The sequence below is a fragment of the Helianthus annuus genome, chromosome 7 (assembly GCF_002127325.2).
Source record: "Helianthus annuus cultivar XRQ/B chromosome 7, HanXRQr2.0-SUNRISE, whole genome shotgun sequence".
Taxonomy (NCBI): domain Eukaryota; kingdom Viridiplantae; phylum Streptophyta; class Magnoliopsida; order Asterales; family Asteraceae; genus Helianthus; species Helianthus annuus.
Window position 1 is genome coordinate 16235207 of NC_035439.2, and position 72089 is coordinate 16307295.

General features: G+C 37.5%; 3 protein-coding genes and 1 long non-coding RNA gene across 6 annotated transcripts; all 4 read right to left on the minus strand.

Annotated features, from left to right (window-relative positions):
- Positions 1 to 17667: 17667 nt before the first annotated feature.
- Positions 17668 to 18522, minus strand: LOC110868002 (probable WRKY transcription factor 41). Its single transcript, XM_022117081.2, has 2 exons — positions 18138 to 18522; positions 17668 to 18046 (listed from the first exon to the last, which is right to left on the minus strand). The coding sequence occupies exons 1-2, from the start codon at positions 18455 to 18457 to the stop codon at positions 17752 to 17754; spliced, it is 615 nt and encodes a 204-aa protein (XP_021972773.1). The 5' UTR covers positions 18458 to 18522; the 3' UTR covers positions 17668 to 17751.
- Positions 18523 to 37921: 19399 nt separating this feature from the next.
- Positions 37922 to 38696, minus strand: LOC110868003. Of its 2 annotated transcripts, XM_035975127.1 has the most exons (3): positions 38412 to 38696; positions 38310 to 38375; positions 37922 to 38217 (listed from the first exon to the last, which is right to left on the minus strand). In XM_035975127.1, the coding sequence occupies exons 1-3, from the start codon at positions 38627 to 38629 to the stop codon at positions 37929 to 37931; spliced, it is 573 nt and encodes a 190-aa protein (XP_035831020.1). In that variant the 5' UTR covers positions 38630 to 38696; the 3' UTR covers positions 37922 to 37928. The 2 variants fall into 2 exon arrangements, with proteins under 2 accessions (XP_035831020.1, XP_021972775.1); XM_022117083.2 differs by having other exon boundaries at positions 38310 to 38696.
- A 4062-nt stretch (positions 38697 to 42758) lies between these two features.
- Positions 42759 to 44364, minus strand: LOC110866620 (probable WRKY transcription factor 53). The gene is made up of 3 exons (XM_022115762.2): positions 44006 to 44364; positions 43812 to 43913; positions 42759 to 43695 (listed from the first exon to the last, which is right to left on the minus strand). Exons 1-3 carry the CDS (start codon positions 44326 to 44328, stop codon positions 43191 to 43193), a joined length of 930 nt encoding a protein of 309 aa, XP_021971454.1. The 5' UTR covers positions 44329 to 44364; the 3' UTR covers positions 42759 to 43190.
- A 3633-nt stretch (positions 44365 to 47997) lies between these two features.
- Positions 47998 to 50852, minus strand: LOC110868004. 2 transcript variants are annotated; one of them, XR_002552104.2, is made up of 5 exons: positions 50617 to 50852; positions 49135 to 49206; positions 48945 to 49049; positions 48795 to 48862; positions 47998 to 48639 (listed from the first exon to the last, which is right to left on the minus strand). It is a non-coding gene; the product is annotated as an uncharacterized LOC110868004 (long non-coding RNA). The 2 variants fall into 2 exon arrangements; XR_002552103.2 differs by having other exon boundaries at positions 47998 to 48862; positions 50617 to 50851.
- Between the last annotated feature and the right edge of the window lie 21237 nt (positions 50853 to 72089).

Consider the following 72089-nt stretch of genomic DNA (forward strand, 5'->3'; position numbering starts at 1 on the left):
GTTGTCGTGACCTGATGATGTGGGCGGAAGCTTCGTTATGAAATCCATAGCTATACTCTCCCACTTCTATATAGGAATTGGCGGTTGTTCGAGTAAGCCGGAGGGCCTTTGATGTTCAGCCTTGACCCTTGCACAAGTTAGGCATCTTCCGACATAGAGAGTGATATCCCTTTTCATTCCCGGCCACCAATACTTGTAGCGAAGATCCTGGTACATTTTATCGGCACCGGGATGAATAGAATACCGAGATTTGTGGGCTTCATCCATTAAAATCTTTCGTAATTCAGTCCGCTTAGGGATCCAAATTTGGTCCAGAAAATAGAAGATCCCATTTGATTTGCTTACAAGCTGAGCTCCATCGTGATAGATTATCTCTTTCTTCAAGGTGCGTTCATTAAAGCAAGCATGTTGGGCTTCGCGGATGAGGGTTTCGAGATCGTGTTGGGCTTGGGTATTACGAATACTGAGCAAATAACTCCGTCTGCTGAGCGTGTAGGCAACGACATTTGCTTTGCCTAGGTGATAACGAATCTCACAGTCATAATCGTTGAGGAGTTCTACCCATCGGCGTTGACGCATATTGAGTTCTCTCTGATTAAAGATGTGTTGTAAACTCCTGTGATCGGTGAAGATCGTACACTTGGTACCATACAGGTAGTGTCGCCAAATCTTCAATGCAAAAATAACCGCGCCTAGCTCGAGATCATGGGTTGTGTAGTTCTTCTCGTGGATTTTGAACTGTCGAGAAGCGTAGGCTATAACCTTGTCTCGTTGCATGAGGACACAACCAAGGCCAAGGTTGGAAGCATCACAGTAGACAATGAAATCGTCGTTCCCATCGGGCAATGAGAGAACAGGAGCATTGCAAAGCTTATGCTTGAGGGTTTGGAAAGCAGACTCTTGTTCGGTTCCCCAAACAAAAGACCTGTCTTTATGCGAAGAGCGGTAAGCGGCACAGCGATCTTAGAGAATCCTTCGATAAATCGTCGATAATAGCCTGCTAATCCGAGAAAAGAACGGACTTCAGACGGGTTCTTTGGTGTAATCCAACTCTTAACTGCCTTAATCTTCGCAAGGTCGACATGGATACCTTGACTATTCACGATGTGCTGAACCTCCTCCAGCCAGAATTCGCACTTGGAGAACTTGGCATAGAGTCGATTCCCTTGGAGTAACTTAAGAACCAAACGTAGATGTTGCGCGTGTTCGGCTTTCGATTTGGAATAAATCAAGACGTCGTCGATAAACACGATGACAAAACTGTCAAGATACGGCTTACACACACGATTCATCAGATCCATGAAAACCGCGGGTGCGTTGGTTAAACCAAAAGGCATAACAACGAACTCATAGTGGCCGTAACGAGTGCGAAAAGCGGTTTTGGGTATATCTTCTTCCTAAATACGTAACTGATGATAGCCTGAGCGTAGATCGATCTTCGAGAAACATGTAGCACCTTATAGCTGATCAAACAAATCGTCGATGCGAGGTAGGGGGTAACGGTTCTTGATGGTTAACTTATTCAATTCCAGGTAGTCGATACACATCCTGAACGACCCATCCTTCTTTTTGACGAAAAGGACTGGTGCGCCCCAAGGAGAGGTGCTCGGGCGAATAAAACCTTTTTCAAGTAATTCCTGGAGTTGGTTCGAGAGTTCCCGCATTTCGGATGGAGCGAGTCGATAAGGGGCTTTAGCTACGGGGTTAGCTCCAGGAATGTGGTCGATGCGGAAGTCGATATCACGACTTGGCGGTTATCCGGGAAGATCATCAGGGAACACCTGAGGAAATTCACGGACTACAGGGACGTCTCTGATTTCTGTCTTTTCTTTTCGTTCTCCGCTACTACGATGTTGGCGAAGAAAGCTCTGTATTCCTTGCGGAGATACATGCTAGCTTGGACACATGACATGAGCTTGAGACCTTTCGAAGCAGTTTCGCCGTACACACATAATAAATCACCATTCGCGAGCGAGAATCGAATCATCTTGTCGAAGCACACAACTTCAGCATGGTTTTCGCGTAGAAAGTCCATGCCTACTATGATGTCAAAACTTCCGAGCTGCATTGGAATAAGGTCGATTGGAAAGATGTGATTGTTGAGCTCGAGAGTACAATCACAAAGAACGGAATTAACGGCGACAGTTCTTCCAGTAGCGACATCAACTTCGAATGACGAGGGAAGATAAGAATGCTTACGACTAAGGAGCTTCTCGAATTCAAACGACACAAAGCAGTTATCGGCTCCAGTATCAAACAAACACGATGCCTAAATACCATTCACAAGGGACGTACCATTAACACGTTGTTGTCAGCCTGGGCTTGCGACATTGATGTTGAAGGTTCTAGCGCGTGCTGCTTGTTGCTGCTGCTGGGGCTCTTGCTTCACAACCCTGTTTGGGCACATGTTTGCAAAGTGGTTAGGGTCACCACATGCAAAGCAGACTCGAGCATTGATCACGGGTGCCTGAGCTGCGTGTTGGCCTTGCGGAGCTGGGAGTAGAGCTTGATGAGCAGTGGCTTGAATTGGGGCTTGACGAGGACCATAGCGACAATTGGTAGTAAAATGGCCGTACAAATTGCAATGAGCGCAGAAGCGACAGGCAAGACCCACCGGGTGATGATATGAGCATGTCGGGCAGAGCGGGTGGGGACCTGTGTAAGAACGCTTTGCTGGCGACGCTTGAGTAATTGGTGCTGGTCGATGATGTGACTGCTGCTGAGCCGGTACGGCTTGCAGAGGAGCAGCAGTGGTAGTGACAGCACAGTTCTTGTTGCTGGAGCTGTTGTTGTTGTGCTTCTTCTTGCGGCGTGATGACTTGGATGGTTGAGCAGTGGCGGTTTTGGCGGTCGGTGCAGTGGTAGCTTGATGCAGAGACTTGGAGGGCTTATCCCAGAACCCAGCTTTTACCCGCTTGTCGTTGATCTCGGCGGCAAGCAAGTAAGTCTCTTCAATTGATGAGGTCTTCGCGGCGTGAAAAAAATCGGCAACACAATCGGGTAGAGCTCGAATGTACTTCTTGATGGCCATGTCTGACGTCTTGACTTGATCGGGACAGATGATGCTGAGCTGTTTAAAGCGAGCAGTCAAGGCAGCGTTATCTCCATCCTTCTGCTTAATGTTCCAAAACTCGTCCTCTAGCTTTTGGCATTCATGGGGAGGGCAGAATTCATCCATCATGATGGCTTTCAGCTCTTTCCATGTCAGCTCATAAGCTGCATCATTCCCGCGTTTGTTTCGTTCGGCCGTCCACCAGTCTAGAGCTCGGGACTGGAAGACGCCGGTTGCGTTTAGGGTACGGAGATTTTCTGGACAGCCGCTTTGGCGTAGAGTGACTTCGATGGAATCAAACCATTGAAACATAGCTGTTGGGCCATCTTCGCCGGTGAATTCCTTTGGTCCGCACGCCTTGAACTGTTTAAAGCTGAAAAAAGTCTTGGTAGCGTCTTTGGGAGCTTCAGTTCTCGACTCCTCGGAAGATTTGCTGACGTTTTCATAGACATCGCTCACGGCTTTTGCTACTTGCTTGGCGATGATAGCAGCAAGACGTCTGTCTCTCTTTTCTTGGCGGGTTAGTGGGGTTTGGTGTCCGGATGATGACATGATCTGCAACAGACATCGTCGTAGGTCTCAGACACATCAAAATCGAATCTTACCTCACACGTCTACTACTTACTAAAGCTCAGGAACACGTCGAAACACGTATCACATACACATATAGGCACATAATCACAGATTCACATAGTCACAGAAGCACATATGCACGTAGGCATGTAGAGCACAGAGACACATAAACACAGAAGCACATTCCTATTTAATCACAGAGGCAGTCAGAATACAGAAACCTATCATTCAAAGCTCGCGTGTCGTTCGTATATATCGGTCGTGTATAGCATATTGGGTAGTATCGCATATTCGTATGCATGCCGAGTATAGTATAAGCGTATATCGTAGCATAATCTCGTCTAGATTGTGGCGACCTGTTACCGTTTTGAGGTAGAAGAGCAATGCGAGTCGTGTGTGTCGATCGACTCTCGGGATCGTGTTTCCGCCTCGATTCTTGGGCATTCAGCACGTATTCCCTAGGTCATATTCGTGAGTTCAGGTCGTTGGAGTCCGTCGAGGCTTTGGTGAGGTAAATAAAAGTCGGAACAAGTTGTCAAGGTTAGGGTTTCACCCCTAGCTTAGCAACTTCTTCCTTGTTCTAGTAAAGTTGGGGAGATTATTCATCAAAATATGGATTTCACTCCTGATTTGGTATAATTCTCCTTGTCAAACAAGCGTTCGTAATTGAAAGATAATGAAGAAATCATTGATAGGTTGATAAAACAGCTTTTGATCCAGCAATTTAGTCGAGAGTTTGCGGTTTTCACACCTAATCTTGATTAAATCGCCTTCTCATTATTGAAAATTTGAGTGCGGTAATAGTGTAGTGTAGGCGAGTTCTTCTCTTTCTCGCTTGGTATGTTGGTTCCTAACTATAGTCTAGGTCTCTAAGACTTCGACCCGGACTAGGTCGAGTCTAGCCTAATTCCCTATAGTTATGGCTCTGATACCAATCTGTCACACCCCAACCGATGGCGGAATCATCGGGGCATGGCACTGAGCGAAACAGATTGTCCAGAAGCTTCCATAACAACTATCATTACTATTCAATTTATATAATACGTCCCATACCGTACCTTGATGTGTGTAAAATGCAACATATAAATCACATCAATTAAGGCATAAAACTAACCCTTTTTAAGTACTAATGTTGGAAAAAGAGTGTTTTTGTCTTCCTTTTGTATTTTCAGGATGAAATGAGCTCAAAATCACAAAAGAAGCAAAAAGACAACTAATTCTACCATAAAATACAAGAAAAGGAACAAAAGTGGACTGCCCAGACCCTCAACGGCACCTCCCAAGGCAAAGGAGAAGAAACAGAGTCTGAACACGCCCCGTGTCCAGCGAACACGGGGGCGTGCCCAGGAAGCAGCAGAAAAGACAAACCAGTAGAAGCTTCCATTGCCCACCACGGGGCCGTGTCCAGCGAGCACGGGGGCGTGGTGAAAGTACAGCAGGCGCATTAATTGTAATTCGCAATTACAATTAATGAAGTGAGAGAATGTCAGACGGGCACGGGGCCGTGTCCAGCGGACACGGGGCCGTGTCCAGCCTTCTGTTCAGCCTATAAATAGAGGAGCTTGGCTTCATTCTCTCTCATCCCTTGGCACACCACCTCTCTCACACCTCATCCACCACCCACCACCACCATAACACCATCATCCACCACCATCATCCATTGTCCATCGTAGAGTGTGTGTGAGTCGTCTCGGGATCCAAGATTGATCGTAAGAGTTCTTGACAATCAAGGCCATGTTTGCCTAAGTCTCTTACATCACTTGGTGAAGACAAGTGTTTAGTATAATACTTTTTATTTTTAATCTTTTGCACTTTTTATTTGGTTTTGTATTAATGACTTTAATAACTAGTTACTTATGTTGAAGGTGATCTTTCCTTATCGTTTGTCCGTGGTGTCTTGGCATTATTTTACTGTCTATATAAAATAAAAGATTTTCACCATTCATATCTCCACGGTCTATATGGAGGTATGTTGGCTACCTGGTCGGGGGTTAAGGGAACGGTTTGGTAAGGGTCTTGCCCTTGTTCAGCGTTTAGAGGTCCTGCTTGGGACCTGGGTCAAATTTAGTAGGATCTCCTTCAATGCCCATAGGTATTGGATGGCGGGGATCCAAACTCTTTGACCCCCTCATAAGTTAACTACTATTAATACTATAACCCGGCTATTTAGGACTGTATCCCTGCTGACTCAGACTACTTAGCCGAGGGTAACGTCACCGCCAAAAGCGGGGCCTACCACAATTTGCATTAATAACTTAATTCATTATCTTTCAATAATCCGACCCTTTAGGATTGTATCCTTGCTAACTCAAACTACTGGGTTGAGGGTAACGTCGCCTTCAAAAGAGGGGCCTACTACAATAACTAAGATAATCTCTTAAACAAGTGCAAAAGTGCGAAAATAATCAAAGGTTATACTAATACACGTGTCGGATCCAAGTGATTCATCTTGTCTATCTGTTTTTATTTTATTTTTATTTTCAGCATTTAGTTAGTTTTTATTTTCTTAGTTTAAAACATTTTTCTAACCTTTTTGATTTGATTAGACGTTGAGGATAAACCGGTATTAAAAGCTCTTGTGTCCTTGGACGACCTCGGTATCTTACCAACACTATACTACGTCCACGATGGGTGCACTTGCCCATATGTGTGTTTAGTGTTCGTGAATATCGTGTTTTATAAATTTAAAACTTGGCTAAAAGTGTAAAAAGGGGCTTAAATACTCATAAAAATTATATACACACCGACACACATCATACCTTAAATACCAAACAAATTATTATAGATAACATCAAGTCAAATATTCTGTTCCGACAACTCAGATTTAAATATAAAATTTGTTCAAATGCTTCTAGAGGCTCGATCTGCAAGACCTACAGACAACTATGCTCTAGACGCTTATTCTAAGCTCGCCTTCCTAGCAGATAAGCATCCTAATTGCCTGTCACATACATTAAAATAAAGTCAATACATATAATGTAAAGGTGAGCATACAAGTTTGATAATAGCATAATAGAATTCGAAATAGTTTACGCATAACCAGCACGTACACAGAAGAAAATGAAGCATGTTAATTATCGACATGGATCTATCGATACCAATGACTGCGGGTTGACTGCCCGAGGCAGTTCGCAATACATGATTACCACCGTAATCCATGCAAGTAATTGTCCTTAACAAACCCCGTGTGACCGGGTGCTGAGTCCAAACTATAGTACTATCATCGTTAAGGCAGGTAGACAGCATTCCACGTGTAAACATAACAACACGCATTCATTTAGTCACGTAATACATGCGGTGACGGTTAGCGTTTAAAGTAATTGAGTAGTGTGTTCGATTGTGATTTAGAATAAGTAACGTATGTAACACCCAAAAGTGCTAAAGTAAAAAGGGTTCGAGTATACTCACAGTGAGTGATGGATTGAAGGGAGCACTTGAGAGTAGGGTTAGCCTGAATAGTTCGATAGCATAACGATAAGCAACGAGTAAAACGGAAAACAGGTGTTGGAGGGTCAGACAGCTGGTCGATCGGACGGTTGTCCGATCGAATGGCTTAACTGTTCGGATTGGCATTCCGTTCGGACAGCCTGTCCGGTTGGTCAGTAGGCCGATCAGGTGGCTGTTCGAGTGGATTGTTTCTTCCTTTGAGAAGGATGTGTTTGTGTATGATGGTTTGACTTTTGAAGTTTTCGTTGTAGCATTTTGAAAACACTGAAGTATCTTTACCTTTCAGGTCGATCGATCGAACGGTCCGTTCGATCGGCCGGCTAACCGGTCGGTTAGGTACTTCAGCAAATAAGTTCTTATCAGGGTGTCACCTGATCGGATGGCTGTTCGATCGGGTGGCACTCCAACGCGTTGAACATGTTGAAAATCGATTAAGTGTTGAAGCATAGTATCTCCTGATCCGAAGAGTAATTCAGATCAGACGATAGTCAGATCGAACAGTAGTTCGTTCAATACTAGACTTCATGGAATTGTACAAGTGTGGGGCCAGGTGCTAGCCGATCGGCTGGCCTGGTCGATCAGCTGATTGTCTGATCGGCTGGGCTGTCCGTTTGGACAGTCAGTCCGATCGGTCAGCATCCTGACCTGATCAGCCTGTTCGTCTAACCCTTGGCTGTTCTGATTGTTTGACGTTATATCGAGGTGTTTTGACAACAAGTTGAACCATAGAACCATCGTTCTTACTTGTTCCTCCTGATCGGACAGGAATCACCCAAATTCGGCCGGTGAACTGTTGGGAACGGAGTTTAACGTTTAACCCGAAGTCGGTGAACCTCGTGGATAGAATCCGGATCTTGAGTCGTGCCACCACCGAAATGATTAGCAAGTCGGCACAAGCTCTGTTCCTATCGGTTTGAAGGCATTGAGTGTAAAAGAGTTGAAAGAAAGTTGGAAAGCCATCTTTCAATCCTTCTTTCAATCCATTTCACCGAGAAATGTTCAGATCTATGAAAGATCTTTGCTTGTTTATGTGGAAATCGGCTAGATCCAAGTGATTCTTGGTGGATTGAAGCCAAAACATGAAGTTCTTCAGGAACACCATGATGACATCATCCTAGAACACTTGAATCTTGATGATTTCATGGTTAGAAATCAAGATTTGAAAGATAGAAAGGTGTAGGAGTGTGTATAGATCAAGAAAGTACAATATTTAGGATGAAATCTTACCGGAATCGAAAGGAATCTGAGAAAAGAAGGGGAGCACGAGCTGGTCGGTCAGAGCTCTCCAAAAGTGGTAAGTATGACAATGACATGGGTATTTATAGGATGCCAAAAGTAGAAAGGGCTGGCCAATCGGCCAGGCATCCCGATCGGACAGTCTGTCCGATCGGACAACTGTCCGATCGGCTGCGCTGTTCGATCGGCTGAGAGCCTGATCGTTCAGCTACCTGATTCCAGTGTTCGGTGCGATGATTCTTGATATTTCGGTTTCGATTGCGATTGACGAGAATACGATAGAGTGTCCTATTCAAATTACTTTTAATCCCAACCACTATATCTAACATACAATCATCTATATCTCGCGTTGTCTCTTCTCCACCAATTGTCAGGATTCGATTTCGATTGAATTCGATTGAGTCTCGAGTTCGATGATGATTAGATTAGCTCGATTATTGATTAATTGACTTTATCGCATTGTTACTTCCTATTATTCACAGTCGTAAAGCGGTTCGCGTCGATAAATAAACTTCGATTAATTCGATTTTAGCATATACTCCACATAATACAACTAACGTAATCGCAAACATAAAATAGACTAACTATGGTCAAAGGAGTCAATCTTGACTTTGACTTTGACTTTGACATTCGGTAACACGGGGTGTTACATAGCTCTATTTGGGTTTGACACCCCCTTCCATGGTTAGTCGCACTAATCTCACTTGCGATCAAAACGATTGTATATTATCCACACATTCAACTGATGGAGCATTGGAGGGGCAGGACAATCATTTAGGTTTGGTTATGTTGCTCATGGTTATAATGCTCATGGTAATTTATAACACACATGTCATGAGTTATAGATGAAACAAAACATAAAATAAAACTAGTGAACTGACACTTTTAAGCATGTTTTTCAAGTGACACAAACAATTAAGCATAATTGGTATTTAAAACCTTTTGGATGCATGCACGATATGAGTAGTTTTGGAAGATTTTGTAGTATAGCCTTTGTTGTTAGGCCATATTCATGAATCTCAGTTTTATACTTCAAACAATTATCATGTGCTTACATTTTAAATCAATTCGGATGTTTTACTTTTAAGTGTTCATGTAAACAATTGGTATGAAAATCTTGACCGTTACACTCTGCGTTTCCGCTTTGACGAGGTGTGACATTAGAGGTGTTCAAAAATTTCACGACACGCTCGAAAAAAGCTTCGCTCGAAATCAAGTCAGGTGTAAACTAACTGACTCGACTCGATGGATAAACGAGCCAAGCCTGCGCGAGGCCTGGCTCGTCTCGTGAGCTCGTGAGTCGGTTGGCAGTATTATATATATATATATATATATATATATATATATATATATATTAATTTATTGTTAAATTTATTAAAATCTAAAGTATGTGAGAGACGGTTAGAGTGTTAACATTTTAAGTTTAATTATTTATAACATATAAAATAAAGAAAAAAATAAAAATAATACATTTGATGCTTTTAATATGCCTTTTGGTCTTTAAAATATTTTAAAAGACAAAAATAATACATAGTCTGTGTTACTTTTTTATATTTTTTTTTATATTATCAATACTTGTAAAAGAATTAAAAAATATGAAAATAAAAAAATAGTTAACGATCCGGCTCGATTGAGTTTGAGCCGGCCGAACATTTTTACAAGGCAAGCCCGAGCTTAACTTTTCAGCACGATAAGATAAATTAGCCGAGCTGGCTCATTTAAGTTCGAGCTCGAGCCCAACTTGGCTCGGCTCAATTACAACCCTACATGCTTTTCGCTAATGATATTTTTTAGCCCTGGAGAGTAATCAGAGTTTGAATGTGAGGCTAGAGAAGTAGCAACACCGTTAAAGAGAAAATGTTTAAGGATTGGTTGCTTTAAAATTGGGTACCTTTATTGTGACTTTAGTAGTGCACGTGATGATGAGGACACACATATGACCGTTGAAGGCCAGGTTGTTCAATAGTCAAGCAAGTTCAAGTTTTAGAATCGTTTGTTCAAGCGACGGGGACATAGATAGTGGTGTAGGTGGAGTGCATCTACATGGGTATTGTTCAACATGAGCATCAAACTAAACTAATGGGAAAATTTCATATGGTTGCATTTTGATTAGCTATGTTATACATAATATATTGTTGGGGTCATTAAGAAAATAAAAGCGCGTAAACCGGAGGTAGTAGAGATGTGGATGCCCGAGGTGTTACTATGGGCGCAAAAGGTAGTAACCAATAAAAGATAAGGTTTTTTGAAAAAATATAGGCTAGTATATGTATATCGATAAAAAAAAGTGAGGGGAGACTGAGATTGTTTGGCCATCTGACGACGCCATGGAAATCTAAACTGACTTGGGATGAGCGGATTCGACATGATATGTAGATTTGCACCTCTTAAAAAACATGTTTGAGGATAAGACTTGGTTGAGACATAACATTAAGGAATTTTATGCAATATATACTACATATATGGAATATATGATATATTGTTGCATATATGTAATATACAGTTTTCATATGATACCTCCCCTATATATATATATGTATATATATATATATAGGGGATCCGTAAAATGAAAACCACCTCCAGTTGTAAGAACCATGAGAACTATACCGTACGGGGCGAGTTGGACCAAAATTTTTTTTCATAAACGTAGATGCGTGTATTGTAAACACATTTGTAAAAAAAAAATTCAAAAAAAAAAAATTGTCGTGTGTGCAGTTTTGAGCACCACAAGTTTGTGTTTACGGGTACCGTAAATTTTAAATAAAATTTATGGTACCCGTAAAAACAAACTTGTGGTGCTCAAAACTACACTCACAACATTTTTTTTTTTTTTTGAATTTTTTTACAAATGTGTTTATAATACACGCATCTACGTTTATGAAAATTTTTTTGGTCCAACTCGCCCCGGATCAAAAAGTTCTCATGGTTCTTACAACTGGAGGTGGTTTTCATTTTAGCGGTCCCCTATATATATATATATGCATATATAGGGGAGGGTTATCTTGAGAACACCCATTTTTGTGAGAACACTAACAACAATTTACATCCATAGATCATCCTAAATTAAGGGCTAAGATTAGAGATGTTAAATGAGGAGGAAACTTAAATTATTAAAAGACTAAAAGGGGCATTATTGTCAAAACACAAAACACAAAAACCCATCAAATTCTTTCTGTCAATATCTGTAACAAAAAAAAAACCTTCAATTTCAAAATTAAGAAGAATCAAACTTTCGATTAAAACAGAGGAATGCGAAGAATCAACATCTTCTGATTAGGATTCGATTTAGTTAATCCTCCAATTAGAACAATGCGATTTCACTCACTTGAAGAATCTAGAATCAACTGAAACGATTCACGTTTTTGCTCTTCTTCTCCAGGTCTGGTTTTTATTGTGATTTGGATCTGATTAATAGTTTAAAGTACGATTATTTGGATTCTGTTAGTTAAGTATAAAATTGCTAGGTTTGTTTTGACGTTCATGTGATTTTTAGTTATGTATGTGGAGAATTGGTGGAATTAGGGTTTCTATGACTGAATTTGAGTCAGAAATCGTTAGCTTTGTTTGGGAATTGATGTTAATTTTAGTTACGTATATGGAGAATTGGTGGAATCGGGTTTTCTATGACTGAATTGGACTCTAAAATTGTCAAGTTTGTTTGGACATTGATGTGATTTTTAGTTATCAGGTTCCGGATTTGATGTTAATCAATCACATGAAAATTGATTTTGAATAGTGATTGTTGATTAATCACGTGCCATCTTATGTTCACTAGATACAGCAACAGTATGGTTTCAATACAGAGTCTGATTTTGTTTAGTTGGGTTTTTACGACTCTTAGGGTCTTATCGTATTTTGAGTTTTTGTTTGAAATTGGTAGATAAAATAATAGGATTTTCACTTTAGTGTTATTAGTTTTCAGCATAATAAGTTGCAGTAGCAGTTTGCATTGTTGTGAAATGGGATTTTCATGGTGGATATTTGGGATTTACACTAAATAGTTATTGCTCAATATGATTTAAAATTTGATAACCCTTAATAAAAGTTTAGCGCATACAAACTTAACATCATAGATACAGATTTTGTAGATTTCAATCTAATCATTAAGATATCATGCTACCAATCATCATTGATTATAATGGGTAAAAAAATTGGTAAAGAAAAAAGTATATATCTAAAGGTTTACACATGTGTAAATCATGTTGGAATTTGTAGATGACTATATTTGGGGCAACAAATTTTAGCATATTCCTCAAAATAAATTAACATTATCTTAAAATCAGATTCAGATTCCTTCAAATATATCGCTCTCCCCTTGATCTTAAATTTTCTTTAATGCAGATTCTTTCAAGGTTAATGTGATCGAATACACAACCAGTGCTTTCAGGAGTCATCGTGAGAAAATCTAAAGCTTTGTGGTTGAACTCGGGTGCAATTTAGTTCATTGTAAAAAAAAGTGTTTACACATGTGTAAGTAAGATGCTTACACATGTGTAAACCATCTTAGTTAATATTATATTTGTGTAATTAAGCAACTTACACATGTGTACACAAGATGTTTACACATGTGTAAGTTGTTTACACATGTGTAAATCATCTTAGTTAATATATCATTTGTGTGAATAAGCAATTTACGCATGTGTAAGTGAGCAGTTTTGATCATTTACACATGTGTAAGTCAGCCGAATTATAGGTTTAGAGTAACAGTAAAAACAAATAGCTTAATAGTATTGTACATTTGTTACTTTGATTAGGCACATTTTAGAAAAAAAATGGTACATTCTACTGTTGGTTGGAAAATGACATAAAGAACTTTGAGAGGTCAACTGTGGAAGCCCTAAAAATGATGCGAAGATTGTACTTTGAAAAGTGAATATTCACCGAGAAGATGTGATCAAGAAGATATTGGAGTTTGAGAGGGACGAAAATGTAAAAAAAAAAAAAAAAAAAAAAGACTGGATGATATTATGGATTATGACTTGTTCCTGTGTTATCCATTAGCGTATATCAAGGATTACAACTTATGTTTTCATCTTATCATGGTTACCGTATATCAATGATTATGACTTGTTATGCAATTTAATATTTTTGATTATTTATAATACTATTTTGGTTTAACTTCACATTTTACATGTGTGTAATAAAGCTGCAAATGTGTATAAAATAAACAAACATAATGATCATGAACAAATTTACACATGTGTAATACAAATGGACATATAGTGATAGTAAAAAGTTTACACATGTGTAATTCAGATGCACAAGTGTAAAAGAGAATCAAATAAGTTACATTGAACAATTTTCAAATGTTCAAGACATATCACATAAGAATACATGTAATTTACACAAGAATAAAACAAACAACTTAAACATATGCAAAGCAGTTACACATTATGTAAAAAAGACCCAAATAGATGATAGAGGCCAGTTACACATGTGTAATTCATCTGCACATATGTAATACATGCATAGATATCTAACGGCGAATAGTTACACATGTGTAAAACTGATACAAATATGTGATAGTGAACAATTTACGCATATGTAATTCAACAACATATATTTAAAACAAACAAAGATACGTGACAATAGAATATGAACCAACTTAGTTTTTTAAGTGCATATTTCTGTCTTAAATGTAACCAAATTCATTGGATAAACAACCCATGAAAACGAAGGTTAGCATCATAAGAATACAATATTCACTCACACATTTGTAAAACATACACTTATGCATATGTATAATCAACTGTTACACATACATAAATGAATAGACACATAAAAATTCTTACATCACCATTAACATTCTCACTCGTCCGATGCAGCCTTACTTTTTCACTTAAACATCACTTACGTACGTATACGTACATGTCCTCATATCTTCCAGGTTTGAAATAGTCTTTTACAATAGTAGCACATGTCAAAAGTCTTTAAACACGACTATTGTCGATTAACATTTATAACTCTCGTTTGCCAGTGATCCTTTTTCATGCCCCACCAGTACCGATATAGTTTTTGACACCGACTAGTGACAATGAACATATTACACATGTGTCAAACCTATTACATAAGAATGAATGAATTTTAGTTAAAATAAAAATGGTTTGATGCAAACTATTACTTATATAAACAAAATTGGTTTAAAGTGACACAGATAATACCACATAATTTTGACTTAGACTCCACAGAACACTCTTAACCCTCCAACATGGAAATAGCAGTGAAACAAAGATTATTATCAAAGAAGAAACAAAACAATTTCTAGGATTATTTATTCTGATTATCTTCTATTCTTCAGATCGATTACATAAGAAACTAGATAAACCCATGTTGCTAATAGTTGAGATTAAATGGGAAAACTACTTGAAAAGCAAACTAAATACAACAGTATTTAAGTGTACCACTTTAATCTGATGGCTACCAAGACCAGTGAAGCTGAAGAGAACTAGACAAAAAGACAGAGCATACACATACAAAGTTCGGCCATAAAGCTAGATTTAGAAAAACATTTCGAATGAGCAACATGGGCTCAAGTTCTAATATCAACCATTTACTCAGCAAACCAAATGGGTCAAAAATGACATGTTTTAACTCTATAATGCCAGGCCCAGATGTGTGTAGACCACCTGCAGAAGTAGATCCACCAATCTGGTTGTTATTTTTTAATTAATCAAGAGGTAGAATAGAATATTTATCGACCTCTGTAACTCAGTCGTCTGTATGGGGCCCACACACCAAAACTGAATGTGGGATCCTATAATATTAGGTGTACCAATGTAGGACAACAGACTCTCGGAAGGATTCCCATCATTAATGATATACAAAGTCTATAACGAACAAACTTTGCAGCGAATTAAAATGTAACGGCAGAGCAGCGGATAGCATGTAATACCAAATATACAACTCGTTCTACTTGCCCGACGATTCCAAATCAGAATTAGGATACACTTTAAACGTTGCTTTAGCTAATATGATATTTAATTTATATAATGCTTTTGACCACCGGAACTACCTTTAAACTATGTAAAACACAAAACTCACTTTGGCATTTTAACAAACAGGTTATGTGCAATGAGAAATGATACAATAATTCCTTTTCATGCCCATATTTTATCCCTAAATTCAACAAAATCAGGACACTTAATGGAAAGATGAAATAGTGTAGATACCACACAAATGCCCAATTATCAGAGTTAGGGTTTTGGTAGTCGTCGCATCCAAGAAATTGGAAGAATCTGATGTTTCTCCATCTCTAGTGAACCGCAAAACTACAACTACCAATCTGCAAATCGAATCGGAGTAATGGATAAAATCGAACCAGTTCATCAGAGATCTAGGGAGGTCGTGATTGCACGCGAATTTTGAATCATGGATGCGCGTATTTTCCGGCGACTGAAACCAGGGGCGACAGTTTTAAGCTCCTAGCAAGCTGGGGGAATGGTGATTTTACTAGGTGGTCTAAATCATTGGGTTGTAGATTTACCAATTTAACCTTTTAATTAAAATTCCAAGAAATATAAATGTGTGGCTGGTAATTGTTCTCACTGTTCTCACAAAAGATGAGTGTTCTCATTTAAACTCTCCCCTATATATATATATATATATATATATATATATATATATATATATATATATATATATAGTGGGGATCCTACGGAAAGTGTGTTTTTCCTAAAAAGTGTAAAAAGTCATAAAACACAATAATTTCAGGCATAAAACACACCTAAAACTCACAAATAATAGAATGAATATTACTAAAACACCATATTCAAACTCTAATAGTCCATAAAAACTTCAAACACACCATCGTAGAACTACGAATATAAAACACACAATGCTAAACAACATAAAACACAATAATATTTGTCATTCCACAATCAGAGCCTTAACATCTAAAACACAACACAAAACCCACATACATGATGTTTTAGTAATCTTCATCATATTATTTGTGGGTTTTTGGTGTGTTTTATGGTTGACATTATGGTGTTTTATGACTTTTTACACTTTTTAGGAAATTTGGAATTTCTGGCCAACTCCTATCCTATATATATATATATATATATATATATATATATACATATATATATATAGTGTGAGGTTCATTGGGGAACACTTAAAAAGTGGGGAACAGCGGGGAACCGACTCAAACGAACTCCGATTGGACTCATTTCAGTTGCGTTGGAACCGGCTCGTCGAACCCTAACTAGGATCTTTTAACCCTGAACCCTAAATCATAACCCCTAAACCCTAAATATATTAGGGTTTGGCTTTTAGGGTTTTTCTTTAGGGTTTAGCTTTAGGGTTTAGCTTTAGGGTTTAGATTTAGTGTTTAGGGTTTAGCTTTAGGGTTTAGGGTTTAGCTTTAGGGTTTAGCTTTATGGTTTAGCTTAGGGTTTAGCCTTTAGGGTTTAGTTTTTAGGGTTTATAGTTTAGATTGTACGGTTTATCTTAGGTTTTAGCCTTATTTTTTTAGCTTTAGGGTTTAGAGTTTAGGAGTTAGGATTTAGGGTTTAGGGTTAAAAGATCTTAGTTAGGGTTCGACGAGCCGGTTCCAACGCCGCTGGAATGAGTCCAATCGGAGTTCGTTTGAGCCGGTTCCCCGCTGTTCCCCAATTTTTAAGTGTTCCCCAATGAACCTTCCCCTATATATATATACATATATATATATATGTATGTATATATATATATATGTATATTAGAAACTAAATAAAAGTAATGTGATAACATATCCGGTTAGGCTCACGAGTCTAAACCAGCTCAATAAGTGAAACTTGGGCTCAAGCTCGTTTATTTAATAAGTTGGATTCAATTGATGCTCGAGCTATTGCTCATGCTTGTTTAAGCTCGAAATAATTCAATATTTTTCTGAGCCAATCTTGAGTAACTCACGAGCGATTAAGCTAGTTTACACTCCTATTTGTAAGTCTCGTAAAGAGTAATGTACGACAATCTGATGAACTATTGGAAGGAACTCCCATCTCCTATCTATACATAAGCTAGCCAAGTGTGGTCGACTGTCACTGCAATAATATGGTTTTTTATCCCAACAGTTGGAGAGGTTCAACTGCTTAACCCGTGAGTTGAATATTTATAAATGAGAGTGCAAGAATAAGATCTACTCAACAAGTTTCCAATATGGGTATGATAACAAAGACAAAGCATCTCTGAGAACTCACTTTGCTAAATTACATGGTGAGTTGGACACTTCGAACTTGCGGTGCACAATTGATTTCTTTTATAGGCATTATATAGTTCTTAACTGTAACCTTCGAAAAGAAGGAGTTCTGTAATTCAAATTCACATAACCTATATTTCTTTTAAATGCATTCTATAGTTCTTAACTATAAGTTATAACCTTCAAAGAAAAAGTTCTTAAATTCAAAATGACATAACTTATATTTCTTTTATATCCATTCTATATAGCTCTTAACTCTAACCTTCTAAAACAAAGAGTTAATAAATCCAAAATCAAGTGGTACATCAGCCAGATGAGCAGGGAAATCCATAGAGGGTGAGCTTCCCCACTCTGTGAACAAATTCGATTCAGAGGTAACTGGGGAGATAGAGTATGGTGAATAAACATGCAATAATTCTTCACTGTATTGATTTGGAAAATGAACATGGTGGTGATCTTCAATGAGTCCAAATGATGTTAAAGATGGAACAGCATTTCCACCCTCTAACCCTTTGCCTCTACATACTCTAACTTGATGTTCCCATGTTTGGGACCCTTTTCTGAGACCAAGCAAGAAAAAATAAATTTACAACTTGTACAACATTCACGCAACATGCAATGTGATGGGAAAGTAAACGAATTTCAAAATACCTCTTTTTGGAAATAATGTTTTCGCCCTGATGACTAGAAAAGGGTTGGTCGAACTTGAATTCTTCACTTCCTGGGCTCCCAAAGGATATCGGTGATTCGAGCAGGTTTGGTGCTGGAAGGGCAGGTGGCGGAGGCTGCCCGGCAGAGTGTCCCGATTGGAGAACGAAAAGAGCGTTCTCATAGGAAGATAAGATCTTTTGAATCAAGAAGTCTCTTACTTCAGGTGAATGCAGATTAACCCTTAGCTGGTTAGCCATTTGTAGCCCTTGAGTTAGCTCATGAATGACTGTCTTCTCTTCATAAACGCAAGCACTGCCCATATTGATATTTTGGATATAATTCGAGACGCTGGGGCTACAAAGTGAAGTGGAGATAGAAGCAGGATGGTGCAAGTATAATGAAAGGAAGGAGGGGCTATATATAGGAAGTTTGAATGATTAGTTGGATAGTCAAAGGTTGACTAAAGAAACCGAGTGAGGGTTTTAGTTTCCAACGTGGACTTGCCTTTGGTCAAACAGTGAGCTTAATAGTTAATACCGTACGTTGCTGTAATCAGTTTTGTTTGCATATTAGTATTACAGGCTTCTGGGTGCTTGCTACAAGTCTACTTTTGATAATATAATAACATTTCTACGCTATTTTAAGCAAAAAATACTTTAAATTGGGCCACATCCTCGTCATACTTAATTTATACATAACAACACGTTCGTGATATTCATAACAAACGAAAAAAAACGTATGTAAATTGAGCAAATTATAAAATTTTCCTAGAATTTATAACATTTCAATTACATGTTGGGTGTGTGTTAAATTATTTAATTCAAACACGGCTTGTCTAACCAATACACATTTAAAATTGATCAGCAAGCTGGACACCGGCGTGTTTAATCCATTTATCAAATGAATTGCCATGTGCCGGGGTAATTATGTTGTAAATAGGGTTCTTCAAATTGTTCGGCGTTTGACGCTCGTTCGAAAGATGCTCGGAATTTGCTCGTTCAATTCAGCTTGATTGAAAAAATGATCGGTTCGGTTTGTAAACCAACCGAGCACGAGAAAAGGTCCGCCCAGTTCGGTTCGGCTTAGTTGGCTCGATTTATATATATATATATATATATATATATATATATATATATATATATATATATATATATATATATATATATATATATATATATATAGTGTGAGGTTCATTGGGGAACACTTAAAAAGTGGGGAACAGCGGGGAACCGACTCAAACGAACTCCGATTGGACTCATTTCAGTTGCGTTGGAACCGGCTCGTCGAACCCTAACTAGGATCTTTTAACCCTGAACCCTAAATCATAACCCCTAAACCCTAAGAGTTTAAGATCTTAGTTCGCAAATACATTAGTGCTCACTCTAGAACCCCACCCTATGTATATATATATATACATATACATTATATATATACATATATATATACATATATATATATGTATATATATATAGGGGAAGGTTCATTGGGGAACACTTAAAAATTGGGGAACAGCGGGGAACCGGCTCAAACGAACTCCGATTGGACTCATTCCAGCGGCGTTGGAACCGGCTCGTCGAACCCTAACTAAGATCTTTTAACCCTAAACCCTAAATCCTAACTCTTAAACTCTAAACCCTAAAGCTAAAAAAATAAGGCTAAAACCTAAGATAAACCGTACAATCTAAACTATAAACCCTAAAAACTAAACCCTAAAGGCTAAACCCTAAGCTAAACCCTAAAGCTAAACCCTAAAGCTAAACCCTAAACCCTAAAGCTAAACCCTAAACACTAAATCTAAACCCTAAAGCTAAACCCTAAAGCTAAACCCTAAAGAAAAACCCTAAAAGCCAAACCCTAATATATTTAGGGTTTAGGGGTTATGATTTAGGGTTCAGGGTTAAAAGATCCTAGTTAGGGTTCGACGAGCCGGTTCCAACGCAACTGAAATGAGTCCAATCGGAGTTCGTTTGAGTCGGTTCCCCGCTGTTCCCCATTTTTTAAGTGTTCCCCAATGAACCTCACACTATATATATATATATATATATATATATATATATATATATATATATATAGGGAGCCGCTAAAATGAAAACCACCCCCAGTTGTAAGAACCGCGAAAACCATTCTCCACCAATAAGATAATGACACCCAAAAAGGTAATATAGTCATTTAATAAAAACTATCAAATCCATTCTCTCTCCTCTTTAAATATTCTGACTAACATTACATTGAGATAAGCACTATCCTTTTTCATCTTTCACTCATTCTTCTCTCTCTCTTTCTAAATAACCAGACCACCACCATTTACATAAAGTTCTCAAGCCTCTCTCTTTCTTAAAAATCCATGATTTTTGAAACCAAAGATATCCGATGGTGAGGATTTAACGGTGACAGTGGGTTTTGACGGCGGACCTTCGGTGGCACGGCCTCCAGCGATGAGAGGGAGAGAGGAAGCTGTAGAGAGAGAGAGAGAGTTAGACGAGAGAGAGAGAGAACAGTGAAAGAAAGGAGCCGACCACCCTATTATGGTGGCACGGCGGCTGACAAGCGACGAAGCCGTCACTCCGGCAGTCCAATAACGTCGATGTCTGCGGTGGTGGTGTTTTTCCTTTGTTTCTAAATCACTGATTCCTCTCAAAGTGTCCCGATCTCTGATTTGGTTGGCAGCGGTGGTTCTAACAGTGGGTTGTTGGCTGGTGGAGGGCCGGCGGCAGCGCCGCCGTGAGCGGCGGAGGTCCCGGTCTTATCCCGCCGTGAGCTGGGAGACGAGTGATTGGTAGTACACCTTTCAAATATATGCAGATCTGTTCAAGGAATGGTGATCCGTTCGTAAATGATGTTTCCCAGATTCGTTGAAGATGATGATGATTTGATGGTGGGTGCCACCCCTGTTTTGCCGGCGACCACCCCTGTTGTCGGCTACCCCCAAACACCACACCTTTTTGGCTGATTTTGAGGGGGTTGAGTTTTGGGGGTTTGATGCTCTGGTCGACTTGAATGGTTTGGTATGTTGTTTTTGATTTTTGTTTTGATTTGGTATGTTTGGTGTTTTTGATCTATGTGTTTTTGAATGTTTGAATGTATGAAGTACAGTGATGTTTGCTGGGTTTTTTGCTGGGTGATTTTTGAATGTTTGAATCTGTGGGTGTTGTTGGGTTTTGCTGGTGCTTTGTTGGTATTTTTGTCGAACAGTGAACTATGTAGGTTGTGATCCGTTTTAGATTGGGGCGATGATGATGAAAAAAAAACCCGCATATTTTGATGACGATGGCGCGGCAAAAACGGCGGAGGGTAGGTTTTTGAACCTGCAACCCCACTTTGTAGCCTCTGATTATCGGAAAATCTGAGCCAAAACTTCGTTTTTTTTTTCAAGAATCCACTCGTTCTTTTGATTTTTGTTTGTTGGTTTTTTTTAGGGGTCGATGATGATAGCAAACTATCTGAGACACCCCCCGAGTGTGCGATTTTCTGTTGCGTTCGGTTTTGCGTAGAAACATTTTTGTAAAAAAAAAATTAAACCGTAAACTTGTTAACGTAAACCGTAAACTTTTTATTGTAAAACGTAAAAACGTGAAGCGTAAAAAGTGTTACATAAATTTTTTCGTAAGTTTTACGTAAAACGTAAAACGTAAAAAGTTTTACGTAAAATGTAATTTTTTTCGTAAAACGTAAAAAGTTTTACGTAAAACGTAAATTTTTTTCGTAAAACGTAAAATTTTTTTCGTAAAACGTAAAAAGTTTTAGGTAAAACGTAAAACATAAAGTTTTTTTAGTAAAACGTAAAAAGTTACGTAAATGTCATTTAAAAACCGGCGCGTAAAACGTAAAAACGTAAAAAACGTTAACGTAGAAAACCGACGTGTAAAACGTAAAAAAACGTTAACGTAAAAAACCGGCGCCTAAAACGTAAAAAAACGTTAACGTAAAAAAACGAGACGTAAAACCTAAATAACGTTAACGTAAAAAAACGGCGCGTTGAAAAAATGACGCGTGAAAAAGCCGGGCGTTAAAACGGCGCGTCAAAAAACGAGGCGTGAAAAAGCCGGGTGTAAAAACGACGCGTTGAAAAAACGACGCGTGAATAAGTCGGGCGTAAAAAACGGCGCGTTAAAAAAACGGTGCTTGAAAAAACGGCGCGTTAAAAAACGTCGAAAAAACGGCGCGTAAAAAACGTGTAAAAACGGCGCGTTAAAAAACGCCGATTGAGAAAAACGACGCCTTAAAAAAACGGCGTGTAAAAAACGGCGCGTAAAAAACAACGATTGAAAAACGGCGCGTAAAAAACGACGCGTTAAAAAACCGCGTTAAAAACGACGCGTCAAAAAACGTAAAACGTAAAAAGTTTAACGTAAAACTTAAATTGTAAAAAGTATAAAAATCTTTTAAAAAAATCTGAATTCAAAATTGTTTTTAATAAAGAAATTATGTTTAAAAAATAAAAGTATTAAAAAGCAATTAATGAATAAGACAAAAAGAAAATTAAATATAATATATATAAAAAGACAAAAAAGTAATTTTAATTAAATACCCTTTTCAATTAAAATATTAAAGATATAATAATAAGAAAAAAACTACTTTATATTATTTTTAAATACTTTTAATCTCATCCATCCATTATTTTGATCTAATGGCTAGAAAGTGGTTCGCGCAGTTCTTACAACTGGAGGTGGTTTTTATTTTAGCGGTCCCATATATATATATATATATATATATATATATATATATATATATATATATATATATAGGGAGCCGCTAAAATAGAAACCACCTCTAGTTGTAAGAACCGCTAGAACCACTCTCAACCAATCAGAATATGACAACCCAAAGGGTATTATGGTCATTTACCCCAAATGTTATTTCCCACCTCTCTCTCCTCATTTATTGTTGTCAGTAGTCTCTCTCCACCTTTTTATAAATCCATCTCTTTCTCTCCTCAACCTACACTTCCTAAAAAAAGTTGAATGCCCATTTCTCTCTCTCCCAAAGCTCCGTTCACCACCTCCTCCGCCCCTGTTCCCCTTCCTTCTCCGGCCACAACTCTGGCGGAGCTAACAACATCTGCGGTAAAACCTTGGGGGGGGGGGTTTGCTCAGATCTGATAAAACCTTGGTCGCCGTCGCCTCCGTCTCATCCGCCATCGTCACCGTCTCCTCCGCCACCATTCAGCACCATCTCTCCGGTCACTCTTTTGAAGCCTTGCTGGGTTTTTTTTGGTATGTTGGGGGTTGATTGGGTTTGGGGTTTCTTTGATTCTGATTATGTTGGTTTAGTATTCTTTGATTCTTTGATTCTGATTATGTTGGTTTGGGATTCTTTATTTGTGTTTTTTGATTTAGGTGGTTTTCTGTTGCATAAAGTGTCCATGTTTTGCATATGGTGATTCTGGTGGGTTTTGTGTTTTGCATAATGTGACCCTCAAATGTTTGATCGGATGTTAGGGGGTGGTTGGTCGGCGGCGGAAGACGGTGGTGGGAGGTGGTTGGTCGGCGGTGGTGGCGACGAATGATGGTGGTGCGACTGTGATACTGACGGGTGGTGTTCTTGAATTTTGGGTTTTTGTGATTCTTGATTGGGGTTCTTTGATTGTGGTGGGAGGTGGTTGGTGTTCTTGATTGGGGTTCTTTGATTCCAAAAGTTTGGGTTTTTTTTCTGCTTGAAGTTTGGTGGGTTTTGATTATTTTGGTGGGTTTGTAAAAAATAGTGGTTGAAGTGGGTTTGATCTGTTGAGGGTTTTGATTTGTGATCTTTGAATCTTTGGGTTTTAATACGATCGATTGGGTGGCGATGATGAAAAAAAAGAAAAAAAAAACGTAGATTTTGATGACGATGGTGCGGCAAGGACGGCGGAGGGTAGGTTTTTTGAACCTGCAACCCCACTTTTGCAGCCTCTTGATTATCGGATAATCTGAGCCAAACCCTGTTTTTTGTTTCGATGTTGTTGGTTTTTTATGTTTTCCCCCCTAGTCGATGATGATAACAATATATCCGAGACACCTCCTAAGTTTGCGATTTCTGGGTGCATTCGTTTTTGCGTAAAAAAGTTTTGGTAAAAAACAAAACTTAAACCGTAAACTTTTTAATGTAAACCGTAAACTTTTTAACATAAAATGTAAAAAGTTTTACGTAAAATGTAAAGATTTTAACGTAAAACGTAAAAATTTTTACGTAAAACGTAAAAAGTTTAACGTAAAACTTAAAACGTAAAAAGTTTAAAAAGTTGAACGTAAAACGTAAAAGTGTAAAAACGGCGCGTTAAAAAAACGTTTAAAAACGGCGCGTTAAAACGACGTGTAAAAAAACGGCCCGTTAAAAAAACGTGTAAAAAACGACGCTTGAAAAACGGAGCTTAAAAAACGGCGCGTTGAAAAAATGACGCTTGAAAAAGCCCGGCGTAAAAACGGCGCGTAAAAAAAATGACGCTTGAAAAAGCCCGGCGTAAAAACGGCGCGTTAAAAAAAAACGACACTTGAAAAAGCTCGGCGTGCAAAAACCGGCGCGCAAAAAATAAATTGTTTTGTTAAAAAATATGAATTTTGAAAATGGTTTTTAATAAAAAAAATTCTGATTAAAAAATAAAAAATAATATAATAAAACAAAAAAGTAATAAAAAATAATAAAGACTAAAAGACAAAAAAATTAATTTTACTAAATTACCCTTTTGAATTAAAATATTAAAGACATAATAAGACAAAAACTATTTAATATTAATATTAACTACTTTTAATCTCATCCATCTATCCATCCTCTTGATCTAATGGCTAGAAAGTGGTTCTCGCGGTTCTTACAACTGCAAGTGGCTTTCATTTAACGGTCACAATATATATATATATTTGTGCGTGTATCATTTAAAATGAAATGACTAGAGATCGACATCAACAATGTTTGGTCCAAGATCTAAATTGTAACACCCCGTGTTACGGGAGTCAAAGTCAAAGTCAAGATTGAAGTCAAAGTAAGAAAAGATTGCTAATTGCGATCTGTCACTCCTTACTTAGTTACTGGTTTGACTTCTTTGACTTGTAATTGAATCTTTTTACTTAATCGCTTTAGTTGTATTATGTGGAGTATCTGTTAATAATCGAGATTTAATCGATGTTTATCGCATGTTTTATCGCTTTACCGGTAATCGCATCGCAATCGCGCTCGCGCCATTGATTGATAGATTCTGAATATTGTTTTACGTGTGTGTTACTTATGTGCTACTTGTGCATATTTACTTTATGTTTGTGGTGATTAATCGAAACGCAATCGCAACTCTATCGCAACGCAACTTAATCGCAAATGCTAAACGCAAGTTATTTATACTGATTGTATGTTAGATATAGTATTTGTGTGTTTATTATTAATCTATCGCATCGCAACCTGACTTAAACACATCGCAACGCTCAACACGCGAAACGAATCACCGAAACTCAAACTCGTCGGACATTTCAAGCGAATGGCCAACCAATCGAATGGCCATCCGATCAGCGCCATTCTATCCGACACTCTCCACCCTATTCGACACTTATGCACCTTTCTCTTTTTGGCAACCTATAAATACCCTCCTGTCACATCATTTGTGATGTGACAGCTTTCTCACTCGACCAGCTCGCTCAAGGCCTTCTTTCTCTCGATTTCTCACGATTCTTGTAAGTTTTCAACCTAAATCTTGTACTTCTATGATCTACACACACTTCTTCATCATTTTCACCTTTGAATCTTTACTTTTAACCGTGAAATCAACGGATTTGAGGTGTTCTAGGGTGATGTCATCATGGGGTTCTTATGAACTTCAAGTTTTGACCTCATTCCACCAAGAATAACTCAGATCTGAAGGATTTCCACATGATTAAACATGATTTTCGCATAGATCTAAACGTTTTCATGGTTAAAGGATTGAAAGATGGTTTTCTAACTTTTCTTTCAACTCTTTTACACTTAATTCAATTAGAACCGATAGAATCGGAGCTCGTTCTGGTCTTCAACTCATTCTTAGTGAAGCATCGGTTTGAGATCTGGATCCTATCAATGAGACAACCAATTTCGGGATAAGCATGAACGACCGTCAAGGAACAGTCAACTGATCGGACCAGGGTGAATCCTGTTTGATCGAACGACTTGGGACTTGACGAAGTTCCGTTGTTTAGAACGTTGTCATACCGTCTTAAGCAAACTACAAAACCTTCAAAAATAATCAAGTTCAAGACAATCGGGATCGTTGGGACGGATTGCCGCCCGATCGAATAGCCATCCGATCGGATTGCCATCCGACCGAACTGCTATCCGATCGGATTGCACTTGATTCCACACTTAAACATTTTTCCAACTTGCGAAGCTCTGAACGTCGAACGGAATGTCGCCCGATCAGATAGCCATCCGATCGAATGACCATCCGATCATCTGACTTTTGGAACTTCGACACTTAACCATTTTCACAACATTCAAAGAACATCAGTTTCTAACGGATTGCTATCCGATCGAGTGACAATCCTGCTGTGAACTTGTTCTCACTAAGTGTCCTGCCAATCGGATCGCTATCCGATCGATCGAACGACCGTTTAATCGATCGACCGTTCGATCGATCGACCTTTCGATCGATCGACCTTTCGATCGATCGACCTGAAGGGTAGAGATACTTCTCTGTTTTCAAAATGCTACAACAAAAACTTCAAAGCCATCATACACAAACACATCCTTACCAAACGAATGTCAATCCAATCGAATGGCCATCCGATCGGATGACCATCCGAACGGATTGACATCCGATCGAATGGCCAACCGATCGGATAGCCACTCGACACTTAGTCACTTTTCACCGTTTAACATGCCGCTCATCGTTTATAGTATCAACCTTGTATGCTCAGCTTTACACTATGTGTATTGACCTCTATTTTAACGTATGTGACAGGTGCTTAGGATGTTGTGCTTTATCTGCTTGTGGAATCAAGTAGGAATGAGAGCCTAGAAACAAAGACAATTTATTTACTTATTTAAATCTGAGTTGTCGGAACATGTTATTTGTCTCAGAGATATCCATGTCTGTAAGAATTGAATTATTTGTTGGGTTATGGTATGGGACATAATATTAACTATCCGGTAATTTAGTTGTTATGGAATTTCTTCTGGACAATCTGTTTCGCTCAGTGCCATGCCCCGATGCTTCCGCCATCGGTTGGGGTGTGACACAAATAGAGCTCATTTAAGTAATTAGTATTGAAAGCCAATACCAATAGTCCATTGTTCAATACTTAAATGTTCATTTGTGTAATTGAGTCAAAATTTCAGATACTAAAATGTGAAGCATCGATCAATACTCAAGTCTCAAGCCTCCATTCGATTTAGAATTACAAGACCTTAATTCAAACCATGGTTGTAAAAGTCCCGCCCAGGCTCCGAGTACTCTCTGAGTACTCGCTACAAGGTAGGCTGCCTGATAATGCACTTTGGGTGATAAGTGCATGCCTTCCAATTGTTAGGGTCTTTACTGTACATGTCTTGAAACTTAGTCCAAGGTTTATCCTTGGACAATTTGTCCAAGTTTTTGTCTAGACTTTTGTCAGGGGTTTGTGTTTAGGCAAAAGTCAGGGTTTTTGTGTAGATTGTTTTGTCCGGGCTTCTAGTATGTCATGGAGTCCGTGGTTTGTCTTGTATGGGCTTTGGGCCCTTGTCTCCGGACAATGTGTTGTCCGGAGTTTGTCTTGTATATATACCTTTATGTGGAATAGACAAGATGGCGATTCTGGTTTGAAATTCTGTGCACCTTTCTAACCCTAATTATTGTGTGTGTGTTTTGTCTGGCGGCTACTGTGTGTGACGTCATCCATCTTTCTCATCAAGAATACTCTGTGTATTCTTGATTTCTCTCACAGATCTTTGCATTCTAGTGTTTCATCTACAGTGGTTGATCATCAGGTGGATTCCGCACACCTGTTGGTTGCATTAGCTGAGTGAGATCTTGGATTTGGAGGAGAGTTGAATGTTTGAGTTAATTTTGAGCTTTGTTGGTTAAAATCTTGCTTGGATGTGTTTTGAATATACTTGATTAGGTAAAACATTTTGCTTGTTTGAGTGTAGTTTTAGTGGAGTCTTTGTGATGTTCTTGGCGGGTATCTTTTGGGTATAAGGAAGAAGATGAAAGAAATTTGAAATATCGCTTTTTGATCTTCAAAAGTTTGTGAAGTTTGTTGTTTGAATATCGGAGAAATGGCCTGTTTGTTTCTGTAAGTTCGGTAATGAATCAAGTTATTTTGATGAGGATATTCAAATTTTATCGCCGTTAACAGGTCCGTTTTTTTTTGTTTGATAAAAATCGTTTTGTTTCAAGGTAAACAACAAGTCCGGGCTTTTGTTTTGATAAAAAAAAATTTTGTTCCGAGTTTTCAACAGGTTCGGTAAACAACAGGTCAGAGTCTTGAATGTTATGAATTTTAAGAAACAGTTCCGAGTTTTGAGATTTAAGTCAGTTCCGAGTTTTAATCTTGAATGTTATGAATTTTAAGAAACAGTTCCGAGTTTTGAGTTTTTAAGTCAGTTCCGAGTTTTAATCTTGAATGTTATGAATTTTAATAAACAGTTCCGAGTTTTGAGTTTTAAAGTCAGTTCCGAGTTTTAATCTTGAATGTTATGAATTTTAAGAAACAATTCCGAGTTTTGAGTTTTTAGTTCAGTATCCGAGTTTGGTTGACAGATTGAACAGTTTTGTTCTTGACTGCTGGTCCGAGTTTTGTTCTTGACTCCCAGTCCGAGTTTGTTCAAAATCAATCTGTTCAGGTCAAAATCAATCCAGTTCAAAATCAATCCGAGTTTCAACAGGTCCGGGCTTTAGTTTTAGTTTGTTCAAAATCAATCCGAGTTTTGGTCCGAGCTTTAAGGTGTTGTCTGTTGGTAAACTGTTTGGTGGTCCCAACTTCTTTAGTCCGAATTTTGTTTCGAGTAAACTGTTGGTAAACAGTTTGGCATTAGTCCGAGTAAAGGGAAGCTCGGACTTCTTTAGAGTAAACTGTTATCCAGTCCGGGTTTTATTGGGATTTCTTTAACAGTTCAGTTCTTCATTAACAGTTCTGATCCGAGAATTGGTCTGATCCGAATGGAAATAGCTCACTGAGAACTGTTGGGTTTAATAGTATGTTTGCTTCTATTAGTATTCATACCTAATGCATGTGTTTCGTTTCTGTTGTTTTCCAACAGATATGGCAGATCCACCTCGTCCGGTTCGAAAATTTCATCGTCATCACAATCAGATTGCATTGATAAACGAAAACGTTCGTGGTGGAGCTGAATATTCTGATATTATGCGTTTTCTTCGAAATTCAATAATTTGTTTCACGATTTCAGAAAATATTCACCAAGTACAAGAGTATATTGAAGATTTTTGGCGTACGGCTCAGATTGTTGATAATTCTATCGAAGCTACTATTCATGGAAGCCCTATTGTTATCACAGAAGCCGTTATTCGTGCGGCTTTGCGGTTTGGTGACTTAGATTATGGAAACACGTGTTATGTAAAGCAAATTCGTGAACGTGGGGCTAGATCTTTCGGTTACGTGGGTTGTTTTACCAAGAAGGAGATCGCCAAAGGATTGATTCTTGGGCAGTGGAGATATTTTTTTCATGTAATGATGCAGTGTTTAGCTCCACGAAAATCGGGAATGGATGGCATGGCTCATGATCTTCTTTCTGCAATGATTGGGTTAACTTACAACCAGCCATACTATTTCTCACTGATGATTTTCCAAGCTTTCAAACATCATATTGGTCTAAAAGAAAATGATAAGCGATTGATGATTCTGTATCCTCGTTTTCTTTTGCATTCGACACTTGTTGCCAAATCTTCCGTTCGATGTAACTCTACCTACGCACGCTCAAGCGCCCATGCATACACGTATTTTTACTGATTGTGCCAAGGTTAATGTGTCAAAGAAGACTGATGTTCGTCCTGTTACGACTCCTTTGCTTGGTGCAATTGTTCAAGAGAACTACAATCCGGAAAATGATCCAGTTTGGTTAAACATTCGAAATGGTGTTGCTCAAATCTTTAGTGGAGAAATGCAGGCAGTTGAGGCTAATGTTCACGAACCCGTGGTTGTTCAACCTCTGGTTAATCTTCAACAACCACCGGTTAATATTCCGGAACCTGATCCCATTGAAGAACTAGTTATTGATGAACCAATTATTGATGCTTCTGTTCAGGAAAATGTTTTTGTTCATACTCCAGTTTCTACTTCTTCGGCAACGGGAGTTGCTGTTGAAACTGATGAGGTGATCCTAGAGCTTGATGCGGCTCTAGAAGCGGGTCCGTCTTCCCGTGCAGTTGATAAAGGGAAGCAACCTATCGAAGAAGTTTTTGTGGATGAGTCTGTTAATGATATGCTAACTGAAAAGCAATACCTTCTGTTAGTTATGAAGAACCTTCAAAATCGTATCACACCTTCTGAAAGGGAAAGACTTGATTTATTTTGCGCAAAGGTTGCTTCTTTCGGTCCCTCTTCCGACTGGAATATACGCTTAGCGAGTTGGAGTGATAGAGTGAACGATTTGGATTCAATCGCTTTTAGTTCTTCTTCTTCTGATGATGAGGATGAAGACTATTGTCGTCCTGATACTGATACTGTCCGTGTGTCAGCTCCTCTCAAAACGTATAAACGACGACGGGTTACTGTTTCAGATTTTTAGTCTTCGAGTCCGATAGTTGCATCAGTTGTGGTTACATCAAGCGCTGCTCCATCAGATTCCAGAGGTCTCCTAAATTTGGAGTTATCTATCGCTCTTCCGTTACTGTCTTCTTCACTTCCGTTCACTTCCTTTGTGGAAGCTACCAGCATGACTACTTCTGTTCATCCGTTAACGCCGATGATGTCTTCTCAGATTCCTACAGTACCGCTTTTTGGGTCGTTATCTTCTCCAATGGGTACGGGCAATTTGTTTGCCTTATCAGGAAGTTTTTCCTTGCCACCGCGGCCTAGTGCTTTCATCGGTATGCGAGCGCCAAAGACACGGTAAGTCTGTTCGAAGGTTGCTTTCGGCCCAAGTCCGCTAGTGCGATCGAAGAAAGGATCTCAGAGACCTCCAGCTTTACTGTCATCAGGTCCTAGGCCATCCGTTGGACAACCGTCTGGTTCTAGACCTTCGACAGCTTCTGCCTCGAGACTATCAAGTTCTGGTCAAGAGCAAAATTTTCAAGAGTTTGTTCATAGCAAATTTTAGGATGCTGCTAAGGTCATGGTACAACATAAGAATCAAATCGTGAAGCAGCAAAAAGAAATTGATTACTTGGAGAAAAAGGATGCGGTTCGAGATCAGCAGATGACGCAGTTTTTTCGTCTAACCAAAGACCAAAGTATTCAGTTGGGAAAGTTCATAACGCAAGATGCCTCGACTTCAGCCCAACAGGAGACTTTGGCTAGGGCAACGGATCAGCTTCTCGGTATTGGGACGGATCTCGTGTCACTCCTTGCTGCTCAGAGGGAGAATTCGGATTTTCAAATTCACGCTCAATGTAAGATAGATGAGCTAAAGAAAATCAGAGATGATCTCGACAAGGACAAGGATCCCGACGCAGCGATGCAGGGGGAGCAGTCAAGGAACGCACCTGCTCCTGAAGCTGCAACCTCGGCTCAAGTTGAGGGGGAGTCCTCGGGTGCCGCCGCAGAGGGAGATAAAGGTCCTGTAGATGCTGATACAGGTGCCTTATCTGATTCTGAATTGGATCCTGCTGTTGATTTGGTTTTAGGAGGTGGTGAAGTGGTTGAGGAACTGGTTGAAGACTGGCGAACTGATGACGAACTAGCTGGTAAGTTTGAGTTCATTGAGACTGCGCAAGGGAAAAGGATCGAGTACGAGTCCCTACCGATTAACATTGATGATATTAGAAGCTTTGTGTTTGGAAGTGAAATGCCTGAAGAAATCTATAATCCTATTCGAGTTCCCGAGGAAGTTAGTTTGGCAGCTCGCAAGTGGTTTAAACCTCTTCCCGACGAAACTCAAAGGAAGAGGTATATAAACACAAAAGGTGAGTATTCGGGTCAGATTCGAAGTTGGGATTTTGATGAACAACACGACTTGGTGATGATCAAAAGGACTGATGGGGTACAGTATTTCAGGCCATAGGCCAAGTTCCTTGAGACTCTTCCAGCTCGTGATCTCCATCACATTGCTTAGCTGAATCTCAACAACGATATGAATTTTGCTAGCATCAAAGGATTAATTCCGTATCTCGTTGCTGAGAGTCGAGCAAGTAAATGGAAGACTTTCAAGCCAACAGTTGGTTGGGGAGTTAAGTACTTCAATAAGTTTACCGGCAAGGAAGAATGGAAGATGGTCTATCCTCCAGCGAGATGCCTCCGTAAAATCCCTATTCGCAAATTTGATCTCGATAAATTTGACAGCTTAGGGTATTGGTATCTCGATGGCAGGACTGGGGAAGCGATTATTACCGAGAAGAAAGTGACTGTTGAGATTGCAAAAATTCTGGATCCGATTTGGCTTGTCAACCTAAGGGAAGCACAACTGAAGAAGCTTTGACGCCTGCCTCTGAAATACCTTAAAGAAGATCGTGAGCTAGCTGATCAGTTCATCAAGGTAGTTCAGTTCTGTGTGAAGAACAAGGTATGGGTAGGAAGCGAGTACTCGAAGCAAGGATGAAGAATTCAAGACCACATGAAGACCATGCACTGATCAAGGGGGAGTCTGTTAACGCACTTTGGGTGATAAGTGCATGCCTTCCAATTGTTAGGGTCTTTATTGTACATATCTTGAAACATAATCCAAGGTTTATCCTTGGACAATTTGTCCAAGTTTTTGTCTAGACTTTTGTCATGGGTTTGTGTTTAGGCAAAAGTCAGGGTTTTTGTGTAGATTGTTTTGTCCGGGCTTCTAGTATGTCATGGAGTCCGTGGTTTGTCTTGTATGGGCTTTGGGCCCTTGTCTCCGGACAATGTGTTGTCCGGAGTTTGTCTTGTATATATACCTTTATGTGGAATAGACAAGACGGCGATTCTGTGCACCTTTCTAACCCTAATTATTGTGTGTGTGTTTTGCCTGGCGGCTACTGTGTGTGACGTCATTCATCTTCCTCATCAAGAATACTCTGCGTATTCTTGATTTCTCTCACAGATCTTTGCATTCTAGTGTTTCATCTACAGTGGTTGATCATCAGGTGGATTCCGCACAACTGTTAGTTGCATTAGCTGAGTGAGATCTTGGATTTGGAGGCCTTACACTGCCGAGGCCCGAGTATTGTTCTCCTAGGCCAATTACTCCCCAAGTAATCCCCGCCTAGGCCGAGTACTTCCCGAGTACTCCCGAATCCGACTAGGGAGTGCCTAGCGACTTTTGCAACCATGATTAAAACCCCCCATTGGCCATCGTTATCTAGTTTCTCCATCGCCACTCGCCAGGGTTTTGCTTCAATCGGTTCATTCAATTTCAAACTTCCGATAGAACAATGGTATGTTTCAATCGGTCGACGATTTATCTCCCCGCTTAGTTAGTCTTGATAGAACTAGTTGAGTGTTTTTGTATTCCTTGTTATTTATTAAATTTTACTTGTGTTTCATTGGACGAATCATCAAGGACGGAAACTGCACTTTATTCTAATAACTAGCACCCCCAACGTCATTTTCCTTGCTTGTTCTGCGACGCTCGATACTCGCTCGATGCTCGTTCGAAAAATGCTCGGACGAAAGACGCTCGCTCGACTTTGGCTCGGTTGAAAAAATGCTCAGTTCGGTTCGGGTCAGTTTGTAAACGAACCGAGCACGAGCACGAGCAAAGGTCTGATCGGTTCGGCTCGTGAACAGCCCTAGTTGTAAATGTGTTAATTAGGTTGGTGGGTTGTAATACACAGTTTAAATAGGTTGCAATATCATACCAAATGATTACACTCTATCTAACCATACTGCAAACTAGGGTTGTTCACGAGCCGAGCTGAGTCGAACCGAACTGAACCGATCGGACATTTGCTCGTGCTCGGTTCGTTTACAAACCGAGCCGAACCGAGCATTTTTCCAACCGAGCCAAAGTCAAACGAGAGCCTTTCGATCCGAGTATTTTTCGAACGAACGTCGAGCAAGTATCGAGCGTCACATAACAAATAGAAAAGTGACGATGGGTTTGTTAGTTTTTAGAGTAAAGTGTAGCTGTCGTCCCTAAGGTTTTGTCTAATTAGAACACAAGTAAAAATTTACGAAATAACAAGGAATAAAAAAACACTCAATTGGTTCTACTGAGATCATTTGAGCAGAAAGACGAATCATCTATTGACTGAAGTAGACCTTTGATCTATGAGATGTTTGAAATTGAATCAACCGATTGAAGCAAAACCTTTGGGAGTTGGCATCTTGGCGACAGAGAATTTGAATAATGATGGTTGATGTGGGGTTTTAAGTAGGATTATGTACTTTTGAATTGAATGTGGGTTGACACTTGAGTATCAGTCGACGCTTCACATTTTGGTATTTTGAAATTTTGACTCAATTACTCTGGATTATTAGAAAATGAACTATTGGTATCAGCCTTCAATTTTATAATTAAATTGGCTCTAGTTGGATCTTAGACCAAACATTGTTAATATGCGCATCTAGTTATTTTATTAATATATACATATATAAATTTAAATAATTCGAGACAACCGAGTCGAAGCGAACTAAGCGGACCTTTTGCTCATGCTCGGTTCGTTTTAAACCGAACTGGTTCGGACCAAGCGCCTTTTTCAATCGAGCAGAATCGAACGAGCAAATTTCGAATATTTTTCGATCGAGCATCGAACGAGTCTCGAGTTTCGAACAATTTGAATAGCCCTACTGCAAATTCATAAAATTGAGAAAATTCATATAACGTCAGTACTATTTGCTAGAAATGAAACAAAAAAAATATTATCTAAGAAAATTAATATTTATACCTACAATCTCTTTTGTTATAAATCAAAATAGGATACACATGGCTAGATTTCAACCCACATCTTTTTTTTAGGCTCTATTTATTCCCTCTCACATTGCCACCTGGTGTTTTTTACACGTGGCGTTTTATGATCCAAAAGACCTTATTCTCCCTGTTCTGATTAGCCTACCACATTAAGCATCCCTCCCCACCGTCCTCCTTAATTCTGCCGCGTCTTACGTTGAAAACCCTAAAAATTTGATTCGCTGTGGAGCGTTCCCACCCTTCTCCTACGCTCACGCATATTTTCTTTCATCCACGATAAACAATGCCACCACCGGAAGCTTCAATCGGAAGCTTCATCTTACGATGCAGATTGTCTCTAAATTGTAAGTCTCTAATTTGGATATACTTAACATCATTTGGCTTCATAAATACATTCTGTTGGTAAACCTTAACGGCCACATCCGAGTCACCCGATTTGAACTCCAACACCATAATGTTAACACCGTGTAATTTCTCCATTATCTTTTTATCTTGAAAACCAAACCTTCTTCCAATTTCACCTGTTCCAAGAGGCCACTCCACCGACAAAGAAAACAAAGCCACCTGCTTATTCTGTTTTCTCACTTTGCCAAACGAGGCGAATCCAAAGCCACCTGCTTTGACGGATGCTTTCTGGCCGCTTTTCACACAGCACGCCGGTATCCTTTTATTACGAACAATCTAATGAAGGTACCCGTTCTCACCATCTACTGCTATCACCGGTTGTATACCAACTGCGCAAACCCGTAATTAACAACCGAACAGCCTAGTATCTTCTTCCTTTGAAAATCGCTAACAGCCACGAACACCGATGTTCATCATGGTCACCCCCGTCATCTCAACCGGTTCTTACCCGCAACAACGGCTGACCCCAACACCATAACGTCTTCGTCTTCCGCTGTTAAACAACCCCGAAACAACACCTTCTTTTATGACTGCCCTCTACCCATCGGCACACCCGCCGGCGGTGGAGGCTTCCCCGATACGAGCCCTAGGCTCTGAAACCAAATGTTGGTTCAGGCCCCACTCACTCTCTATACTCACTTAAACTCACGTAGTATGTAAATGTAAATTTGCAGAGAGAATAGAAAAGTGTTGCAACTATATTATATCAAAAAGGGTGTGTTCGATTCAATAAAACAAATGAGCTATATATAGCCATACACTTATATATGTGGGAACATGCAAAAAACTATAAAAATACTAAATTAACCTAAGATTCGGTAAACTAAACTAGCACATGCAATCACCTAGTCAAGAGGATCCTTCCTAAAGAATCGTGGAACTCTAAACAACTTGAAACCACGTCGATGCACATGAAACCGAACATTGTTTGACCCTTTCAATAGTAAAACCCACGAGTTCAACTCCATGAGCCCCCGATAAACTCGGTTTAGAAACCATGAACCTTTAACATGCAAACCCGCTAACATGCTGACCCATGAACCTAAAGAACCGATTAACCCAACAGTGGTAATCAAGTTGTATGTGGATAATGAATTAGCCATTGCCTTGATTAAAAATCCGGTTTTTCAATTCACGGTCGTAACGAGCATATAGATACAAAATTTCATTTTATTAGACAGTGTGTTGAAGAAGGAAAAATCAAGGTTGATCACATCAGCAGAAAGCAGATGTGTTGACTAAGCCTTTACACCAGAATCTAGTTTGCTGAGATGAGACATTTGCTGGGCACAAGTGAAGTTCAGAATTAAGGGGGAATGAGTTGGTTTATTTCTGAATTTGGGTAATTTCATGGATCAAGTTTTTAGGCCAGTCAAATGGGCCTGTTAAATGGGTCAGCAGACCCGTTATAATTCAGATCTGTTTTCCAACGAATAAGGAGGCATCATCACATGGTCAAGAAGTGTGAACCCCAACGTATCTCTTGCAGATTATTAGGAGATTTCTGTTTAGTTCTTTGCTACTTAATTTTAGTTTTGCAGTGTCAGTTTGTATCTCTTTTCATTTGTCGAAGTAACTTGTAATCTTGCTGACTTGAAGCTTTCAATAACAATTCAGTTACTTCCGATTAATTACTTGTTCTTGTTGTTAATTCTGGGTATAATTTTTGATCTATACCAACAATCACTTTATTCGAGAGCTTGTTTCTTCCAGCAAGCTATGCAACAAGTTTGTTCCGACCAAATTTTCAGGTGGCAGACATCTTCACTAAGAGTCTTCCTCGACCACAGTCTGAATATATTTGTGCTATGCTTTGTCTTGGACTGCCACCATTTCGATTTAGGGGGATACTAGAGTTAATTCAGTAACGTAAACTTAGTTGTACACTTCTTGTAATTACTATGTACTATTCATGTAACATTTATTACTATATAATATAATATAATATTGAATCTTCACCTAATTGGATGTTGAGATTTTCACCCTAACAAGAATGTATCTAGAGAGGGGATCAGGGTAAGCACACTGATGAAAAGGAATATAAGACCGATATATATTAACCAGGCATTGCCAAGGTTAAAATTTGAAGAAATGTGTGAGTAGTTGACTTGGGTAAATATTAGACCCCTTCAAGAAGGTTTATTTCGGTTTGCTCATTGAAAAAGGTTTTTTTCCTGGTCCCGATTGCTTTTTTTACTATACTTTTAGTTATGAAACTTTTCATATTCAAGTTTTAATTCATGTTATCCTAGCTTAAGTGTAGGCGGTTTATATTCAGTTTTGACGCTATAAATAAGAAGCCCAAGAAAGACTCATGATCATCTTTTAGATCCTAAAAATCCTTATGTAGTGTTTAGTGTTTACAGATTGTTTACCAACATTCAATATTTTTTGAATGAATCTTCAAAAAGATGTTCTTAAAAGTCAAATCATGTAAACTTATCTCTCTTATACATCCATTCTATTGCTCTTAACTGTAACCTTCTAAAAGAAAGAGTTCATTGATTCAAAATCAAGGTGTACATCTGCCAGATCAGCCGGGAAATCCAAGGATGAACATCCCCACTCTGTGAAAACATTTGGTTCAGAGGTAACTGGGGAGATAAACAATGGTGAATAAATTTGCAATAAATCTTCATTATAATGACTTGGAAAACGAAGTTGGTGGTAATCTTCCATGAGTCCGAATGATGTTGAATATCGAACAACATCACCCTTAAACCCTTTGCTTCTGCTTGCTTGAACTTGATCTTCCCATGTTGGGGACCCCTTTCTATGACCAAGAAAGATAAGATAACATTTAGAACTTGTACCACAATTACACAACATTAATGTGGAAGTGAAAGTAAAAGAATTTCAAAATACCTCTTTTGGGAAATGACGTTTTCGCTTTGCTGAAACGAATAGGGTTGGTCGAACTCGAATTGTTCACTTTCTGGGCTCCCAAAGGATATGGATGATTCGGGCAGGCTAGGTGCTGAAAGGGCAGGTGGCGGAGGCCGCTCAGCAGAATAGCCTGATTGGAGAACGTAAAGAGCGTTCTCATACGAAGATAAGATCTTTTGTATCAAAAAGTCTCTTACTTCAGGTGAATGCAGATTAGCCCTTAGCTGGTTAGCCATTTGCATCCCTTGAGATAGCTCATGAATGACTGTCTTCTCTTCATAAACACAAACACTATCCATGTCTTTTTGATGTGGAGATAGAAGCAGGATGATGCAAGGGTAATGAAAGGGATGAGTGGAGGGGCTGGGCTATATATACACAGGAAGTTTGGATGACTGGTGGCGACTTAAAGCTGTTGGTTAATGAAACCGAGTGAGGTTTTTACATTTTTTAGTTTCCAACATGGACCAGCCTTTGTGGTCAAACAGTGAGCTTAATACTTTAAATTGGTCCAATTCCACGGTCAAATATAATTTAGTCATAACACACGCACGTACTCTTTCCAAGAAATAGAGACAATATTAGTTGAGAAAATAACTTTTTTTGGAAGGTTGCATTTTAACCAAACACAACAGTCGTCTGATATGTCAACGTTTTCGTGATGACATATGACAAGGGTTGACATGTAATAATATACGCTGTAACATGGTAATTGAGTTGCACTAAAACAACAGTCCTCTAATACGTCAGCCTTAGCGATGACACAACTTTACACTTCGTCAGTACAGGCTTTAGCAATGACAAGTCTTCGCTAAAGTCTTGTCGCAGCAGTTTCAACCCAAAAGGTAAAAGCCCAAAAAAAGTCGTTGCAAAAGATCTCACTGGACCTATAGTGACGACCTGCCGTCGCTACTGGTTCGACCCAAAAACATATCCCTACTAAAATAAATATATAACTTACATTATATAATATAAATTAATTTTTAACCTTTAACGATGAAGTGTCGTTGCTACAGGGTCGACCCGACAAACAATTTCGCAGACTAAAAAAATATTAATTATATTAATCACTAACCTTTACCTACGACAGAGTTTTTTATCTTTTTATTATTTTTATCTTTATAAGATTTTTTACAGAACAACTATCAATAGAAAACTGTAAATTGAAGGACTAATTATAACTACAAACCGTCAAATTTCATAATTAAAGTAAAGATGAATTCTATTGCAATTATCATAAATAACTAGTCATCTTGGTCTTCATCTTGACTCGACACGAACATCTTTTGTTTGATTTTAGTTAATTGATCTCGTCTTGCATTTGTTTCATGTCTTCAGTCATTAGGTACATAGTTTCTTGCATTTCATTATATTGTGATTCTAATGGTGAGTTGGACACACAAGAGCCATTGGGGACTATATTTTCCACTTTTCGCCCAATATCCCATTTGCAACCATGCCTTTCACCGGTGGCAACTCGTAGACACTCAGTCTCATTAACTTAATTGGCAAATCACCCGCTTCATTTTGCATTCGGGTGAACTTTTGTTGAATTTTATCATGTATTAAACAATACAAGAAACATATATTTTTTTAATAAAATTTGGCATCATGACTAGTGTAAGACGGATAACGAACTTGTTCAACTATAAATAGTAAACTAAAAAATGTCTCAAATTACAATAAACCTATAATAATAGCAATAATAGTAGTAATGATATCCAACTTTTAATATAAATGAGTTAAAATGACCAGAACACAATTCTCTAACTTAAAATTTTTAACTTTTACTCTAAGTAGATAACAATGACCCAAACCCACTTAAATTGACCAAAAGTTAGATATTTTAGTCTTTGAAAATAGGTTTAGGTCCTTTTGATTCATTTAAATAAAAAAAATAATTGATATTAAAAGTCAACTAAAATGGGTTTTGGTCATTGGACCCATTTAAATAAATATGTATGCAATATACTCTTAATTCCCTATATACCTGCATTATACTTACCAAATCTTGTGCTATCCTATCGTTAATCATCCACCCTCCGTTGTGCTTCCGGTTGCTTGCAAAGGTATACAACAAAAATACTATTAATAATATTTAAAAGCATTGTGATACATCTTTGGATAAGGTTGTTTTGATCTATTATTTGTATATCTTTTGGGCAGCTCATAGATGTAGGAATGAGGAATAAATCATTAATAACTTTCACCCATTGCTCAAGAGTTTATGTATGTGGGGAATTAAACATAACTAAATTAAAGAGATTGTGTGTATACCTTCAAATTTCTTGTTATTGGCAAATTAATACAAATATTCTGAAACTCTTCTTTTTGGATGTCTCGTTTGGCTTTTTTGCATATAGAATTCCTGATATTATACGTACTCCACATCATCTACTTTCTTTTTAGCATATAAAATTCCTGATATTATACATTCTTAATTATTGTTGCAAATTATGTTTTGATAACAATAAATTATTTAAATTATTCAAATATGTTACTCAAGATATATGAAGTCCAGTAAAGCAAAGCTTCCAAATACGAAATAAGTTGTGTTTATATGAAATATGGTACTCAAGTCTGCGAGCAAACGCTAGATATATTATCATATCTTTATGGTGTGACTGTGCTCTTTTAATACGTTTTTGCTTTTATAGTATGTGGTTCCTTTATTGTGCGTTTGTGATTGTATAGTACGCATATGCTTTTACCATAGTACGCGGTGCCTTTGTGGCATGTCTTTGCCTTCTAGTACGCCAACGCTTTTATAGTGTGTGGTACCTATATGATACATTTGTGCTCGTTTAGTGCATTTGTGCTTTTATAGCATGTGGTGTCTTTATACTAGGTATGTGCTTGTATTTTATGTATGATTGGAATTGATCTAATGTGCATATCGCACCCCATTTCGGAGGTACATATATAGGCTTACAAACGTTGTGTATCGTAATCTTATAATTACTATCATATGTATATCAGCTTTAGCTACATTCATATGAAATGTTCAGTATTGAATTTGTATAATTAAATCCATTTTCACTTGCAGTTGCGAAATTTTTTTTTTATTTTTTGAAAATTGAAGTATTTGACTAACAAAATATTACCATTTCATTAGTCTTTATCCGCACGCTAAGCAAATTTGCTTTGATCTACCCTTGTTTTCTCTTCTTGTACGTAAGATTGTTAGGACCATAAGGGATGAGACATGATTAACTAGAGTTTATATTATATGATAATATCCAGGTAAATCAATTAAAATTATCAATAAGGGATGAGACATGATTAACTACAGTTTATATTATATGATAATATCCAGGTAAATCGATTAAAATCATCAATAAACGTGATAAAATATCAAAAACCAAATTTGGATATAACTGGTGATGCTCCCTGAATATCACAATGTATAAGTATGTAAAGGAACAGTAGAATGATGAAAAGTTAATCTAGTCGATTTTGAAGCACTACAAGCAGGTCACATGTAAAAATGAACATTTAGACGAAACAACATTACACGGATGACCCAATTGAGAATGCTATATCTCACGAGAAATAGAAGCAACAACTAAAAGAGAACACACCTGATGTGAACTATCACGTGTGCGGTAGAGGATCTGTCCAGATAGCGTCTGAATAGACAAATCGTGATGCAAGATAATAACAGTTATACGATGGTCTATAACTAGCTGTGTAATAGATAAAATGCTCAATAACTACTATGGCTGCTACTTAATTACTTATGGAACATACTCGTAACTAACACTTATCATAACAACTCAAGTCAGTAACATATATACACTAATACAATGCTTAATTTCTCCTAATATTATTTAGAGAGTTATTATATCTTGAAGAACAATTACCAGACATTTACAAAAGACTTGAATTAAGGTGATTTTAAATTTTATATAGAATTTAATTAATAATTCAGCAGTAAATATTTTACCTAATGATAAATATTTTATGTGTTAACATTTAGATATTTAACCTAATGAATGTTTGGAATGATTGTTGGTTTCAAGGGTAAAAAAGGGAACTCCATCTCTCTTCTAGTTGCCGCCTGTCACTCCTTAGATCTTGATCGCTAAACTCTAGCTGTGAAAATCGCTCATCAATCTCTCGCTGGAAGGGACTCCATGTTCCGGTCTTTGGATACAAAAAGGGGTCGCCTCTACTGGTTCATAATCATCATCCAGAAATAACTCTACCAGACTTGAGTTTTACTATGTCATTGGTAGAGCTATCAGTCTATAACATCAATCGTCATCTATTAGCAGGAAATGTGGTTGTTATCTCAGCCATGCTTTGAATTTATATGCACACTCAGATTGAATCACTTTAGCTGATCTGATACCACAAATGTTGGTAAAAGAGCTTAAGCACTTGAATAAAAATAAGAACACAAGAATGATCAGAAGTGTTCTCAACTATTATTAAATTGCATGCATTACAAGTAGAACATAACAAGGTTTTAATAGGCTAACATACTAAAGAGAAAGGAACTAAATAAAAGGAACATAAAGACTTGCATGATAATAGAAACAATGCAACATACTTGACGAACTGAAACGTATTTGAATTTTGAGATTATTCGGAGCTCCTGATCCATAAACACTTGCCTGATAAACGATGGGGTGTGGCTGTGATGATGGTGAATGAAGAAACTCTTATCCATTGATTAATTCCTTCATTGTATGTGGGTAAGGAATGATGCATTCTTTTACATGGATAGATCTGAAGGAATTCATTCCATTTCGTTTCATACCATAGAATATAATAGTGACTATTCAAAATGATACTGATATGTTGATTTTAGATATAGGAACTTATATCTTTATATGCATTCTATAGTTGTTAACTTTAACCTTCTAAAAGAGAGTTGAATTCGAAACTAGGGGCTACACCTGCCGGATCAGCCAGGAAATCCAATGACTGCGAACTCCCACACTCCGAGAAATAAAATGATTCAGAGGTAACTGGAAAAAATTCATTGTCATAATAGCTTGGAAATTGAAGCTGGTGGTAATCTTCCATGAGTCCAGATGATGGTGGAGAGAAGGACAACAAGGATGGGATAGTGTCATTGTCACCACCCAAATCCAAGGTGTTCACACTCAGGTTGGCTCTAAGATTAGAGAGCATTTCGTTAGGACTTGGCGGTGATAGTTGGTGGTGATGTTGGGTTGGTGTTATTTCATGTTTTTCTGGTGAAGTTGGTGGTGGTGAAGCAGACTGGGATGCATGGTTGCAGGTGTGTTTCCCTTTGTATACAATTTCAAACTCAGCGGGGTCTTTATCTGTTCTTTGTACATATTTTGTTGCAAAACATTTCTGGGCGTTACGGTATGAGCATCTATAATAGCTTCTGCAAGTTTGTTGTCAAACATTTTAATACTAGTCGCACTGACTCTGGGACCTAATCTGTTAGAATAGGTCCCCTAGCCGATGAGATCAAGTAATATTATACAACGACAATGTTACCTTGGAAACCTAGCACCCAAAATGTCTTTCTGCCCATACTTCCTCCAATTGTAACCATCATAATTATCACTCTCTAACTTGTTTTCACTTGTGGCCCTCTTTCTGTGACCAAGCAAGAAAAGAAAAGATTTAGAACTTGTACAACATTAACACAATATTAATGTGAAAGTTAGAGTATAAGAACATCAAAGGACCTCTTCTTGGAAATGATGTTTTCGCCCTGCTGGCCCGAAAAGGGTTGGTCATACTTTAATGCTTCACTTCCTGGGCTTCCAAATGACATCGGTGATTGGATAAGATCAGGTACTGGAAGGGCAGGTGGCAAAAGCTGCTCGGCAGCTGAGAGGCCCGAATCAAGAAGGGAAACAGCGTTGTCATAATTGGATAAGATCTTTTGTATCAATAAGACTTTTGCTTGAACTGAATTCGGAATAAGCATTAGCTGTTCTGTCATTTGTTTCCCTTGGGTTAACTCATGAATGAGTTTCTTCTCATCATAAACACAAGCACTTTCCATATTGATCTTTTGGTATAATTATAGATGTAGGGTGCACGGGATGGTGCAAGTGTAAAGGAATGAGGGGAGGGGCTAGGGCTCTATATATATGAAGTTAGAATAGTTTGATGGCCGGGTCAAAGGTGGGCTAACGAAATTACAGAGTGAGGTTCCCTTTTAGTTTCCATCATGGACGAGCCTTTTGACTTTTGTTGTCAAACAGTGAGCTTAGTACTTTTATATTGGCCCAATTCCACGTCAACCCTAATTTATTCATTAGTCATAACAACACGCCCATATTGCAAGAAATGAAAACACGTACACACATACATAACATAGTGGTTTTAGAACCGGATTAAAATTATACTGAATCTGTCATAGAGGTTCAAACACAACTAAATAACATCATATTTAATTTGAGATATTTAAAGAACATAAAAAGTTCCTATAACGAATAGTCTAGTTTTGTTATCAACTTATCGTGTTATCCAAATATATTAACAATATAATTCTTATAACTTTTAAACCTCACTAATCTTTTTGTGTAATGTACTTGGTAATTAACAATATATTTGTTATAACTTTTGAACCTTAATTACACTAATCTTTTTGTGTAATGTACTTGGTAATAAAATAGTGACTTTGGAATATTATATTGTATTAGAATGTTTAATCCTTTTGGGTTAAAGGTACAAGGAATACATAATAGTTTTTTTATGTTTAAACTTTTCTAACGATCTCTAGTTATAAGATTATACATAATTTTGTAATCACATATTAACACCAATTCCTGCTTAATTGAGTTGACATGTTATGAACTTCTAAGAGATTCAAATCAATTAGGTTGGTAACCATCTAAAAAGAATTTATTCAACTTTTCAGTTCTATGTGCTTTCCAATCACACACCGCCCAAATAATGTCCGACATCGCCCTACAATGTAAATAAAACCCTTGTTCCACAAAATAATCCTAGCCTTTTAAATATTAAATCCATCTAGTTCAATCGGGCTTGGTGGTACGACGGTTCAACTATTAACCACCTAGGGACAGTCCAACCTTTTGAAGGTCCAATGCAAAATAAAATTTTAGGATCTTTCTTCTTTGATTGCTATAATCGGTACTCCTTTATCTGAGCTTGAAATCAAGCAAAAATGTAACAAAACTATAACAGAGTGTGGTTTGTTTGTAAAAGCAACCAAACAAATCTAAAAAAAATAAGTTTGCACTAATAATAATAGTTAACATATATATATTTTTTTAAAAATTGGAGGCCCTAGGCCTAAGCCTAGGTTAATTGTACTAAAGGTCTGACCATGTAACCACCTTAATTGGCTAGTTAATTTAAGGACAACTCAGAGGTAACCATTCAAGCTTGGTGCCATTACGAGATAATGGACTAGATACAAATAAATCATGCAGTTTTGAATGTTCGGTGGAACTTTTGTACCTTTAATACTGACCAACTGGCTCTTAGGAGCTATTGCGGTTCAAGTTTAAACTGACTAATGCGAAGCTAATAGGGCCTGGGAGGCCTTCCGCCACACAAATGCTAGACACGAGATGGTATATGTGCGTAGTTAAACAAAATTTCATAAAGTATTTAAGGTTTAAAAAGGTATATACTAGAATATTTTCAAGGCATTTAATTGTAATTATTCTAGTGATGGTAGATATATTGACCCATAATCTTGGAATGGGAGCAGGTGTTAAGAAGGTCCTACGAAACAAATGAGAGATATGAACAGAATCAAAAGTCAGATTACTACAAAGGAACCAATAATCACCACATAATAGTCGAAGGTTTCCCATTTATTTTTCTCCTAAGACATAATTTGTCGAGCAGTAGTGGGTCAGCTTTTTATCCTTCTAGAGTTAAAAAACAAACAAACAAACATCACTATTCTTAGTATATGTCAACCGTGTATGACATAACAAAATGTGTATATTCAATGATTCCATTTGACTAGTTTATGCATGTCGCTTTAGTACAAGAACATCATTCACTATTATATATTTAAATCTTGGATTAGAAAGTGATATGTGCATGATATTTCTCTATAGGACAAACATATCAATTCTTATCATTGATGTTATATAATTTGAGGGTGTTTGAATACATGTTAAATTTGAGGATGAATGGACTTTGGAGTAATTAGGGGCAGTTGAAAAGCTGTTTGAATGTCTGGATAGTGCGTACTTTATTTGATTAAAGGGTGGGAATCAAGAAGAATGTTTTCAAAAAAGTTGATTGAAATGGCTTGTTACAAATACATGAATGATTACATTCTATGATTGTCTTCTAATAGCCTAAACAGCCCATAATTCGTGACATCTTTTACCATAAAATTCAACCTATAAATAGGAAAAGTTTAAGTTAAACTCAACTCCATGTTCAGACTCAAATCTAAGAAACAACCCCCTTTTCTGATTAAAATATAGGGATATGTTTTACGGTTTAGAAGGAAGTGTTTGGTTTAGCTTACATACCATTATTTAATATGGAGGTTGAAGACCAGTTTAATTATAGAAAAATTGGTTGAAATTCCAGATCGTAAAAATAAAAGACTATTATAGAAAAATCGGTTGAAATTCCAGATCTTAAAGTAAAAGACTACAAAACATAGTAATCGGCCTAGTGAGGGTCTATGGAATATTGGAAGGGTCTATAGAGCCCCGTCTTTATTATCCGTGTGATTTGTTTTTCATGACCAAAATCCTCAATTAGTGAGGTATATGTATATGTATATGTAACTTCTCAAATATCATTGTAATAACCTTTTTGGGATTATTATTAGTTAAGGTAATGGACGAAATTCTCCTAATGTAGAACATGATTTTAGTTAAGTCAAATCATAGGATCAAAGTTTACTAAAACTATTTTTATTATGTTTTTTTATACCAATGTTTTTAAACATGTAAATGAATTGAAGGAACACGAATGAAGCATGTCCATTTATGGTCGTTCTACATTAACCGAACAAACAATCAAACATGGTCAATTAAGCGAACAAGGTTTCCTTGTTTATGTTTGTCCATTAAGAATAGAACGTGCACGTATTCATTTTATGCCGGTTGGTTAATAGTATAAATGAAAGGTTCACAAACAATTAAAATTGATAGTTAACATCCAATAATAACCATCTTCATTACATCAAACATTAACATTCAAAAGTAACCTCAAAATTAAACAAAAACATCTTTAATAGAACTATAACAGGCTTGAAAACACAATCTTCAAATCACCAATGGATTGTATGTGTTGGTTTAGTATGTCCACGTATCCACGTCCGGCAACACTACTAATTATGTGTTGATAATTATAATATTCATCAATGTGGAGATCATGGGTTCGAGTCTCATGTGGTACAATTTGTTCCCGGTGAGTAGCGGTTTTACCATAGTGGACCTTAGGGTGGTGGTTTCCCCTGAAATAATGGGCGGGTCGGGTCAACAACATTGTTTGTGTTCGCAGGGCGTGGGTTGCCTTTCACCAATAGATTTACCCAGGTGACAGGCCTTGTATAGTACTTGTTGATCGTTTAAAAATTAATAATTATGGAATTCATTATATATTATTATTTTAATGATAATTAGCAAGTTTTAATTCAATACCCTAACTTATCCTCTAAGACATGAATACTATAATTAGAGACTAGTAGGAAACCCGCGCGATGCGGCGGGGACAACAATTTTCAACAAATGATCACCTTTTTTTAAACATTACTAATTACGAATTATTACTTTAAACAACAAAAGCTATTCAAACACTATATGTTGCACCCCGTCTATTACAGATGATTATTTTTAGTCATATAATCACTATTAAAACACACTTGTACACCTTGTACACACTGCACAGCCCCAAGACAAGCTGCTAGTGTGTCAAACTGTGACCAGAAGGCTTCGGAACCTGAACTCGTTTTCCATTCCTAAGACCAGACCCATCCCTCGCCCAATATCGTTCTGCCCTAAGAAACCACAACCTCTTTATTAACCGCCGGGAATCTCCTCCACAAGGGACCGCCCTCAACCCAGTTATCCATCCAAAACATAGTTTTACCCCCGTCGCCAATTGGAAGGCTCAAAGCATAAAACTCTTTCTCAACAGAGCAGATGTCTTTCCACATCTCACAAATACCGTTCTTTCAGGGGGAATTGCCCAACCACTCTTGAACTACCATTGATCGGAACCACCACCTTAACCCATGAAGTCATAGGCCTGTCTTTAAGTTTCCACATCCAATTTGCTAGCAACGTAAGATTAGCACTTCTAATATCTCTAGTACCAATACCCCCAACTTTTATGCTTAACATGGGCCATTATTTCAGCCCTATTAAACATATACAAGAAGCCAAACAATAATAAATAGGTGATCCACGTAAAAGGTGAATTAAGATCATAAGAATGCATGCCACATGTGCTTAAAGATCCAATTCTTAGCTGTAAGTATCCACAGTAACATTATCAAACATCAAATGCAGGTACCTTCACTTTTGAAGCCATGTTTGTTGCTAGGCTTGTTGACGTGACAGACTGTGATAGAAAAAATAGAACTGAAACAAAAAAATTACAAATTTTATGACTAATATGACATATATGTGAAGCAAAACCACCAGCTAAGAAGAAACCAATTACCAAACATATATGTTCCATTGAGAGATCATCCATGCTTTCAATCAAAAACTCCATTTTCCTTTCTATGAAGGGATCTGTTGATAATTTCCGCCTATTGTAATCAGACTAACATGTAGAAACACTCATAATTACACTTTAGTAATGTCATGCTGAAAACTGTAAAATTTCTCTATAAGAGGAAATAAAATACCTTGGTGACAGGTGACCCAGCTTCCGGTTTAGTCATAAATGCACCAACAAGGGCTAAATTTGAAACACTGATCTGTTAAATGTAAATATCATCAAAAACATAGATAGTGTTAGCCAAAAGATTTATTTAATGCAATGAGTAATAAATTTTAAAACAAAATTTGCTCATAAAATAAAAGTAGTATTTTTTTTATCAGAAACATAAAGGTATCTCCTCAAAAATATCCGCACATGATAGTTTTTTTCTCATGCAGCCTAGACAACAGAATAAGAAGACAAAGTGTGACAAACTTCCAATTCATACAAAGCAGATTCATAAAAGCATAATAGAATGAAGGTTACTTTTCTCCATTAGTTTCATTGTTATTTCAAGGCCTTCAAAGCAAGGCACCTTGGTTGGACTTGGAAGAATCTTATATGTATATATTTTTTTAAATAAATGGCTAAACTTGCATACCATGTGGATTGAACCCGTGACCTCCACCTTATATAACAAACACATTGTTTACTATTCTCCCGCAACCGAGAAATTATGGCACATCACTCAAATAAGTACATCAACAAAAGAAATTATACCCCTTAGAAATACAACATCACATAAACTCGGAATCATTATAAAATAATATTGTTTGTATTTTATCACAAACTCGGAATCATTAAAAAATATTATTTTTTGTACTTTATATGTTTGTATTTACACCACTCGAATCAGTACATCAACAAAAGAATACTAAATGAAACTCTTACGCGTGTATGGGATTTTCCCACAAATTTGTTGTATTGTAATGATATTACAACCAGCGACATAGTAACAAACACGCAATCGCCAATGATCTCTAGATCAAGTGGTGGAAGACTTGCATTTCTCTTGAGAGATGCAAGTTCGACTCCCACTTGGTGCAGAGTGAGGCATTGGTGGGCAATGATAGGAGACCCAGGGAAACCTGGGTTGGATCCTTGAGCCAAACGGGTTTTACCGGTAATTTCACTGTCGTGCCTACGGGCGGGTGGGTTACCGGGTTTTCCCCGGAATTGGTGGTGGACTCGGGTTACTCTCGGAGTACTCCGTTTGTTCAGTGGGTGCCCCGAAAGTACTTGGGATTGAGTTTGTTCGCCGTTCAAAAAAAAGTAACAAACACGCAATCAAAATATACTAAATAGATAGATTCACCTAAATAGATCTTAAGATGCAAAAACCTAGATCTATGTTAAACTTCGTCTACTTCAAAATTAATCAGCCGTATGCACAAATAATCACAGATTAAAAATAACCAAATTGAATCACTCTTACAACATAATTAAACACCATCACAATTGATGACTTGAAATCACAAAAACCGAACCGGATGAGAAAGAATCAGACGAATCAGCTAGCAACTGAATCAGATTGTTATTCTGTGATGATTTTATGTGTAAGATTTGATATGAAAGTGAGATTTTAAATTGTGGTGATGAGATCGAATGATAGTTTTATATTTGATACCTGATTGCCTCCTAGATCTCGATTTGTATCTTTGAGGTGAGAGAGAGAGATGAATGGTTTTGAAAATATTATGACCCCCAAAATTGTGATGGCGGTGGTTTTTGACTAACAGGAAGATGTTGACCCGCTCTATTTCTGTATCGATCTCTGATCTCTGTATTTGTGTAGAATGAAGAAAACCTCTGGGTAGGTGAGTAGAAAATAAAAGCGGCAGGTGCTATATTGCGGAATTCAAAATTTAAAATCAGAGCTTAATAATACCTGGTCAACCTTTTGAAAGTTTCTTTGCTGTAGTTAGTTGTATGTTACACTTTAACATTTGTACCTTTAACCCATTTAAAGAGGAAAAGGTAACTACTAAATAATTATTTAAGATTTGGTTGGTCAAAGATAAAGGACTAAAATGTAATTAACGTGAGGGAGTTAAAATATAATTAGTATTTAAAAGACTAATTTACCCTTATTTTAGGGTCTATCTTATAAATTAAGAGAGAAAAAAATCTTATTTTCTGTATATCTTAAAATGTCATTCTTTCATGCATTATAATATATTATAGATTAGTTGTTAATTTCTTCTTTAATCACTTGTACATTAAAGCATTATCTACTTGTACCTTTTAATTTGTGCGTCGATATTGAACAAGACAACTACCGAAACGTCGACAAAAATGTGTAGGTTGTCATGCTATCTTTGGATTTTTTTTAAACATTATAGTTTATAAGATATGCCAAGAATAAGTAAAAAAGTTATAGGTTTGTTATAGAGGGGTGAATTGTAACTAATTATCTATAATTTTGTTAAAACCTTAGGGATTTAAGTGTAATAAGTTTAGGGGTTAAAAAATAAATAGTGTTTAAAAGACTAAAGTACCCTCATTTTAGGGGTGTTTCTATAAATAAAAAGGGGGGAAAAGTTCTTATGTTTTTGGTATCTTAAAATGCCTTTGCCTCATGCATTATAATATAGTATAGATTAAAGATTCTTTTGAATTATAAAGAAATATCAAGGATCTAAATGTTTTAGATTGAGGGACTAAAAAATAATTATGGTTTAAAAGACCACTTTACCCTCATTTTAGGGGTTTATTTATAAATAAGGGGGGAAGAAGTTCTTAACTTTTGGGAATCCCTCCCTCATGCATTATAATATAGTATAGATGTAGGATTAGGTGAAATGTTGCACCAAACTAACAAACCCTGGTGTAACCTAAATAGTGCATGTTTTTCATATACAAATTCCCCATGTTTGCACTGTTTATGCTAAAGATTTGATATGAATGGTTAAGTAAATAGAAACAAATTGTGAATTGGTTTTAACAAAAATGAGAAGTTTCGAACACAACAGAGACAAGAATTAGAAAATGTAGGGAAAGTTAAAGAAGTACGGCTCGTACTCAATTAAGAAGGTATTACCCGTAATATGTAACGACAAACAAGAAGTCAGAAACCGTAATTCCGACCCCTTGTTACTTGGTATGACTCATACTCACTTAATGAGCTACAGGTCGTACCAACGTCACAAAAATCCAAAATACACCTTTAAATACAACACGACGGCTAGAAACACAAGGAGGGTGACCTAGAGAAGTTGTCATCGACCTGATAGGATTAACCGAGGCATTTAGAGGGACTAACATGTGGAAACATCAAAGATTGAAGATTTAACCCTTCGGTTAGCGACATCTACTACACATGTTCTTTCTTTATCAAGGTTTGTCTTTCTTTACTGTCAAAACATGATTTTGTCTATATTTTGTTTGTTTTGTTCATCATGTCTGGGCGTCTGGCTAAGCTAGTGATAAGTATTCAGATGTGATGATTCTTAGGATGATTTGATTTATAAATGTTCGCTTTGTTTATGTAATGTAATTTTAGTAAATTTTGTGATAGTTTATCCTATTATGTGTATGATAGCATGTTGAGAATTGATTTTGTGATTGGGTTGTGTGGTTGAGTCAATCTTTCAATGAGGTATTGATGTGCTTAAATTTGTAAATCTTTTTAGCATGATTTTACCCCATGTTTTATGCATGATTATTGGATAATTAACGAGTTTAGTTGTTTATTAGCCTTATTTGTGAATTTCCAGGGTTTGTTGAAGCTTTGTTGGATTTTGGGAGGCTAACTCATTATTGTTGCATATTTTTGTAGTGCAGAGAAAAACACCTAATACCCTTCTTAAACACACCCAATGCTAGACACACCCAATGCATTTATTCGGCATGATCGTGCCCTCATTTAACCCATTGGTACTCCCTGTAAAACATCATCAGATATTGGGGCTTGAAGAACCAATGGGCATTGCAGATCGGTCAAACACATAGCACACCAAATACCAACTCTTGGACACACCTGATTTTTCTTGTTCACACCCAATGCCAACTACTAGATACACCCAGTGCCCATGCTTTCCTATATAAATGCATTAGATTCATTATCAAAGGGAGAGGCCCTACAGTTTTCACTCACCATTCTAAACTAAAAAATTTATGATTTCATTAATTTTCAAGCATCCAAGAGGACTTTCAACATTAAGAAGATCATCATTCATCAACCATCCTACTTCCTTGCTTGCTTTTGGTTTGAAATTTCTTAGATTTTAACCATGAATTTTGGTAGTTTAGCAAGCATGTTTGTATATGTTGCTATGAGCCTTATGGGCTAAACATTATAGTTGCTTAAATCATGTTGAAGTTTTTGTTCATGTGATGATTTGTAAGACTTTGTGATGACAAGTTTAAGTTAATCTTCATGATAATGTTCTAGACTTCTAGTATTATTCTTGGACTATGTATGCATGGTTAAGGTCGAATTCCATGAATGTTTGATTATTGTTTGCTCATGATATGTTGGAAAACCCATATGTGAATGATGATTGTTGAATCTTGTTACTAGTTAGTAGGATTCAAGACATAAAACTAGGAATGCTAATTGTTATCATAGATTGGATGAAGATTTGAACAGGTGTATGTAGTCTTGCACTTAGATTTGGAAAAATCATAAGGGCATTATTTAGATTCTAGAGTATGTTAAAATTATGTAAGATTGATAATTTAGGCCAAAATTGTTATCTAGCATGATCATGATCGTGGTTCACATCAAGAACAACATTATGATATTATCTAATTAAAAGCAATTTTAGGTGATAAGTATGTTTTTCATATTAGTCTTCCTGAGATTGCGAGTTAGGAGTTTTAACAAACAAGTAACTCGTGTTTAAAGATTAACATTACATTTGCAAACGAACTTCAAAAGAATGATTTTTAGGTGATAAGAATGTTTTGTCATTTTAATTTTCCAAAGAAATTATAAAATTAAACGATCTTGATGAGAACTTAATTACTAGAAAGTTTGTGTCATCACTGGTTTTGCCTAAGGTTATTGCATGAACATTAGTGGATACTTGGTTTAGGCAACTTCTTGATTGATCTTGTTGAACTTTCTTAATTTAGGCTTTTTTATTATTTGCATGATTAATTAGAAAATCAAACTTGCTATTTGAAAAGGCTTTAGACTAATAAAAGTTAAGTATCTAGAAGTCGCGTCCACATTTTTATATCCGGTTCTTGCCCCATACTATTCAACGGCTACTGGTGTGTGCAAAGCGTAATATGTTTTTATTGATATTTTAAGCTCATTTTACACATTAATCAAGTTTTAAATTTATAAAACACGATATTCTACTAACACTAAAAACACACTTGGGCAAGTGCACCCATCGTGAGCGTAATATAGCGTTGGTAAGATACCGAGGTCGTCCAAGGACACAAGAGCTTTTAGTACCAGTTTATCCTCAACGTTTAATCAATCTAAATTTTTGGAGAAAGGTTTAAAACATGAAAATAAAAACTAAAAATGCAGAAATAAAGATAAAATAAAAACAGATAGACAAGATGATTCACTTGGATCCGACTCGTCTTTAATGTATCCTTTGATGATTTTTGCACTTTCGGACTTTTTAAGATCTTATCTTAGTTATAGTAGTAGGCCCCTCTTTTGAAAGTGACGTTACCCTCAACCCAATGGTTTGAGTCAGCAAGGATACAATCCCAAAGGGTCGGAATATTGAAAGATAATTAATTAAGTTATTAATGCGAAAAGTGGTAGGCCCCTCTTTTGGAGGTGACGTTACCCTTGGCTAAGTGGTCTGAGTCAACAGGGATACAATCCCAAGTAACCGGTTTAATGTATTAATAGTAGTTTACATATGAGGGGATCAAGCCATTCGCACCCCCACCATCCAATACCAGTGGGTATTGAAGGAGGTCCTAGTAAGCTTGACCCAGGTCCTTGCAGGATCTATACACTAAACAAGGCAAGAACCTTACTAAACCATTCCCTTAACCCACGACCAGGTAGCCAACATGCCTCTATATAGACCGTAGAGACATGAATGGTGTAAATCTTTTACTTTATATAGACAGTAAAGTAATGCCAAGACACCACGGACAAATGATAAAGAACATTCACCTTCAATATTAGAAACTAGTTATTAAAGTCATTAATACAAAACCAAATAAAAACTGCCGAAAGATTAAAAATCAAAAGTAATACATAAAAGACTTGTCTTCACCAAGTGATGTAAGAGGCTTAACCAAACATGGTCTTTGATTGGCAAGAACTCTTAGGATCAATCTTGGATCCCGATACTACTAAACACTCTAAAGATGGATGATGGATGATGGTGGTGGGTGTTGGTGGTGGAATGGTGGTGGAGTGGTGGCAAAGTGGGAGAGTAGTGGCCGTTTTGCCAAAGGATGCCTTTGAAGTGAGCCAAGCACCCCTATTTATAGCCTGCACAGAGCCCTGACCACGGCCCCGTGTCCAGCGGGCACGCCCCCTTGGCCAGCCTTTTGTCATCCTTCAATAAATGCATGTGTCAGCAGAGGGCTCCACACGGCCCATGTCCAGCGGGCACGGCCCCGTGGGCAGAAGCGTATCTGTACTATCAAGATTTTGCAAGATTCTACGTATCTTAGCGTTGACCACGCCCCGTGCTGAGCTGGGCATGCCCCCGTGGTGGGCATAGAAGCTTCTACAGCTTTGTCTTTTCTGCAGGCATCTGACCACGCCCCCAAGTCCAGTGGGCACGGCCCTGTGGTCTGTCTTCTATTTCTTTGTTTTTGCTTTTGGGGATGATGCCGAGGGGTCGGGCATGTCACGTTTATTCCTTTTCTTTGTATTTATGTTGGTTTTGGTTGTATGTTTGTTCCTTTTGCTTGTTTAAGCTCATTTGGTCTTGTAAATTCAAAAGGAAGACAAAAACACATTGTTTCCAACATTAGTACTAAAAAGGGTTAGTTTTATGCATCATTTGATGTAATTTATATGTTACATTTTGCACACATCAAATACCCCCACACTTGAATCTTTGCTTGTCCTCAAGTAAAACTCTTTAATATGTGGCTTACACACCCAAATGGAAGAGGTAGAGGAGAAGTTTTGGGCTTGTCTTGAGTGTCGGGAATCCAAGATCTTTATTGGGTTTTATTTTTATTTTATTTACAATCCTATTTGTCATGATTTATTTAGAACATTTTATAAGAAAAATTACTTATTTGGGCATAACATGCCTCTTTAAAATTCCATTTATATATAAGTTCACATACCTCACAGGAGATCACTCAACACTCGGCCGAAGATGTATTTTTGTGAAACACTCGAGACTGGCATGGAATTTACTTCTGCCATATGCTTTCCAAGCAATCAAACCTCCTCCTTTTTAATTATAAACCTTCGTAAATATCAAGAGGACTTTGGGAAAAGGTTAAACTTGGTCTAAAAGGTGGTTTTGGTTAGTGGTTAGTAAAAAATGGTTAAAAGTGTAAAAAGCGTCGGTCGTCATAAAACCTTTTGTTTTTGTGACTTTTATTCAAACTAAGCATATTCAAACAAAGTTTCTTTGATGAACTTGTTTATTGCAAGACTTTCATTTTTTTTAACAGGAGACGTCACAAGATAACCGAGCTTTTTACTAAAACAAGGGGGTTGAAAAGAAAAAGTTTTTGATGGGTAAAGGGTGTTTGTTTTGTGGGTTTTGAAATGAAAAGGTTTAGGCTCAAAGGGGTTAACTAGGGGGATTTTGGGTAGGTGATTAAAAAAATTTGAAAAATAATGGTGTTGAAAGGAAAATGGGCTAGTCCTAATGCCTCCATCATTTACTTTCTTGGGTTTAAGTTGGTAAGGACCGGGAATGTATCGTCGTGGCAAGTTCTAGAGTCGTAAGAACTAAGGGGCTATTCACACAAGAAACAAAAAATGAGCATTTAGTTTAAAGATATAAGCTTGTATGCTCAATAAAGGCTCAAAACTCACTTGTTGTGGGAATGGGTTTATAATGTGATCAAGTATATATATAATCATATTTTAATTATATTTGTCATGCATTTTAGGGTCGAAGTGACCCTGGGAGTGAGAGTGGTGAGAAGAATGGTGGGAAGAGTGGTGAGAATGGTGCGAGTGCAGCGAATACTGCGAATGGTGTGAGCCTTGGGGCTCTTCTGGTTGTTGCGGCCCAAATGAATGATGATAGGAGGGCGAAGTGCTAAGTGAGACAGAACGTCTTGCTGGTTCAAGGGAGTGCCTCCAATCATCATACGGATCGGAGGTAAACGATGCAGAGGGAGTACGCCGATGTGATGGCCCTGCTTGGCTATGCCTTCCTCCCCTCATAGGTGCTTTCCCTCTTCCTCGTACTCTGGGCGGCATTTTCGGTATGTAGACCTATCAAAAACAAGGAAACAAACAAAATATATAAACCAAATAAGATTAAGATTAATCCTAGGTCATTTGCCTAGACTTGGAAGTCTAAGGAATGTGCTACTGTGTCATTGAGATTAAACACAAAAGGATAGTGTTTAATTCACTCAATGTTGGCTCTGATACCAACCTGTCAGACCCCGATATTTTAACCACAAACCGGTGGGCCCGGTGGGAAGTATCATGACGTAGTTGATATCATCATAGTCAATTAAACACGGTTTATGGCACAGCGGAAGGCTTGGTTGAAATTACTATTACAAACCGAAAGTTCAAAGTACGAATAAAAGAATATACAGACGGTTGTAAAGAAAGGATCCACAGGCGGATCTAAATATATTAAAAAACGAAGTTCAACAGACTTAAGGCATTACAGACTTGTAAGATCCTCTACTTAACGCCCAGAAGCTCCCAGCCTATTACGTGTAGTACCTGTCACTTAGTCTTTTAAAAATACGCCAGTTACACTGGTAAATACAATTAACTGACTCTTTTGAAAAGTGTTTATGAAAATTTGGTTTAGGTGCACAAGGCACAAAATCTTTTATAACTTGGGACAATTATAATTATAATCTTGTATACAGATTTACATGTTTGTCATACATTTAGGGCCCGATATAGAAGCCGAGACATGATTAACCGACACATCACTAATATAAACCCACAAGGAGTTATCCCCAACAATGTGGGTATATCTTTTTACATACGCAACTGTCAGGTGTATGCCTACACCCCGTGCTTAAGTCATGGCCATTTGCAATTAAATGAGCGGAGGATATCCAGGACACGGTCGTATTAACCCCCAATGTTTATGTTATCAAACAAAACAGATTAAAACGAGTTATGCGGATTTATTAATCATAATCCGACCAAATGATCCCATACCCGACCAAGCGGTAATATTTTATCGTATCCCAAGCCCGTATAAGGGAAAATAGGTTAAAAGTATTTACCTGAGTTTCTAAATGCGAGATCTATCTACTCAGCCGTATAATGTACTTAGACTAGTGAAGGTAGCTTTACCGGGCCTCCCTAGTCTGGAACGAAGGTTTTATTAACATATTAGATTACTAGCGTGTCTTATTTAAGTCGTAGACTTAGACCGGTTAGTTTAAAGTAAGATATACGGTATAAAACACTAGATTAAGCGATGACCGAAATGGAATGTAATTTAGACCCAACAAGTATGGAGACTTTTATTATATGGGTAAACTAAATACATTCTGGATTTTGAAGTCAAAATGATAAGGTTAAACCCGTTTCGGTTAATTTATGCAAACTAGTTACATAAACCGAACCGAACGCCTATAAGCATAAACGGGTAACCGGATGACTCAAATACAAGTCTCATATGTTATTATGCTTAAAATATGTTATGATATTAGTAGGATATAAGCAAGTATGCCCTTAAAGATTTTAAAACAGAATTTAGCCCTATAAGGGCATTTTGGTCATTTTAAGGTTTATGAAAGAGGTTTACATGTAAACTAAGATTCTGGTCATAATCATTCTGTAAAAATATATAATTTATGTTATTATAACAACAGGATATCATATATTTGTGTGGTTTGTGATTTATGGCCAAACCATGTACCGTATGGGGCATTTTGGTCATTTAACACATAGTTTTAAGGACTTATTTGAGATTCTGAGTTCATGACTTATACCTACTGTAAAAAATATTAAAAATAGTTTATAAAATCAGTAGGTAATAAGTCTTGGGTGCTAAGTATGGTTTAAAACCATACTATGCCCGTTAATGTTGTAAAAATCGATAAATGACGATTATTTCGATGCTTAGGAAATTCTAAGGTTATGACCAGCTTTGAATGGTCAAAATAATTTATTTATCAAAACATATCAGTAACAAAAGGTGTTTGCATGTTAATTATATTTAAAACCCAATTTAAGTGTGAAAAGGGCATAATCGTCATTTACTAACTTCATGCAAGAGTTGTAAGTTAAACTCACAATATAATTTGTTTAAATATCCCAAATAATTCCAAATATGATATCATATCAGTAAACATTGAGTTTTATGCTAAAATTATGCTTAAAACTTATTTTATGTGATAAAGGGCATTTTAGTCCTTTTTAAGCATGTTTTATGATTATTTGAGTAAATTCAGTTTATGACCAGAATGTAAATGTCTAAATATGCTAAACATGTTTACAAATCATAATGTAACTCATTTGCATGTTCCTTTATGGTTAAAATCTCATTTTTACATAAAAGGGCATATTAGTCAATATTAAGCATAGTAACGGAATCAAGTAAATAAACTCAGATTACTAGGTGACCATGTAATATAACTTCAGAGCGTCATATTAATACATAATATGGTCACAAAGGAACCTTAATACATAAAGGAAATAAGCTAATTCGGGTCAGAACTGAAAGTCAAAGAAAAAGTCAAGGTTTTGCGACTTCGGTTGCGAACCGAGCCTAAACTTAGAATTATCAGGTTGAATATGTTTAGACATGTTCTAATAATGTTTACCAAGTTATTAAAGTGATAAAACATATTTTATAACTTCTACATTATCAGATTTGAATTTATTTAAATACTGACCCGTTTGATTTTTATGTTAATTACTTTGACCCGACAATTAACCAAGTAAACGTGGTAATTAGAAGGTGCCCTTTTGAGGGATTAACACCTACCTAATTACGATCACGTAGGCATATTCAACTCGAACAATAGCTGGACCATTTAGGCCTAAACCGAAAGTCAAAGCCGATTTGCGGCAACTTTGACTTTCGGCTTTTAAATGCATAAAAACCGAACTAGAGTGGGTAAGGACACTACAAAAGGTCCTAGCTCGAAACTTGAAGTATGGAGAGCTTCCTTTTTTATTAGGAACCTCAGAGAATGCCAAGCAAGAGAGAAAAGAATGATTTTTTAATGAGTAAGGAAGAATGGCAACATAAGAGCTTTATTTATAATGCAAGAGGGTTGATTAAGATCATTCCAGGTGTTCTCTGTTGTTCTAAGATGTCTCCAGGTGTTCCTAAACGAGCTATGAGCAGCCATGCAGCCCATGGTATTGAAGGAAGTGGTTTGGAAGTATATGTGTGGAAAACAAGCAAAAATTCACCCAGTACCAGTCTTTACGGACCGTAAGCACGGACCCCATACGGTCCGTATATGTAACACCTCGTAAAATTACTTCCAATGATGTGTTGACACGTGTACTAAACCCTAATAAAGTCAAACGTTGACTATGAAGGACTAATTTTGCGAAAAATCAAAAACTTTGAATGCGAAAGGACTAAAAGCGTCAACATGCTTAAACTAAGCCTCTGAATAATGTTACACAGTATTCATATTCACAGATGAGCCACTTGTTGGTCGAGAGGAGTCGTATGCGTAACTATTTGAAAGTTTGTGCGTCGAAGGGTTAAAAGCGTCAACATGTTAATTCTTACCTCTGAGTGACCTTTTAACAAACCAAGAGCTTCATGATAATTGATTACACTCTCGGGAATGCCTAATATTGTCCATTAAGGGCTTTTATGCCAATAAGTGACGTTACGCGCAACTTTGCAAATTAAAGGGGTTAAAAGCGTCAATATGTTAATTATACCTCTGAATGACCTTTTAACGAACCCGAAGTATTATGAAGTGCAATCATACTCTTGAGAATGCCTAATATGGGCTACCTAGGGCTTTGATGCAATAAAATGATAATACGCGCAAGTTTGCACGTTAGAGGGACCAAAAGCGTCAACTTTTAAATCTACGCCTTTGGGTGACCATTTAAGCAAACGGGAGGGTCGTAATATTTAAGCACATGCTTGGGAATACTCAATATGGGCCACGAAAGGCTTAGATATCGTTAAACGATATTACGCGCTACTTTGTGCGATTAAGGGACTAAAAGCGACAATAAGCGAAACTACGCCTTTGAGGATCTTTTTAAATAAACCGAGACCTTCGCAATGCTCGGTCGAGCTCCCGGGATGCCTAGGATTGACTGTTAGAGGTTTTGAACCTTGTGTTAACATGTTATAAGATTTTAGAAATTTCGCACCAAAAGTGTCAATATTAATATTAAAGAAGCTTAAAAGAAATGAGGGGCTGTTTTTGACAAAAGATGAAAATGGTGACTGACTGAGCCTGCCTTCGTGGGCTGCCAGGCTGTATATCAGCAGCAACGAACTGTTTTTTTTTTTTAAGTTTGGTTTCGCTTCGACTTGATCATTATTCCTAGCTAATACGACTAAATCAATTCAGGGATCAAACCTGCCAATCAGCTAAAGCTGATTTCTTGTTGGCTGGGCTGACCCTTGTCACTGGTCATGACCCAAGTCCGGGCCTGCTCTCGCGGGTCATCAAGTTGCATAACAGCAGCAATATTATGGTATTGTGGATTGTCCATTTTTACGTTTCAAGTTCCCCTAACATTAAAACGCTTATAAGAAGACAGGGACCAAATCAGCAAATGTACTAAACTTGAAGCTTGGTCAGACAGCCTCTCCGGCCGCAAAGCCCACTAGGCTGGTGTTACGTGGGCCGCTAGGTCCAACAGTAGCAGCAAAACAGCATCTGCTGTGCTTATTGTTGCGAGAAAATGATAACAGGGACCAAAAATGGCAACTGCCAAACTTTTGTGGCTGGGCCGGCAAGGCCGCGGGCCGCGACCCAGGCCCTGTCTTGCTTACGCAGGCCGCCAAACAGTAAACAGCAGCAGCAACTATAGCATGCTGTTTTATATATATGTTGTTTTGCTGATTAATTGTTTTCCCACTCACACAAAACCATTTTATTAAAACCATGGACATGTTATACTGTTTTTTTTTTAAACCAGATTACACCTGTGATCATCCTATGGATTCACTAAACACTTGTCAAAATCTTGTTCAATTCAAAAAAAAAAAAAAAAAAAAAAAAAAAAAAAAAAACTATAAATAGCGGTTGTTTTTCATTTGAGCAACTCACACCTTCAATTCAAATCTTCCATCTCTCTCAATTCTAAAAGGATCCTGAACATTTTGGAACCTCTTTTGAGTTCTATTCAGTCCATAGGACCATTTCTAAGTGTCCTTTCGTAACTAGTTTATTTATTTCGCTTTTAAAGGCGAAAAGTCAAGCGTTTTTTGATAAACGCTTTGACTTTTAGCTAGACCATAAACGGTCAAGCCATTGTTCGCAACGAACATGGCTACGTGATCGTAATTAGGTAGGTGTTAAACCCTCAAAAGGGCACCACCTAATTATCACGTTTACTTAGTTAATTGTCGGGTCAAAGTAACTAAAATAAAAGTCAAACGAATCAGTTTTTAAATAAAATTCATAACTAATAATGGAGAAAATATAAAATCAGTTTTGTCAGTTTAATAACTTTGTAAATATTAATTGAACATGTCTAGGCATGTTCAACCCGACAATTCTGAGTTTAGGCTCGGTTCGCAACCGAAAGTCGCAAAAGTTGACTTTTTCTTTGACTTTTAGTTCTGACCCGAATTAGCTTAGTTTAGTTATTCCTTAAGGTTTCTTTGTGACTCTATTATATGTTAGTATAACCCTCTGAGGTTATACTACATGGTCCCTTAGAAATCATAGTTCATTTGCATGTTTCCGTTTAATGCTTAAAATCGACTATTATGCCCTTATGTTAAACAACGAGCTTTTTGAAAATGTGAGAGGACAAAAAGTTTTATTACTGATATATAAGCATGTCACAAAAATTTGACATCAATTTCTGGTCTCAAACTAAAGTTATGCAAGATATTTTAAAACGAAACTTTTTGTTAATTAAGTTGCATTTTTAGCAAAAATTATGTTTAAACCCAAATTTTGGCACCAAACCCATAGCCTACTGTTTTAATATAATTTTTAGGGATTTTTGGTATTTTTTGGTCAAATTTTATACTGACCATAACACAGAGTTCTTGCATGAATTCGGTAATTGACGATAATGCCCTTTTCATTAATAAAATGAGATTTACATATTATTAACATGCCAAACCTTTTTCTACTGACGTTATATGTTAAATAAAATATTTTAAACAGTAGAGGCTGATCAAAATCTCATATTTCCATAAATATCTCAAATATCGTCAATTATCGACTTTTACGCAAATTAAGCGCATAGTATGGTTTAAAACCATATTTAGCACCTAAGACATGATACCTACTGATTTTATAAATGAATTTTAATACTTTAATAGTAAGTATAAGTCTTGAACTCAGACTTCCAAATTTGACCTTAAAAGCATATGTGAAATGACCAAAATGCCCCTACGGTGCATAGTTTGGCTATAAATGGTAAACCTCACATATGTATGATATCTTACTGATGTAACTTGATAAAATAAATATCTTTACTGAATGTTTTGGACCACAACCTCAGTTTACTATTAAATCTCTTTTATAAACTTTAAAATGACCAAAATACCCTTACGGGGCTTAAATTGATTTTAAATTAGTTTTGGGTATAATTGTAGATATCCTACTGATATCACAACATATTTTAAGCATAATAACTTATGGAACTTGTACTTGACTTATCCGGTTACCCGTTATGCATATACGCGTTCGGTACCGTTTATGTAACTAGCTTGCATAAATTATCCGAAACGGGTCGAACCTTATCATTTTTACTTCAAAATCCAGAATGTATTTAGTTTACCCATATTACACAAGTCTTCATACTTGTTGGGTCTAAATTACATTCCATTCTGGTCATCGCTTAATCTAGCGTATCGTACCGTTTTCATATTTAAAAACTAGCCTGTCTAAGTCTATGACTTAATTAAAACCCAATAGCATTCTAATTGGTTATTTATACCATCATTCCAGACTAGAGCCTTACGGTAAATTGTATCTACGCTTAGTTAACTGAATACGGCTGAGTTATTATAAATCTTGCTATTTAAGTCAGGAGCTAGCTCAGGTAAATACTCTTAACCTATTTTCCCTTATACGGGCTTGGGATACGGTAATATAATTACCGCATGGTCAGGTATGGGATTCGAAGACCAATAAGTCAGGAAATTCAAATAATCTATTTTAATTCGTATTGCTTGACTGAAACATTGGGGGTTAATGCGACCGTGTCCTGGATATCCTTGACTCATTAATTGCAATGGCCACGACCTAAGCACGGGGTGTAGGCATACACTCGACAGATGCAATATGGTTTATTAAATAATTTTATACCCAATATGGGTTTCCTAATAAGGGAATAAGTGGTGTGTCGGTTAATCATGAACCGGAATACTACCGGGCCCCGTATGTAGAGCAAGTTATGTAAAACTGATAACATGAGATATAGTTTGTCCCAAGTATTAAATATTTCATGCCTTGTGCACTTAAACAAAATTTCATAAACATTTTCAAATGTGTCGGTTGATTGTATTTACCAGTGAAAACTGACGTATTTTCAAAAGTCTAAGTGACAGGTACAAATACGTAAATAGGCTGGAAGCTGCTTGGAATTGTTAGACGAGGAATTTGCAACTCCTTCGCATAAGCCATTAGTCTGATAAACTCCTTTTATTTTAATGATTCGCATGTGGATTATTACAAGCTTGTCTATACTAAATACTTTGATATATTTTAGACGTTTGTGTTTGTAATAATATTTTATATTCCAAGACTTCCGTTGTGTTATTCTATGTATGTTTGACTATGACGATACCAATCTTACGTCACGATACTCCCCACCGGGCCCACCAGGCTGAGTTGTAAATATCGGGGTGTGATAGTATACGTACTGACCAGCGAGAAAAATTATAAAACTTTACACAATTGGCCCCCTCTATTATTGCCTTGCAGCTTATCAAAAACCAACTTTAGCTAACATTTGTCATACATGGGACTGTAAATAAATATTCTAAGGCTCCCGGAATGTATGTAGACCACCCGAAGGTACTCGTTTCTCTCGTTGACGCTTTTAGCCCTTCTTCTTGAAATCTTGCACATTTTATCGTGTAACGATACCGAAACTTTATGTAATTATCATTTAGCATTCTCGAAATTATAATTGGACATTACGAAGCTCCGGGTTTATTAAAAAGTCACTCAGAAGTAATGAATAACATGTTGACACATTTAACCCATTCGTCTTATATTTTCACTTGTTTTTCACAAATGGCTTCTCACGCCCAATAATCCATTTGTTTAAGAATACGAACATCGTGTAGGGTCATTCAGAGGCATAGTTTTAGCATGTTGACACTTTTAGTCCCTCCGCATACATCTTTTCACTATTTGTCAACTTTAGTCCTTCAAAGTCAACTTATTACATGTTTAGGGTTTATGACATGTGTCTTCACTTTATTGGACATGATTTTACGAGGTGTTACAAAAAGGCATTCGTCGATAAGCAAAAGTTCCATAGGGACATGTGAATGTTATCTTTTCTTGGTCTTTGGGAGCTATCGGTATTTGAAAGTAACCTGAAAAAACCATCTAAAAAATAATAAAATTCGTGACCGGATAATCTTTCTAACATTTGATCAATAGAAGGTAAGGGAAAGTGATCTTTCCTGGTTGCCTCATTTTATCGATGATAATCTATATAAACTCTCCATCCGGTGACAGTTCTTGTTGGTATTAACTCATTTTTTTCATTAGTGACCACCGTCTTACCTCCTTTCTTGGGAACTACTTGGACGGAACTTACCCAAGGGCTATCAGAAATTGGGTAGATGAGTCCGGTGTCAAGTAGTTTGATAACTTCGTTCTTAACCACTTCTTGAACGTTTGGATTTACTCTTCGTTGTGGTTGTATTACCGATTTATAGTCATCATTCCTTAAAATTTTGTGCGTGCACATGGAAGGACTTATTCCTTTAATATCTACAAGCTTCCATGCGATTACGTTTTTGTGTTTTTTCAAAAGTGTGATTAATTTTTCTTTTTCTAAACTAGTTAATTTTGAAGAAATAATTACAGGTAGCTTACCATCCTTTTCGAGAAAAACATATTCCAAACCTTTTGGGAGTTCTTTGAGCTCAAGTGGGGGTTCTTTGGGAGACTCCTTATTTGGTTGCTCATTTTGGTCAAGAACCAAAAAAGTTTGTTCAATGGTGACTTCTTCTTCGACAAAGTGGTCGATTTCGTCTTCCGTATCGGGTGGTTCATCTTCATCTTTAATTAGGGGGTCGTCATTGCCGATTGGATATTTCATTGATTAGTCAAGATCGACATATTTTTTGTCGGCCCCTAATTGAATGGGTTGGTTGTTTTGCTTCCGGTTAATCAAAGCTTTGTGTGTTTTCACAAAAGGTCGTCCCAACACAAGAGGAGCATCATCAAGGATGACGAAGTCGGTTGGGACTACCGTTTGACTTGTTTGGACTAACACATCCTCAACTACTCCCATTGATTTTATTATTTTCCGATTAGAAAGAAAACTGGGTATTTGAAGTGGAGAAAAATCACTAATACTTAATTTTTCGAAAATGTAGTTTGGCATTATATTAACACAGAGATCTTTATCGATTGTAATATTACTAATAAAGGAATTTTGAAAGAAAAATGGAACAGGTGTAATGTTAATTTCAAATGGATCATCTTTTATTAGCGTAGTTTGATCATTTGTTAACTTAATGCTTACCATCTCGTCAATTTTAGTGTTAGTGTTTAACTCTTTTAAAAACTTAGCATGAGTAGGTACCAGACAATGGTTTTCGAAAGAAGGTGTTAAGAGATTAATTTCTTGAAAATTAGACTCTTTTTGAAGATTAGCGTTTTTGGACTTACCTTTTTCGTTGTTTGGTTCATGCGTCGGTTTTTCACTTACTTGTTCTTCCATTTTTACCTCTTCTACTATTACCTCTTTAGTACAAACTACCACTTCCCTCGGGCGGGATTCCTCTTCCCTTACGCGGGATTCTTTTATGTAGCGTTCGATAGTTTTGAGGTGTTCTATTATTATTTCGGCTACGGGGAGGATAGTTGGTGGTTCGTCAAAGTGAGCGGCATAAGTATCCCAAAAGCTTGAGTGCGGAAGTTCGATCCTTGGTTCTTCATAATACTCATGTGAGGTAGGCGGTTCGCACCATTGTTCCTCATAGTAAGTATATGATGGAGATGATTCATACCTTGGTTCTTTAAAGTATGAATATGAGGGAGGAGGTTCATACCTTGGTTCTTCATAGTACGTGTATGAAGGAGAGGGTTCATACCTTGGCTCTTCATAGAACGTGCATGAAGTGGTTGGTTCGTACCTAGGTTCTTCATAGTGTGTATATGAAGTGGATGGTTCGAAGAGGTCACAGTATAGTACCGAGTGAGGCTTACCGCAAATGGTACAATGCTCTTCTTCATAATCATCCTCTTCATAGTAGTAATTGTAACCTCCTGAGTATTGATCCATAAGAATAACTCAGCAGACCACAAAAGAGTCTCGGGACCAGAAAACAAAATAAAAACGGAAACAGAGGCTCACCACGGCCCCGTGTTCAGTGAGCACGGCCCGTGCTCAGATTCTGTATCTGGGCGTTGTAAAAAAATTGCAACTGGTTTTGTACAACACGGGGGCATGTTCAGTGAGCACGACCCCGTGTTCAGACTCTGTATCTGGGTGTTTTGTTATTTTTATGCAGCACGGGGCGTGTTAGGTGAGCACGGCCCCGTGTTCAGATTACTGTAATGCAAAAAGTTCCTAAAAATGTAAAAATGTGCGCGCAGTTTTAAAAATGTTTTGAAAAATGATTAGGCCGTTGATTTTAAGCTTTCTTAAAATCCTTGTGTCCCAGGCAACGGTGCCAAAAACTTGGTGTGTGCAAAGCGTGTTTGTTTTTATTGATAATTTTAAGCCCATTTTACACATTAATCAAGTTTTAAAATTATAAAACACGATATTCTACAAACACTAAGCACACACTTGGGCAAGTGCATCCATCGTGAGTGTCTTATAGCGTTGGTAAGATATCGAGGACGTCCAAGGACACAAGAGCTATTAGTACCGGTTTATCCTCAACGTCTAATCAATCTAAAATTTTTGAGAAAAGGTTTAAAACATGAAAATAAAAACTAAAAATGCAGAAATAAAAAAAATAAAAACAGATACACAAGATGAATCACTTGCATCCGACTCGTTTTTAATGTATCCTTTGATGATTTTTGCGCTTTCGGACTTTTTAAGAGATTATCTTACTTATAGTAGTAGGACCCTCTTTTGAAGGTGACGTTACCCTCAACCCAGTGGTTTGAGTCAGCAAGGATACAATCCCAAAGGGTCGGAATATTGAAAGATAATTAATTAAGTTATTAATGTGAAAAGTGGTTGGCCCCTCTTTTGAAGGTGACGTTACCCTCGGCTAAGTGGTTTAAGTCAGCAGGGATACAATCCCAAGTAGCCGGTTTAATGTATTAATAGTAGTTTACATATGAGGGGATCAAGCCATTCGCACACCCGCCATCCAATACCAGTGGGTATTGAAGGAGGTCCTAGTAAACTTGACCTAGGTCCTTGCAGGATCTATACATTGAACAAGGCAAGAACCTTACAAAACCATTCCCTTAACCCACGACCAGGTAGCCAACATGCCTCTATATAGACCGTAGAGACATGAATGGTGTAAATCTTTTACTTTATATAGACAGTAAAGAAATGCCAAGACACCACGGATAAATGATAAAGAAAATTCACCTTCAACATAAGAAACTAGTTATTAAAGTCATTAATACAAAACCAAATAAAAAGTGCCAAAAGATAAAAACTCAAAAGTAATACATAAAAGACTTGTCTTCACCATGTGATGTAAGAGGCTTAACCAAACATGGCCTTTGATTAGCAAGAACTCTTACGATCAATCTTGGAACCCGAGACTACTAAACACTCTAAAGATGGATGATGGTGGTGGGTGTTAGTGGTGTGGTGGTGGTGTAGTGGTGGCAAAGTGGGAGAGTAGTGGTTTGCCAAGGGGAGCCTTTGAAGTGAGCCAAGCACCCCTATTTATAGCCTGCACAAAGCCATGGCCACGGCCGTGGCCAGCCTTTTCTCTTCCTTCATTAAATGCATGTGTCACCAGAGGGCTCCACACGACCCGTGTCCAGCGGGCACGACCCCTTGGGCAGAAGCGTATCTGTACTATCAAGATTTTGCAAGATTCTACATATCTTAGCGTTGACCACGCCCCATGCTGATATGGGCACGACCCCGTGGTGGGCATAGAAGCTTCTACAGCTTTGTCTTTTCTGCAGGCATCTGACCACGCCCCCGTGTCCATTGGGCATGGCCCCGTGGTCAGTCTTCTATTTCTTTGTTTTTGCTTTTAGGGATGCTGTCGAGGGGTCGAGCATGTCACATTTATTCCATTTCTTTGTGTTTATGTTGGTTTTGGCTGTATATTTGTTCCTTTTGCTCGTTTAAGCTCATTTAGTCCTGTAAATTCAAAAGGAAGACAAAAACACACTTTTTCCAACATTAGTACTAAAAAGGGTTAGTTTTATGCCTCATTTGATGTAATTTATATGTTACATTTTGCACACATCAGGTACACTTTCCTTTCGTGTGTGTGATTTAGTTATAGGGTAAAAACTATTTTTAAAACTCAATTTATGTGAACGAACACGTCTTCATAAAAATATATGTAATTCACGCACATCAGGTATGCTAGTTAGATTCGATTTCTTCTATCTCTAGGTTATATTGACATACATTAATCTTAGGCTTGACACCTTAACTAATAATACATAACTTGGTAACATAATTGGTAAAACGTGTGAACTACCTATGGAAAGGACCTGTTAAAAGGATCTAAAAACTAGTTAGATCTTTCTAAATGGTAGATCTAATTAGTTAATAAGTTGCAATATTAGACTCGGGCTTACTGCAACAACCCGAGATTCGCGTCTGGAAGTGGGAACAAATATCTATAGACTTCATAAAAAAATTATCTGGGACCTTCAAAGGACATGACATGATATGGGTAATAGTCGATAGGCTAACCAAGTCTGCACACTTCCTTCCGATATGGGAAAAGGATAGGACAGGAAAGCTTGCTGAACTGTACCTTAAGGATATAGTGGCTCGTCATGGAGTGCCTATTTCAATAATTTCGGACCGAGACGGTCGTTTTGTATCAAGAATTTGGCAATCTTTTCAACAGGCCTTTGGATCTCGCCTGGATCTAAGTAGGACCTTCCATCCACAAACCGACGGCCAGAGCGAATGAACCATACAAACCCTTGAAGACATGCTTCGTGCATGTGTAATGGACATAGGCGGCAATTGGGATACTCGCCTACCTTTGGTTGAGTTTTCCTATAACAACAGTTATCACACGAGCATACAAGCTGCACCTATCGAAGCTCTTCAAGGTAGTTGGGCGGAAGCTGGAGATAAACAGTTAATCGGTCTCGAGCTAGTCCAGAGACAACCGATAAAATCTTCCAGATCCAAGACTGTATCAAGGCGGCTCGTGATCGACAAAAGAGCTACGCCGACAGGAGACGAAAGCCGTTAGCCTTCAAGGTAGGTGACAAGGTCTTGTTAAAAGTCTCGCCTTGGAAGGGTGTAGCCAAATTTAGGAAGCGTGGGAAGTTAAATCCACGCTATATTGGACCATTTGAGATCTTGGAGAAGATCGGTACTATTGCCTATAAATTGGAGCTACCGGAGGAACTTAATGGCGTACACGATACATTCCACGTGTCGAACCTCAAGAAGAGTCAAACACAAGAAACGGTTATCATCCCTGCGGATGAGATACACATCGACGACAAACTCCGATTCATAGAAGAACCCGTTGAGGTTATGGACTGGAAGGTCCAGAAAACAAGGAGAAGTCGCATCAAGTTGATCAAAGTCCGTTGGAACTCCCGACATGGACCCGAGTATACTTGGGAATGTGAGGATCAATTCAAAGCCAAATACCCCAACCTGTTCGAGGAAACTCCTGCAAGGGATAACTCAGCTTGAATTTCAGGACGAAATTCTTTTAATGGGGGAGTATGTGACAAACGGCACAAATTCGGTAACTTCCGTACCATTTAATAATTACTTATTGTCTGCAATTATGTGTTTTAAACGTTAACATTTTATGTTTGCATGTCATACATTTAAATCATGCATGTTATACATTTCATTCATCGCATTGTGAAACAATTTAAGCGTTGTGTCGAAACAATTAGTAAACTCACCAGTTAGACAGGCTATGTCAACACAACCTCAGTACTCAGCTAAATAGAAGATTTAGGACTTAGATGTAGGTCCGGCATCAAAAATATATTAAATCCCAAGTGGGAGAACAAGTATAATAGCTAACACTTTCTGGAAATTAAACAAGCACTAAAAATTGTCCGAAACGGACTACAAAAAACAATTTCAGCAAAATTCAGCATTAGATGATTTATACTAGTTTCAGAAATAATGTTAAACATCTTGAACAACTTTAAAAGTGTCGGGATTTTAATTAAACACAAAAAGTATATCATACCGTATAAATTACGCAAATTAGTATCTTAACGAACCGACAACGAAACGAATATTCGAACACTAACTAGACACCATATGTCACACCCCGATTTTCGGTTTGTGCGGAAGCGTATGGCGAGGTGTGACGAGAGCGGCAATCGTTACAATCAATCGAGTAAACAACATATTTGAAACATAAAAGATGTTCATCCATACATCTGATTCAAAACCATAATTTACATTACATATGTCTTGTTTGAAACTTGAAACAACAACAACTTTAACTACATTATTCAAAGTTCAAAACATAACACTAAAAACGGATGACATCACAA

Excerpts from the sequence above, each read along its gene's own strand:
- LOC110866620 (XM_022115762.2), bottom strand. The coding sequence starts at position 44,328 with ATGGAAAGTGCTTGTGTTTATGATGAGAAGAAACTCATTCATGAGTTA. Across the intron at positions 43,914-44,005 it reads AACATCATTTCCAAGAAGAG|AAAGAGGGCCACAAGTGAAA; the intron begins GTCCTTTGATGT and ends GCTTGGTCACAG. Across the intron at positions 43,696-43,811 it reads TTGGGTGCTAGGTTTCCAAG|AAGCTATTATAGATGCTCAT; the intron begins GTAACATTGTCG and ends ACAAACTTGCAG.
- LOC110868002 (XM_022117081.2), bottom strand. The coding sequence starts at position 18,457 with ATGGGCAGTGCTTGCGTTTATGAAGAGAAGACAGTCATTCATGAGCTA. Across the intron at positions 18,047-18,137 it reads AACATTATTTCCAAAAAGAG|AAAAGGGTCCCAAACATGGG; the intron begins GTATTTTGAAAT and ends GCTTGGTCTCAG.
- LOC110868003 (XM_022117083.2), bottom strand. The coding sequence starts at position 38,629 with ATGGATAGTGTTTGTGTTTATGAAGAGAAGACAGTCATTCATGAGCTA. Across the intron at positions 38,218-38,309 it reads AACGTCATTTCCCAAAAGAG|AAAGGGGTCCCCAACATGGG; the intron begins GTATTTTGAAAT and ends TCTTGGTCATAG.